The following is a 71,632-nucleotide window of genomic DNA, read 5'->3' on the forward strand; positions in this document are numbered from 1 at the left end:
TTTAGTGCACCGAGGACGGTGCAAACTTTTAAGTGTGGGGAGGTCGTCCGACCACTCGGCATTTTTGGGTAACAAGTTCTAATCCCAACACTTTTGCATTTCATTTTAGGATTCTTAGTTGCATTTTCTTATTTTGCATATGTATATATTAAGTTTAGTCAAAATAATAAAATTTTTCAAGAATTTTATCTATAAGGGCACCCTAATTGATTGAAAAAAAAATTATTTAGAACTTGCTTGAATTATATACTTTGTGGATCATGTCTTGAGCCAAGAACACAAGCATGTGAGATTTGAGCCTAATTGTGTGGTTACATCATACATAACCACTTACTTTCCTTCTTGTGTGCATTATTCTCTTCCTATGATTGTAATCCTTGATTTGTTTAATTTTTTATGTCCATTATTTTGTGTATACATGCATTTATATGATTGAGATCATTGTTTTAAATAGCTCACTTATCCAAATAGCCTACCTTTTATCTTCCATTGTTAGCCAATTTTGAGCCTATGCTTAACCCATTTGTTCTTAAAGTCAGCACATTACAAGCCTAAGTGAAAAATAATAAATGTCCCTTGTTTGGATCTTTGATTAGCTTAGGCTAGTGAGAGTGTTCATTACTTGATTTTGGGAAAGTTGGGTATATTGGGTAGAAATAAAAGTATGTTTTCATATTTGTGTTGAAAATCTTGGGAAATGGGTACATACTCATGTATTAATCATGTGTAAACCATATGCATTGATGTTCTTGTATATATTTTAGTTTGAAAAGAAAAAAATTTAATCAAAAAAATAGAAATAGAAAAAGAAAGAAAAAGAATTGCAATAAAAAGGGGACAAAAATGTCCCAAAGTCAAGGTTCAATAAAAATCAATGCATATGTGTGGTGATCGAAAGAGAATGCATGAGTGTGTGAAAAATTGAAGAATGGGTAGTTAAGTTTGTTTAGAATTCTATAGGTTGTCATAGGTTAGGTGGGAAGTTTAAGTTAATCAAAGATTCAAATTTCAAGCTCACCTGACCATATGCATCCTACCTTGACCCTAACCCCATTACAACCTATGGGAAGTCCTCATGATATTTGTATGTATGCATGAAATAATTATTGATTGTTAGATGAGAAACAAATCTCAGAAAGCATGATTAGGAGAGAATTGAGTGAATCAACCCCATACACTTGAGTGCCTAGAGCGGATACACATCCGGCGAGGGTTCGATCGCTCAATTACATGTTTCCACCCATGATCATCTTTCCTTGCAAGTTTGTAAAATCTTTCAATGATTCAATTCAATTGTGGGTTGATTTGATTGCTATTGCATTAGCCCTTGTGTTTACACATGTATTCTTGGAAATTGACTTGTTTTGACCAAGTGGATGCATTCATATAGATAGATTGCATTTAGTTAGCTTGCATTGAATAAATGTTGATACCCCTTGCTTCTTTCTTGATTTTAGCATAAGGACATGCTTAGTTTAAGTGTGGGGAGATTTGATAAACCCCGATTTTGTGATTTATCTTGTGCTTATTTTAAGGGATTTTATCACCTTTTCCCACATTTATTCAACGAAATAGCATGATTTTGTAATTCTCCCTTGAATTGTGCTTAAGTATAAAAACATGCTTCTTAGACCCTTAAATTGGTGATCTTAATTCACTTTAATTCCATTCGATACCTTGATGTGTTTGTTGAGTGATTTCAGGTTCATGAGGCAAGTATTGGATGGAAGAAATTAGGAGAAAAGCATACAAAGTGGAGAATCCATGAGGAAACAAAGATTGGAAATGCTTCAGGGGGCGCGCAAGCGTACAAGGTGAGCGCGCGCAGAATCGACATTACACATCGATGCGCACGCGTACATGATGCGTACGCGCGGATGAAGAAACAGCCAATCGACGCGCACGCGCACATGGTGCGTACGCGCCGATACTCACACGTGATCCACTTAAAGAAAAAACGCTAGGGGCAATTTCTGAGCTGCCCAGGCCCAAATCCAACTTGTTTCTGAGTATATTTCATACAGAATTGAAGTCCAAGCAAAGGGGGGAGCAATTGTTTGAAGTGTTAGCATCATGTAGAGTAGTTTCTAGAGAGAGAAGCTCCCTCTTCTCTCTAGAATTAGGCTAGGTTAGGTTAATCTCTTCTAGGTCTCGGTTCAATCTCATGTTTTCATCTTATTTCCTTTATGAATTCTTGCTTGTACTCTTTTATTCTCATGGTTTGTAGTGTTAATTTCCCTCTTTACTCTCTTTTGTGATGATGAACTCATGTTGGATTTGGTTTACATTTAATGCAATTTGATGTTGATGTTCCTTTCATTGATGAATTAAGTTATTGATTTACTCTCCTTGCAATTGGTAGTTGGTAGATTTAATATTCTTGCACTTTTACTATGCTTTCCATTTGTACCCACCAAGTGTTTGACAAAATGCTTGGTTGGACTTTAGAGTAGACTTTGAGAATTCTTGGCTTGGAAAGAGTAATTAGGTAATCTTGAGTCATAAAAACCCAATTTAGATTGGTGATCTAGAATTGTTAGTTAATATTAATTCCATTGACTCTAATCTCTTGCTAGTTTAATTAGTGAGTTGACTGGGACATTTAGATTGAGATTAACTAGTCTTGTTTGGCTTTCTCTCATGGAAGATAAATTACACCTTCTTCTAATGTTGGAGATGACGAAATAAGATAAATTCTTGTTAATTATCGTTATTAGTGACTAGGATGGAACGCCTATGATCAAAATCCTTGCCATGAATGTCTCTCTCTTTATTACTTGCTTTCTCTTATTTACTTGTCTTCTTTAATTGCTTGCTTGATTTGCTTTTCTTGCCATTTATTTTCCGCCCCTTATAAATCAAACCCCCATTGTTCCTTCATAGCCAATAATTAACTAATTCATTGCAATTTCTTGTGAGATGACCCGGAGTTCAAATACTTCGGTTAATTTTTATTGGGGTTTGTACATGTGACAACTCAAATTTTTGGTGTGAGAATTGTTTGTTGGTTTGGAGCTATGCTTACAACGAAGTTCTTATTTCTATGAGAGAAATTCTAGACCATCAAGCAAAACTCTTCATCAGCTTACAGGTAAATGCTTCAAGAAGATAGCTTGGTTTAAAAATTGGTTGAACCATGATCCTATGTGAGAAATTTATGGACCATCTATTGTTGGTTGTCTTGGTATTTTCCTTCTTGTCCACCAAAATAAAATGGGTCAAGTACATCTTGAACTCAACAATCTTACCTTTCCATTTCTTGAGCAGAGGTTTAGGAATTGAGGCTTGGATCCTTCCATTCTAAGATCATACAGGCATAATATCAAGAAAGTACAGAAAAAAAGTTCTTGCAACTAATAAAAAAATATAAAAGTTTAACAAACTTGTCTAAAATCTTGAAGAACCATCTCTATGTCATTGATCTCTTTTTCATTGAATCTATTTGGAACTTCTCACAGATGGACAACACAAACCTAGAAATTCCATTCAAGTTTTCTTGCATTCACATTCATTAAACTATCAAACACCTCTGCCATTTTTATACGAAATATTTGTTCAAGCAGATTTTTTGTATATGTTCTATAAAATTTTTTGTTCAAGCAGTTTTTCATGTACTGGCTATGGTACCCTTATATAGGAAACTTTAAAATTTTGAACACCGGAAAAGCATATTTAACTGCGCTTGGCCAGCCCTTCTTTATTCACAAATTCTACTTGGTGTGCGGAATTACACTTCGCACAACTGAACCCGCAAGTGCACTGAGTCGTCCAAGTAATACCTGAGTGAGTCAGGGTCGATCCCACAAGGATTGTGGTTTGAAGCAAGCTATGGTTATCTTGTAGATCTAAGTCAGGCGGATAGAAAAGTTGGTTGTTTGTTTAAAGCGCATAAATGGAAAATAAAGAAAATGTTACTCAAGTATGGTGAAAGCAATGATAAGAAGATGGTTAAGACTTGGGGATGCTTTATTCTTCTGGATCAATTCAGTTTTACTGTCTACTCCAACTATGAATGATTTCTTTTATGGCAGGCTGTATGTGATCAACACCTTTATTAAGAGGTCGCTGATTCTCCTCCAGTGCTGAACCCCAGGGTTAGTGCGGATCCAGTCTGATTGAGAGTGAAGCTCCTGCAGTTCATTCCCCTTGATGATCCTAATCAAAATGCCACAGACAAGGTCGAATCTTCCGGATTAGAGAATGCTGCACCTTGTGGTTCTAGCCTTTACCACAAAGACTCTAATCTCCCTGTGACTCGGCTGAACTGGTGTCTCGAGAAGTCCCCAACGAAGTCGTAGATTAGCCGTCTAAGAGATGTATAATCAAGCTAGTGGTTCATCATTGTCCGATGAAAGACTTACTCTGAACCCAAGTAGAATGAGATAACCTTGTGCCGGTTCAACGCATTCATAAGGATGAAGAATGAAGATACATCTTAGAATAGAATCAAACACGGATTGAGAATAGAACAGTAGTACTTTATTAATTCATAAAACTCAACAGAGCTCCTCCCCTCAACCTAGGAGGTTTAGAAACTCATACTGATAGAAAATACAATGTTGAATTCGAAATATGGCAGGTCCTCTCTTGATAAGAGGTGTAAAAGTCTTTTAATACTAAACTAATGACTAAGGATTATATAAGAAGGGTAAAACAGTCTTTTAGTGTAAAAATCCACTTTTGGGGTCCACTTGGTGAGTGTTTGGGCTGAGCTTGATTGAGATCCACGTTCTAGGAGGTCTCTAGGGTATTGAACGCTAGCTAGGGGGTCCTTTTTGGGCGTTGGACACTGGTCACTCCTCCCTTGGGCGTTGGATGCCAGAATAGGGCAGATGGCTGGCGTTGAATGCCAGTTTTGGTCCTTCAATTCTGAAACAAAGTATAGACTATTATATATTTTTGAAAATCTCTGAATGATAGATTTCCATAGCTGTTTAGAACGCTCCATTTGGACTTCTATATCTCCAGAAAAGCTCTTTTGAGTGCAAGGAGGTCAGATCCTGACAGCATCTGCAGCACTTTCTCTGTTTCTGAATCAGACTTTTGCTCCAGCTCCTCAATTTCAGCCAGAAAATACCTGAAATTACGTAAAAACACACAAACTCAAACTAGAATCCAAAAATGTGAATTTTACACTAAAACCTATGAAAACTTAATAAAACTCAAATAAAATATGCTAAAAACTATATGAAAATGATGTCAAAAAGCGTATAAAATATCCACTCATCACAACACCAAACTTAAACTGTTGCTTGTCCCCAAGAAACTAAAAACAAAGTAGGATAGAAAGAAGAGTAAGATACAATAAATCTCAGAGTTTCCAATGAAGCTTAGTTTCAATTAGATGAGCGGGACTTAGTAGCTTTTTGCTTCTTAATAATTTTGGCATCTCACTATCCATTGAAACTCAATAGTGTTGGCATCTTTAGGAACATAAAATCTAGATGATATTATTGACTCTTCTAGATTAGTTCTTTTTGGTTCTTGAACACAGCTTTTTAGAGTCTTGGTCGTGGCCCTAAGCACTTTGTTTTCCAATATTACCACCGGATACATAAATGCCACAGACACTTAACTGGGTGTACCTTTTCGGATTGTGATTCAACTTTGCTAGAATCCCCAGGTAGAGGTGTCCAGAGTTCTTAAGCACACTCTTTTTGCTTTGGATCATGACTTTAACTGCTCAGTCTCAAGCTTTTTACTTGACACCTTCACACCACAAGCACATGGTTAGGGACAACTTGTTTGAGCCGCTTAAGCCAAGATTTTATTTCTTTTAGACCCCCCAAACCATTGATACTTAAAGCCTTGGATTCTTTTATCCTTGCCTTTTGGTTTAAAGGGTTATTGGCTTTTTCTACTTGCTTTTTTTTTTGCATGCATGTATTTTTTTTCTTTTGTTGCAACATGCTTTTTCTTTTTTTTTTTTGCTGCTTTTTCTTGCTTCAAGAATCATTTTTTTTTTATTTTTTAGATTACCAATAATACTTCTCCTTTTTCATCATTCATTCAAGAGCCAACATCCTTAACTCCAATTTCAAATATGCATTGTTCATTCATACATTTAGAAAACAAAAATAATGCCACCACATCAAAATAATTGACTTTTCTTATTATAAACTCGAAATTCATGCAACTTAATTTTCTTTTTCAAATAAAATTTTCCTTTTAGCAAGGTGAGAGATATATGGAACATTTTATAATTTTAAGACATAGATAGAAATGATCATGCAATAAGAACACGAGAACAGACAATAAAATATAACAGAAACAAAAAAATAACATAAGAAAAGGGAATTAAGAGAACGAATCCACCTTAGTGATGGAGGCTACTACTCCTTCTTGAGGATCCAATATAGTGCTTGATCTCTTCAATGCCACGCCCGTGTGTCTGTTCTTCTTCCCTCATAGCTCTTTGATCTTCTCTTATTTCATTGAGGATAGTAGAATGCTCTTGATGCTCCATCCTCAACTGCTCCATATTAGTGTTCAATTTTCCAAGAGAATTATGTAATTGGTTCGAATAGCCTTGAGGAGGAAATTGCACCCCTTGAGGTATCTCAGGGATTTCTTGATAAGGTGGTTGCATATGCTCACCTGCATGCTCTCTAGTTTTTTCCATCCTCTTCTTAGTGATGGGCTTGTTTTTTTCAATGAATATGTCTCATTCTATGACAATTTCAGCTGAATTACATAGGTGACAAATGAGGTGAGGGAATGCCAACCTTGCTTGGGTGGAGGGCTTGTCCGCCACTTTGTATAATTCTTGAGGGATCACCTCATGTACTTCCACCTCACTTCCAATCATGATGCAATGGATCATGATGGCTCGGTCTATGGTTACTTCTGACCGATTGCTAGTAGGGATGATAGAGCGTTGGATGAATACTAACCATCCTCTAGCTACGGGCTTGAGGTCAAGCCTTCTTAGTTGAATGGGCTTGCCTTGAGAATTCCTTTTCCACTGTGCTCCTTCCACACAGATGTTTGAGAGCACTTGATCTAGTCTTTGATCAAAATTGACTCTCCTAGTGTAAGGATGTGGGTCTCCTTGCATCAAAGGCAAGTTGAACGCCAACCTTACACTTTCCGGACTAAAGTCCAAGATTCTCCCTCGGACCATGGTGCTCCAATTCTTTGGATGTGGGTTCACACTAGTGTCATGATTTTTAGTAACCCATGCATTAGCATAGAGCTCTTGCTCCATTAGGATCCCAACCTCTTGGATAGGATTGGTCAGGACTTCCCAACTTCTTTTTCGGATCTCTCTTCGGATCTCTGGATACTCATTCTTCTTAAGCTTGATAGGGGCCTCAGAGATCACCTTTTTCTTTGTCATATTTCATAAAAGTGGTCTTGGTGGGCTTCGGTGATGTATCTCTCCATCTCACAAGATTTGGAGGTGGCTGCTACGGCCTTTCCTTTCCTCTTTCTAGAGGGTTCTCCAACCTTGGGTGCCATGAATGGGAATGAAAAGCAAAAAGCAAGGCTTTTCCAACGCCAAAGTTAAAACTTTGCTCGTCCTCGAGCAAAAATAAACAAAAGAGAAGAATGGATTAGAAGAAGAAAATAGATGGGGATGGAGGGAGAAAAGTTATTCGGCCAAGGGGGCTTTAGAGTGTATGGATTGTGTGTGTATGAAGGGTTAGAATGAGGGGTATTTATAGGAATGGGCTAGGGTTAGTTTGGGTCATGGGTGGGATAAATGAGAGGGAAATTTGATTTTGAAGTGGGTGGGGGTTGGTGATATGTATGATGGTTTATAGGGAAGTGATATGAATGTGATTGAGCTAGGATTTATAGGGAAAAGTGTATGGGAAAGTGTGAAAAGAAGAGAAAGAAATAGGGTAGGTAAAGATGCTATGGGACCCACTGGTCCTGAGAGGCTAGGAAATTCAGATTTTCTGCCCTCTGCATGGGCGTTTGAACGCCTAGGGTCTGCCTTTGACTGGCGTTCAACGCCAGTAAGGCTGCTATTTGGGTCATTGAACGCCCAGAGTCTACCCCTAGCTGACGTTTAACACCAGTAAGTCTACCAATTTGGGCGTTGAACGCCCAGGCTATGCCCATAACAGGCGTTCAATGCCAGAAAGACACTCTATCCAAAGTGTTCTATTTTTAATTCTGAATATATCTGTCTTTGTTCTGACTAATGCGTGATCATAGACCTACAAAAAATAACTAGGAAAAATAAATTTAAAGAAAAATGTAAATAATAATAATTATATTGGTTGGGCTGCCTCCCAACAAGCGCTCCTTTAACGTCAATAACTTGACGGTTAACTCCTTACGGAGATGGATACGGCTTAGAATTTCGCCCCTTACAGTGAACTTTCTTCCTGTCTTTTCATGGATGAGCTCCACATGCTCTAGAGATAAGACATGACTCACTATATATGGTATGACTAGTTTCTTGGTGAAGACAACTCTCATGCTAGGTGAGAGGCCTTCAGTGGGGACTTTCTTATCCTTCCAGCCTTTAGGTACTTTCTTCTTAGTACCTTTGTTCTCAGTGCTTGTTGATGGCTGCCCAACACCAAACTTAGAATTGGTGTCTGAGGGCTGAATAAAACTCTGCATTGAAAGAGATGTTTGGAACATTAAGTGTTGCACAGTTATCTCTCTTTTAGGTAAGGAGTTGGGTTCAGACATCTTGAATAAGATGTGATCTTTCCCTATTTGGAAGACCATTTCTCCCTTTGCCACATTAATCATGGCATTTGCAGTGGCTAGAAAAGGTCTTTCGAGGATGATAGATTCATCCTCATCCTCTCCAATATCCAAGACTATGAAGTTTGCAGGGATGTAGTGGTCTTTAACCTTCACCAAGACATCCTCTACTAAGCCATATGGCCTCTTCATTGACTTGTCTACCATCTCTAGTGAGATATTTACAGCTTATACCTCAAAGATTCCCAATTTCTCCATTACAGAGAGAGGCATGAGGTTTATACTTGACCCTAGGTCACATAGAGCCTTCTCAAAGGTCATGGTGCCTATGGTCCAAGGAATTAGAAAGCGTCTGGTATTCGGAAGCTTCTGAGGTAGCTTCTACTGTACCAAAGCATTGAGTTCTTTAGTAAGCACTGGAGGTTCTTCCTCCAATGTCTTTGTGCCAAGCAGCTTTGCATTAAGCTTCATGAGAGCACCTAGGTACCGAGCAACTTGCTCTTCCCTAGTGTCCTCATCCTCATCAGAGGATGAGTATTCATCAGAACTCATGCACTGCAAGAGTGTATGCAAAGGGACCTCTATGGTCTTTACATGAGTTTTGGCTTCCTTTAATTCTTGGATAGGAATTTTTTCAGTGGATGCTGAACACTCAGTAGGTGTGCCATTACTGGCATTCAACGCCAGTTCTGGTGGTTCTATGGGCGTTGAGCGCCTATCATGCATCCCTTCACTGGCGTTCAATGCTAGTTCCTTTGCCAGTTTGGGCATTGAATGCCCAGTGAGGGCTTCCTTACTGGCGCTCAATGCCATCTCAATTTCTCCATATTCGGCCTCATCCTCAATGGTGATAGTCTTGCATTCTTCTCTTGGGTTTACTTTAGTGTTACTAGGAAAAGTTTCAGGAGGAGTCTCAGGAATTCTCTTACTCAGTTGACCAAATTGTATCTCCAAATTTTTAATAGAGGACCTTGTTTCAGTAATGAAATTGTAAGTGGTCTTAGAGAGATTGGAGAGTATAGTGACTAAGTCAGAAAGGCTCTGCTTAGGAGTCTCCATATGTTCTTGAGAAGAAGGAAATGGTGGTCTGTTGTTGAACCTGTTCAGGGTTCTTCCACCTTGATTATTATTGAAGCCTTGTTGAGGTTTCTGCTGATCCTTCCATGAAAGGTTAGGATGATTCCTCCATGAGCAGTTGTAGGTGTTTCCATAGGGTTCTCCCATGTAATTCACCTCTTCCATCATGGGTTTTTCAGGATCATAAGCTTCTCCTTCAGAGGAAGCTTCTTGAGTGCTGCTAGTTGCAGCTTGCATTCCAGTCAAATGCTGAGAGATCATATTGACCTGCTGGGTCAAGATCTTGTTCTGAGCCAACATGGCATTCAGAGTGTCTACTTCAAGAACTCATTTCTTCTGAGATACCCCATTGTTCACAGGGTTTCTCTCACATGTATACATAAATTGATTGTTTGCAACCATTTCAATGAGTTCTCTTGCCTCTGCAGGCATTTTCTTCAAGTGGAGTGATCCTCCATCTGAACTATCTAATGAAATATTGGACAATTCAGAGAGATCATCATAGAAGATGCCTATGATAGACCACTCTGAAAGCATGTCAGGACGACATCTCCTGATCAGTTGCTTGTATCTTTCCCAAGCTTCATAGAGGGATTCAACTTCTTGCTGTCTGAAGGTTTGAACTTCCACTCTAATTTTGCCCATCTTCTGAGCCGGAAAGAATTTGGCCAAGAAAGCATTGACCAGCTTCTCCCAAGAGTCTAAGCTTTCTTTAGGTTGAGAATCCAACCATATTTTAGCTCTGTCTCTAACAACAAAGGAAAAGAGTATAAGTCTGTAGACCTCAAGATCCACTCCATTGGTCTTAACAGTGTCACATATTTGCAAGAATTCCGACAAGAATTGATGTGGATCTTCCAGTGAAAGTCCATGAAACTTGCAATTCTGTTGCAGAAGAGAGACTAACTGAGGCTTAAGCTCAAAGTTGTTAGCTCTAATAGAAGGTATGACGATACTTCTTCTATAAAAATAAAAAGTTGGTGTGGTGTAGTCACGAAGAATCTTTCTTGCATCTCCTCCATTATTAGCATTGTTTGCCATGTATTTAGCTTCTTGTTTGAATAACTCAGTGAGGTTTCCTCCGGATTGTTGTGCTTTAGCTTCTTGCAAATGCTTCCTTAGGGTCCTCTTAGGTTCAGGATCAAGATTAAAGATGGGTTCTTTATCCCTATTCCTGCTCATAAACAAAAAAAAAAGAAAACAAGAAGAAAGAAGAATGGGAACTCTATGTTCAAGAATAGAGGACTCCCTGTGAGATCTGAAGAAGAAGGAAGAATGATGATAGAGAAGAGAGAAGAAGAATTCGGCTATGAGGAGAGAAGAATTTGAAAATTAGAAGTAAAAAAGAGAAAATATTTTTGTTTTTATTTTAATTATTAATTAAATTCGAAGAACAAGAAAGAAATTAAAAGATAATTAATTAAAAAGATTTGAAAATTAAATGATGAATTTTCGAAAATAGAAGAGAGAGAAGTAGAAGAGAAGTTTTCGAAAATTAGAAGAGAAGAATTAGTTAGGAGGTTTTGAAAAAGAAGAAAGAAAAAACAACTAATTAATTAAGAAAAATTTGAAATCAAAATAAGATAGAAGATTAGAAAAAGATTTGAATTTAAAATTAGAAAAGATAAAAAAGATTTGATTTTAAAATTAAGATTAGAAAAAATAAGATAAGAATTTGAAAAGATTTGAAAAGGTTTTAAAACTGAAATTTGAAAAAAGATAAGATAGAAAAGGTTTTAAATTGAAAAGGAAGATAAGTTAGGTAAGCAAGATAAGATAAGGAAGTTAAGAAAAGATAAATTTTAAATTAAAAAGATTTGAAATCAAAATCAAAAGGATAAGTTTTTAATTTTAAAAAGATTTGAAATTTAAATTAAAAAAAAAGATAAGATAAGTAAGAATCAAATTTTAAAAGAGAAGATTTGAAATTTGATTTTTGAAAAAGATTTGATTTTGAAATTTAAAATTTTAAAATTTGAATTTGAAATAAGATAAGATAAGATTTTTGAATTTTAAAGAAAGATAAAAAGATAAGATAGTAATTTGAAAAAGATATGATTTTGAAAATATTTGATTTTGAAATTTAAAACTAAGATAAGATAAGATATTGATTTGAAATCTTTGTTAGGATTTTCGAAAATAATTTTAAAATAAAGATAGAAAAGATACTTTTTTATTTTTATTTTTTTTGAATTAATGAAGACAGAGAAAAACAACTAAATGACACAAAACTTAAAATTTTTAGATCTAAGACACCTAGAATTTAAAAATTGTAAAGAAAAACATAAAGAGACACCAAACTTAAAAATTTTAAGATCAAAGCAAAAAGAAAAACAAGAACAACTTGAAGATCAAGAAGAACACCAAGAACAAAACTCAAAGAATTAAAAGAAAACAAGAACATGCAAAGGACACCAAACTTAAAAATTTTGAAAACTAAAGACACAAATTTCAAAAAATTTTTTGAAAGAAAAGATCAAGAAGATACCAAACTCAAAAATTGACACAGGACTCAAATAAAAGACATTGTTTTTGAAAATTTTAAGAAAAAGACTCAAGAAATTCGAAAAGGACTCAAACAAGAACAAGAACAAAGACTCATACAAAAGATAAAGATTGATAAAGAAAAGTAAAGGTTTTTGAAAAGTTTTGATTTTTTTTTTCGAAAAAAGGAAATAAAAGACTCAAAAATTAAAGACAATACCTAATCTAAGCAACAAGACAATCCGTTAGTTGTCCAAACTTGAACAATCCCCGGCAACGGCGCCAAAAATTAGGTGCGTGGAATTACACTTCACACAACTGAACCAGCAAGTGCACTGGGTCGTCCAAGTAATACCTAAGTGAGTCAGTATCGATCCCACGAGGATTGTGGTTTGAAGCAAGCTATGGCTATCTTGTAGATCTTAGTCAGGCGGATAGAAAAGTTGGTTGTTTGTTTAAAGCGCAGAAAAGGAAAATGAAGAAAACATTACTCAAGTATGATTAAAGCAATGATAAGAAGATGGTTAGGGCTTGGAGAAGCTCTGTTCTTCTGGATCAATTCGGTTTCACTGTCTACTCTAACTGTGAATGATTTCTTCTATGGCAGGCTGTATGTGATCAACACCTTTCTTAAGAGGTTGCCGATTCTCCTCCAGTGCTGAACCCCAGGGTTCGTGCAGATCCAGTCAGATTGAAGGTGAAGCTCCTGCATTTCATTCCCCTTGATGATCCTACTCAAAATGGCACAGACAAGGTCGAATCTTCCGGATCAGAGAATGTTGCGCCTTGTAGTTCTAGCCTTTACCACAAAGACTCTAATCTCCCCGTGTCTTGGCTGAATTGGTGTCTCGAGAAGTCCCCAACAAAGTTGTGGATTAGTCGTCTAAGAGATGTATAATCAAGCTAGTGGTTCATCATTGTCCGATGAAAGACTCACTTTGAACCCAAGTAGAATGAGATAACCTTGTACCGGTTCAACGCATTCATAAGGATGAAGAACGAAGATACATCTTAGAATAGAATCAAACACGGATTGAGAATAGACCGGTAGTACTTTATTAATTCATAAAACTCAGCAGAGCTCCTCCCCTCAACTTAGGAGGTTTAGAAACTCATACTTATAGAAGATACAATGTTGAATTCGAAATATGACAGGTCCTCTCTTAATAAGAGGTGTAAAAGTCTTTTAATACTAAACTAATGAATAAGGATTACATAAGAAGGGTAAAATAGTCTTTTTGAATGTTGGTAGCTTTCCCATAGCCGTTGAGAACGCTCCATTTGGACTTCTATAGCTCTAGAAAAGTTCTTTCGAGTGCAAGGAGGTCAGATCCTGATAGCATCTGTAGCACTTTCTCTGTCTCCGAATCAGACTTTTGTTCCAACTCCTCAATTTCAGCCAGAAAATACCTAAAATTGCGTAAAAACACACAAACTTAAAGTAGAATCGAAAAATGTAAATTTTACACTAAAAATTATGAAATCTTAATAAAACTCAAATAAAACATACTAAAAACTATATAAAAATAATATCAAAAAACTATAAAATATCTGCTGATCAGAATTTTTCTTTGACAATCGAATATAACCTAAACATGATCATAACTTTCAAGGTAGAAAACTTGGTATTAGAATCATCGATGTCTAAAGACTATTAGAAAGAAATATATACTTGACATTCTCAATCACTTTATGAATCAATATGAGATTTTTTATCTGAACCAAAAAATTTACATGACGAATATACATAAATATAAAGTGTAGGATGCACATATTTGAATGAGTCACATTTTTATCACCTCTCATATCTATATTTACATAAACTTTGACAAATATTATTCATTATTGATCTTGGTTAAAAAAAATTTTATTTTTGCAAAAAGATTTTTAAAATATTTGAAGAGATTTTTTTAACCAAAAAATGATAAATTATGAATATTTTAGAGAATATTAAGAACACCAGAATTGAATATAAAATCCTAAATTGAAATAAGATATAGATAAATTAACCAATAAATTATTTTTATGTTTAAATACAAATATTTTTAAAGAATGTAAAAATAATGAGCAATGCTATATGGTCAACAAATATTATTATCTTTTGTCAGTATTTAAACAGCATAATTTATATCTATATTTATAAAAGTTTTATACACAAAAAATATATATTATATACTTATATTTATCAGAATTTACATATATGAATCAATATAGTTTGCACCAATATTTTTTAAAATTCACACATATAAATTAGTAAAATTTATTAAAAAAAAAATTAATGTGTATTTTAATTAAATAATAATAAAAAATACTAAAAAATTATTTATCCGAAGAATTTCAAAAAATATATATGTAAAGTAAATTTGCAATCTCGTAAAATATAAGATTGTGTTTTTCTTTTAAATTTTAATATATAAAATATATTTTATTTTATATATATCCCGGTAATGAAAATATTAAAGTTAAAATTGACCCTTAATTTTACAAATTAGAAATTAAACAATAAAGTAACTCATAAATTACAAGAAATAATAAACTCAACCTTGAATAAAATAGAATTCTACTATTTGTACCAAAATGGCGAAATCGGTCAGTCTTGTTTCATGGAAAATAGGCCAGCAGAAACACAAACTCACAGAGCTTTCCATACTTCTCTCTAGCTGCTGTAAAAGAATTATCAATCATCAAAATCATGGGAAGCGATAGAAAATCCAAACGACACAGTTATTCCTCACCCTCGGACTCCGAAGGTTTTAATTTTTCCTTTCTTCTTTTACTTTTCCTTTGTTAGATTTTCTTTCTTTATTTAAAACGTAGAAGGTTAGGGTTAGAGAAATTATGGATTTTAGTACTAAATCTCACTCATGAGGTGAAATCATTAAGGGCTTGATTCAAGGGTTGTGCACTAAGCAACAAAAACATGCATTGTGTGCTTCACTTTGTCTGTGTGTTTATTTATTTCAAGTTCTTGGGGTTAAATTATGGTGTTAAATCAGCAGATGAGAGGAAAAGCAAGAGGCACAGAACAGTAGAAGATGAGGAGAAAAAGAAGAGGAAGTTGGAAAAGAAAGAGAAAAGGAAAGACAAGAAATCTCTCAAGCATTCCAAGGAAAAATCTGATAAGGGTAATTTAGCCACTAAGCCTCCTTTTCTAACCTAGAATGAAAGAAAATTGAGCTGTGCTTGATTCTTAGCTCATAATCGTATAATGATTATTAATTGTGCAATATGTTTATGAACAATTAAAATGTGCTGGCAGGACTTGAAATCATTGGTTGATTCTGTGAACTTTGCATATACTTAGGTTTTGATTGTCTGGTTTGGACTACATAGGTCTACATGTTTAACAATTTCATATTAAATCATGATTTGCCAAAACACGATAAGTTATCATATGGTTTACATTTTGCAATGGGGGAGTTGAGGACTTATAAGAACGTACTTGTTTCTTAGGTAGTTGCAGCCTAGACATTCTGCGGAAGTTCCTTACTTGTAGCTGGCCCCGACTAGTAGGATAAGACTTTGTTATACAGCTTTCTCATATCGACTTTAAGGATCGTTCTTCATTCTTTTTATTCAATATGTAGGGTGCGAATATGTTAATATAAGAAGTCATTTGCAAACATTATACAATCGTTTCCAGTATATACAGTGTAAAAGAAGGGGAATTCATTTAGTTGTACATGATTAGAGACTGAAAGGTGAGAGGATTATGTCTAATCACATTCACACAACAATGTTGTTATAAAATGATTTCCGATACTAGAGTACATTTTTGCACCAAATGTAGTTGCCCTGCACCATCTCACAATTGATTGCATTTGCTACTTATTCATATCTTTCTTTTCGGAAATAATCATGATATCTATTTGATTATGTTCTCATGTCTCATAAACATGATTTTGCAATTTTGGTAAGCAGTAACGATTATTGGGATTATGGAATGTTATATTTTTTTAGTATAAAAAAATTGTTCAACAATTTGGGATTTCTCATTTTAGTTAATCAAGATGTTTAGTAATTAGGGTTGCATAGAAATCAAATTTGATTTTTGGTTATACTTGTTTCACTCTATAATTTACAATTCAAGTTGTTGTTTGCTGATCTCTGTTTTGTCTCTTATCCTCTCCACTTTCTTGTTCTATATTATCACTTTTTTCTAACTTCTCTCCAGTCTTTTTGTCCATATTATGTTCGGTTTGTTTGACATCAATCATGTAAATGTTTGAACTTGAGTTGTCAAATCCAGTTATTGGACAACCATTGAATGTTTGTCTATTGATGGAAACAGTACCATCGAAAGTTATTGACTTATAGTCACCAGAAAATTATTGTCAGTGTCACCGCTGGCGCACTGATGATTCATTTTAGCACTTGTCCATCTTTTCTTGTGGTGAAATGCTTTTCCCTTTGTTGTTTTAAGTAATTAAGTTAATCTATCTGTGCTGAATAGCAAGCAAAGGAGAAATTCTCCTTAGAAAGATTTCCCTTATTGCTTAATTCTCGAATTTGTGCTACAGGTGAATTTAAGCATAGATACTCTTTTTTTAATATGGATAAAATTAAAATATTTTTATGTTATGTTCATGTTCATGTTCATGTTCTCTTTCTGCACTATGGTTAACCACCAAAAGCAACCCCGAAATGTTTTGTCTCTGACAAAAATGACCCCCATTTTTCGTATTGACAAAAATACCCTTTAATAATTTAAAAACGTGCACAAAACACCCATCCATCAAGAGTGACGTTTTCTGTTAACGTGAATGTCTGATGTGGCAAACAGGAAAGCATATGTGGCAAACGGAGTTACCTAGCTGGCAACCTATTCTCAAATTTCCAAAATTTCTTAACCCTAATCCCCCAAAATTTCAAAATCAGAAAGTCATCTCTGGGAAGAATGGTTCCCAACAATGGCAGATAGGGTGATTCCTTTTCCTCCATCTTCTTCCATTGTGGTCTCTCTCTTTCTCTCCCCTCCATCTTCTTTCATCTTCGCGCATTTCTCCTTCCTCTTCTCTCCTTACCAATGACTCTCTCTTCTCTATCATTCTTCTCTCTCTTCCGAGAATCAACGGCGGCTCCTCCCTTTGCTGCCGCAAGTTCCGTCTTCTCCTCCCCTCTCTTCCTTCTTCTTCTTTGGGAGGTTTTCTGGCTTCAGGAGGTAGCTGTACTGAGTCCTCTATATCTACAGCCACAACTTCCTCAGTTCTAAGTCTCTTCCTCCTCCAAACGCAGTGTCTTTGTCTTCTTCTCTTAACACCATTGTCCTCTTCTTCTCCTCACTGCACCGCATCTTCACCATCTTCTCCTCCTAGTGCGGCCAGAATTGAATTAGTATTCTGTGCAAGCACTTGCAACAAAAATGGTGATTTGGGATCTGAGAAATTGACGACTTTTGGTGAAGAAGGTTCTGGAAGTTCAGGATGAGTTGATGTTGGGATCTGAGAAATTTGCGGATCACCATCATGAATCATTCTGAAATTGGGGTTTGATTTAATTAAAATTTGGGAAATTAGTGTTTTAAATTAGGTATGTTAGGGTTTTGTTTGAAGCTATGCATGTTCTATTCTTCGATCTGATCTCTATTTTTGTTCTTTTTTGTGATTTTGAAGAGGAGGATAGTGGCTGGATTGTGTTGATGGTCAGGAGGTGAGAGAGGGAAAGTGAGTGTGAGGAAGTGAGAGAAGAAGAGAGGGAGAGGAGAGGGAGGGGGATGGTGCTGCGGCGGTGGTGGTTCGCTAGTGGCTCTGTCACGGCTGGCAGAGGTGCTACAGATGGTGAGTAAATGAGTTAAAGGGTGGGTGAGTGAGAGAAGAAGGAAGGGGGGGGGGGGGATTGGGAAGAGAAGAGGAGTGTGCAGGCCACATCATCCTCCCATTTTGCTACATATGCTTCTCCATTTGCCACATCAAACATTTACGTTAACGGAGAACGTTTCTCTTGACAGATGGATGTTTCATGCACGTTTTTAAATTATTAAAAGATAGGAGTCATTTTTGTCAACGACAGAATATTTTGGGGCGATTTTGGTGGTTAACCCTAATTACTTTATGTAATTTTTTTATGGAGTAAACTACCAAAATGGTATCTGAAAGTTTACGTCGCTGACAAAAATAACCCTAAAAGATGCTAATGCCAAATAAGCCGCCGAAAGACTTGAAAGCACGGCAAAAAGAACAAGATATTAAATATATATTCTAAACAAACAACTTTAGAAATCAGATTTAGATGCAATTTTTTATAAGAATTATCAGAAAAATAAGATCTCTTTATTCTTATAATTTGATAATTTTATGTCAAGTGAATTTTTTTAATTTTTTATTGTGAATTATCAATTTTTTTTAAAAAAAAGAAAAGTCTAGATATGAAATTTTGCTTTGAATTTTTGTGTACCTTCTAAATATTTATTTAAATGTTGCCACAAAATTTGAATCAAATGAATAAATCATTTGCCAAATACAAATTTTTTGTAATTTATAAAAAATAGAGTTTAATTTTGATGTACTGACAATGTAAAGTGTTCTACATAGTCGTACAATCATATCCGTTCTTTTGGATGATCATTCGCGCAGTCAATGTGAAAGGAAGTTATTTTTACTGATGTGATGTTACGTAATTGAATATACGTGTAAAACTACTTTACACTAACAGTACCTCAAAATTAAATTCTAAAAAATATAATGTTTATTGTTTTTTGTTTCATTTTGAAATCAATCAGGGATTGTTTTATTGATAACAGCTTTTAGGATTTTTTTTGTGAGCACCTGAATCTTTCAGGTTAGTTGGTAGTTAACTCTATTTTTATGGGCATAAACTTTTTAAGTGTATTTTCTATAGACAAAGGTCATGGTTATTTTATTCTTCTTGGGGAAAAACATAACTGCATGCCATTGTTATTTCAGACAAGAAGTCGAAAGAGACATACAAAAGCAAACGTAGTAAAGGAGATGTCCCGAAGGTGAGTTATATTCCTAATAATGCCGCGTTCAATTTGAGAACCTTGTATGTAATGAGAAATTCCTAATTGGGCTATTGGGCCTATTTTTACTCATTACATTGTATCAAGTCGTCTCTTCTCGTCATGCTGACTGCTGAGTATCTCTGTCAATTTGCTTTTCCATTTCATTTTACATGTTTTTTCAAGCGTGTTCTCATGCTTTTCTTCTACATTTGAATATATTAATTTTTACTTAGTTCAATTCCTCAAATCCTGGTTCGCCCAATCTGTCTTTCTGAATTCTGATCAAATTATTTAGTATTTTAATATACTAAATGTTGAAGAAAATAGCACAAATGATTGCTCATGCTGCAATTTTGAACATGCGAGAGTATTATATTCTGTAATTTTGAAAAGTCCACGGATAGCTTCTATCATGATTTCATGGTCCATCTCTCCCAAAGACACATGAATCGTTGTATATCCGATAGACACCCTCATGCAAGAGTCTATTTTTGGGCTTGAAGCATGGAAGATACACTGGCTTATTCTACCTTATGCTTAAACTCTAACGGTTTTTTTTATTATTTACAAAAAATTGAAAAATAAGAACAAGTATCAAGTTCTAAAAGTTTTGGTCATAGAGATTTTTATACTATGTCATGAATCATCTCTCCCAAAAGCTTACATTGTTCCGTTAGAGACACATAAAAGGTTTTATATTTAACAATTTCCCAACTAATTTAGAACTTTTAAGATGGATCATTCATCTGTCTACTCATATCTGTGAAAGCTGGAAAAGTTTCTTGCTGATTGTCATATTTCTCAATCTAGTGACTACATTTGTTAGTTAGAAGCTGCAGTTGAAATTACTTACCAATTAGAGTATCGGTATTTGTAGTTCATCTTTGTCATTTCAATGCAGGGAATCCAAGAGTTGTCCAGTGATGATTATTTTGCCAAGAACAATGAGTTTGCTACCTGGCTAAAAGAAGAAAAGAATGTCTTCTTCTCTGACCTTTCGTCCGAGTCAGCACGCGAGATGTTCTCGGATTTTGTTAAGGCTTGGAACAAAGGGAAGCTTGAGACGAATTACTATGAAGGCATTGCGAGCGGCCCTCGCACGGCACATAACTGGAAAATCAAGAAGTAGATTTGACGAAACCTGTTTAACCACTCCCTTGAAACTCAGTAAATATAGATGGATCTCTTCCTGAATCTGCTGTTCATGACATTCCAAAGGAAAGAGGACAAGAGCAGAAAATTAGTTGAAACAAGAAAATTTGGTGGATTTTGGCTTCGATTAGTTTAATAGCGGGTAGGTTGTTATTTTCTCGTGTTTCGATGAATTAATGTCTTACCAAGGAATAGTAGATCAATATATGACTCTCTCTTTATGTAGGGAGCTATCTATGCATATGTAGCATTTACCTCAGTATAGAAAAATATTTTATTTTGTTTTATATGAGGATGTCTCATCTATGGCATAACCCGGAGTATTTTCCCCCTCATAATGTGTAGCACATTATCAGTATTTGTGGAGAATCCCAACGTTATTTACAGGGCAAATCACCTAAATCACTTAAATAAAACAAATAGATCAAATATTTATCCAAATATAATAATTGAAAATTTGTTACTTATTTGTCCTATTTGTACTTTATGTAAACCGTAGAACCTCTTCTACTTTTTTAAGAAAACACTTCTACTTTTTTAAGAAAACACAAACTGTGGTATTCTTTTCACGGTTTATAAACAACGTCGAAAACACAAATCTTCTGTTCCCTTCCACGGTTTATGTGTAGTAAAAATTTTATATATTTATGTGGTAAAATCAATTGTGTAGAAGAGTATCATTTTTACAATGGCAAGTGAGGAAGAGAGTTTTCTTGTGTCAGTGCATTATTCTATGAAAATTCATAAAAGCAAGAAATACGGTATGAAGTCAGTTCATCGAATACCTTATCAGATCTAAAGAACAACATATTGTAGAAAGCTTGGGTATTTGGGAGCAAGTGGGTGAAGAAGTTATTTTATAAAATTCCTATTGTAGTTGTGTCCTCTGGTATGAAGTATGATATGTTTGTGATAGCGTTTGATAAAGATTTTGGGTTTTGTTTCATTGTCGTAGGAGTTTTCCAGAGGTCAGAATACACAAGCTGTATGCGAAGTTGGAGGTCGGTGTCGACAGTTCTGGGGCATCAGCTCCGAATCTTCACTCGACTGCCATGCAAAGTGGTTCTAGCTCGATGGCTGCAGTTGCACTAGCTCGTCCGTCCGTTGCATCTCCTTCTTTTGCGACTGACTTAGACCGTATGGAGGCAGTTGGTTCTGTACCATTCGAGAACCATTTTGTCCGACAACAGACAGTTGAGTGGCTAGTGGTCCTGCCATTATTCCTAATGTTGTAGGGTTGGGGGAACCTGATCAAGTTGAGAATGCAATGCGGGACGATGATTTAGATCAGGAGCCTGTTGATATAATTGGGGACAGTGATGATGATACAAGTGGCAATCTACGTACACAGCATGACCCTTCAAGTTTTGACACAGTAGTACCCTTCGCAAACTTGGAGGCTATGTGGCAACAGCCGGACGAAAATGCTGTCTTTGGGGATTCTTCTACAAAATTTTAGATTGGGCAATTATTCCAGAATAAAGAGGAAGCTATTCATAAACTGTAAAAAGGGTACTATGATTTGTGCCCACATATTTTTTTTCGTAAACCGTAGAAGAGGTTTTATGGTTTATGCCCACATGTTTTCCTTTATAAACTGTGGAAAGCGTACCACGGTTTATGTGTTTTCCTAAAGAAGTGGAAGGGTTCCACAATTTACATATAATAAAAATAGGATAAGTAAGTAACTAGTTTTCAATTGTTGTATTCAGATAAATAATTGGTCCATTTATTTTATTTAGATAAATTATCCTTATTTTACATGCTAAAACTAAGAAAAGTTTGTTCTTCCAAGTAAAAGAAAATTTGCTGGTACTTTTACCAATAGCATTATGATGGAAAATTTTGAACTTGAGTCAGTAAATTAGCTAATCAGCTAGAAATATTTTCATGTTTTTGTAATATGTTCTATCTGTGTTCTAGGTTCCTAACCATCATGTTACATGATCAAGTTAAATTAATAATAAAGTTTAATCAAATTTGCACTAATAATTTAGTGATTCACAATACTAACAAAAAATACACCCACTCTCAATATGTGTGTTTTCGCTCTATTCCACTTTCACTTGTACTCTTCCTCTTTTCTACCAAAATGGCTACACTCACTCTTACTTTTGATTTTTCGATTCAAACCACAAATTCTGACTAAGAATCTCTGATAAACTCAGAATCTCACTCTCTATTTCCATCACTCTTTGCATTCATTTTTTCGCTCTCACTCAATCTTGTGATTTCTTCATTTTTTTTTCTAACTCTTGGTTTCTACCTTGTAAAACACAAAAACCTTAGCAAAAAACTTAGAAGTTAGAACCCACTATTTTTCTATTTCTCTCGAACTATACACAGAAACCTTAATCTTACAAAACCAAAGAAAGTAAAATTAATATTACTATTTTAAAATAGTTATCCAAACTTCAATAAAAAATTAATGTTTCAAAATAATTATATATTTATAATACTATCAATTATCTTCTGTTAACACCCTTAATTTAATTCTAATAAAAATATATTACATGTGTTTATTTATTTAAAAACAATTGTTTATTCATACAATTTTAAGTATTATTAATCCAAAGTTTATTTATTACCTTTTCTAAAGGAGTTTTTAATTTTATACACTGATGTTAAATATTTTACACATTCATTTGATTAAATGATCAATTTTAAATGATCATTCATGCAATAAGTATAAAATGCAATAAAATGGTTTAACGTAGGAGACTTTTTATACACTGATTGTGTTAAATATTTTACACATTTATTAATTATGTAAGTATTTTTAAATAAGTATTTTATGAGCCAATTTGATGCACAAGCATCTAGCATTACAAAATTTGAGAAACGTACCCAAAGAATATAAACAGCCTTATCATTAATGTATCAAGGACTGATGTCACATTTTTACATTATCATTACTGCATTTTGGGTCCAAATTTATGGATTGGTTTTGGGTATAGTGGAACCCAAACCATAGTCCATAGGTTGTTCTGAAAGAACCATGTCATCGAATGCGAGATTCAAAATCGATAAAAAAGAAGCATATAAATTTAATAGTCATTGTCCATTGGCTCATTGCCATATGGTACAGTTAGACAAGCAGGATTGTCTGGCACTTTTAATAACTTTAAAAGTCTATCGTTCTCCACAACAAAGAGTAGCTCATAAATTTCACCAGTGCCAATTGCAAATAGCAAGTCTTGGTTTCACAGCTCTATCCACCTTGACATTCAACTAAGCACAACTTTCAAAGAAACACCGTCTTACATCAAGGTTTGCTTCATCAAGATTATTCTACTTCACCCAAGTAATCGTCGATTTCGGCAGGGGTCAATACTCTGCAACAAAATTAACCACCTATTAAGTCACCCATTTAAATTAGCCAAATATGTAAGGATGATTTGCAGTAACTTGTGCATAATTGTCACGTCTAAGTTCTACAGGAACAATTTTTTTTTTTGCCTTTTCTTTTCCCCCCTAAAAACTCCTAAAGTTCAGATAGTCCAATCCAACAAAATCAGATCAGTTTTCTCAGTAACGAAAATCACAAGCAAGGCTCATGTAATATAGTGCTTGAGGAAAGCAAACCAGAAAGTCAATCAAAAATTCAAGCTACATAAGCAGCTAGGCACACATTATTATATTTTGCAGAAAGAGATTTCCACCTGAACTTTTTGTCGGACCCAATTATGCCAATTTCAATGTTCTTTCCCGAGATCTGTCCCTCAAATCTGTAAAATACCCATGAAAATTAACAGTTTTAGACTATACAAAGGTCTTTAAAACAATAGGTTCCAGGATACAATACAAGAAACATGAAAAGCAAATAAGATGACTATCAATTCTTAAATTTTTAATATTACTATTTAAGTGAAATGCCTATTAGGATTAGCCTTAATATTGTAGCATCTAAATCAAATCATGGATATTACTTTATTTACCTTCTCCAAAACCATAACTCTGAAACAAAAGTGAACAATCAAACAGTACAAAATTTATTTCGGCCTCCTAGTAGACAGATAGTTAATGATTTTATCTAGTGCATAAACTTGAAAGGACATGACCCTACCCTTCCTTCAGCGTCAATATTGCCGTATGGACTGCATCATCAAGTTCCATGTCATCTGTATACCTGCAAGTGGACAATGAAATTAACCACTGAAATGATATGGGAAAAAAGAATAACTCAGATATGAACATCAAACAAAGAAACATAACCAAAAGCATATCTTTCAGGGGAGAGAAAAATGCTACCGCAAACACATAGATTAATCATCCAATAGAATAGACAGACATAGCATATTCTTCTAAAGTAAAATTTCAAAGTATGTATTATGAAAGCATCAATTTATCTCTTCTGAGTCCTCAAGTTTGACAAGTCAACTTTTGATTAGCAACTAATTGATGTCTGCATATTTAAAGCAACTGCACGCTCCACTTAGGTGATAGTAGAGAATCTTAACGGCTATAAGTTATTATGTCATTTTGAATTTTAATACATAAAGATCCTTGCCAGTGTCAGCTTTCACAAATTCAACGCCTGCACATCCCATTATACTTTCTGATGCTATGGATACGTGTAGGAGCTATTCCTCTTAATGAGGAAATAACAAGAAATAAACTTGGATCAACTAAATCTTGAAACTTGGTATAAGATAATAGGTTTAATGAACATATTAACTGCAAAAGAAAAATGCATTTCATCCTGTCGAGCACTCAAGGTTTTAGAGATATTCAAGCCCAAATTACAGATATTAATGCAGACATCATGACTTTTATGCTTAAAATAATTAAAGATATTTCCTACATTCATTAAAGTATAACATAAACCAGGTGCTTTCATCAAGGTATAGTATATGGAATGTTGTAAATCAAAATGAGAAGTTTCAAAGATATAAGATAATCCTTTGCACATCAAGCATGACAGAAATTCTGAGATAATACACTCATTCTCAATATTTACAGGAAGGAGAGTGGCCACACATAATGGGCACAGGAGATATATATACAAAAATAACACATTGGACACCACATATTTTGCACTTAGAACTGTCGTTACTGTCAAACCATACCTCTTCTCAAGAAAAGTCTTCGCATTAGAAACATTTTTGCCCATAGCAGAAGCTTTCCAAGAAAAGTAAGAACCAGATGGATCCACCTACAGTACAAAAGCAAATTGCACCAAAGCCCAAACTTCAGCTCTCCTAAATCCAAACTAGTGAATTTTCAAAATTCCAAGTACAAGAACAAAGATCCCAACACAAACCTATTGAGCACACAAATATGCAAAAAGCATAGACAGACAATTGATTGTTTAAGATAACCCACTAAAATTCAAACTGCATAAATATCAATAACTGCTTCCTATAAATCAAAAACAAAATCAGTTCATGCAAAGCAAGATAATGTTACACTGTATCAAATTATATGCTCTTTTCGTTTCTATTTTTAATAGATAACTAAAGTAAAGGACCACATGGATTACATTATTATCTTCAGAAACTAAATATGTCATTGTTGTTTCATATCCAACTGTGAGACAACACGATGTGATCAAGATAGTAGGTGATACTCATCTACCAGGGTTTACAAAGCAACAATAAAAAAGTGAAACTCAAAAGGCAGATAAGCATACCTGATACAATTGTGGTCCGTTATCATCAAATCCAGCAACTAGTAGGGACACTCCAAATGGCCTAACACCACTATTAGAAAGGGGGGGGGGGGGGGAGGGGAATTAAAAAACAGAAACATCAGAATTGAATATCGCGATGAGATAAAATAATGGAGAGAAAACACATCAATTGCAAGGCTACTGATCACTGAAAGCCAGGCATACTATGGTAGTGTTTGGAAAATAAAGGATGAAAGCAATAAAACAGCAGTGATGCATCTCTTATGTCCCTTCTTTTGGAAATCTCATCCCTCTATTTTGGAAGTATAGAACTTATGTAAGAAGTTGTTCAAATGAATAAAGAAATTTAAGATTTTGCCTTTGCCCCTCTCAAGTTGATAAATTACATGCTTACAGTAGTTAGAAATGTCTAGTAAGGGCATCGTAAAGTAGATAAATTAAAGGGGAGAAAAACAGTTAGAAGCAGCTTTGAGATTTGAGAACTAATTAACATTAGAGGGATCAACCTCCTAACACATCAAAGTTAAAGAGGGTGTTAGAAACTTATCACGAAACATCATATCTCTCTTGAGTAGGGTGGGCAGGGACAACTATATGCAGAAAATAAACTTCCAATCATATGAGTAGAATGGTAGCAGCTCAAACATATCTGAGAGCTTACAGAGAAATTTATTACCCTGACTGAGTGAATTCCTGCATAACAGCAGCAACTTCCCTTACAAGCTGTGTGACAGGGATTGGTTCCTGCAATTTCCATTATATTTACCATACAGAAGATCCATAATAGAATACAAAAAACATACAAGACAGACAAAAACTAAGGTAAAAATTAAGTGCATAATTCTAATTTTAATATACTTAATAACATATAATGAAGTAATCGAAACTTTCCCAGAAAGGGGGACAAACAGTGAGGAAAATCTAATTCTAATCTATGTGTAACAACCAACATTCACAGAAAAAACAGTTACAGATCATATCATAATCATAATTATATATAAATTGTAACTCTTGATGATTCATGTTATAATAAATGAAAAGTATTACAATCATATATAGACTTTATCGTTTATTTTTCAATTCAGCACAGCTTTTCATCATAATACACTTTATATTGCCTTTCAGTACAATATGCTGAAAGATACTGAGCAGACAGAGGTATGTAACTTAAATTAATCCATTGGCATATTTTACTGACAGAAAATAATCAATCTAAAATGAATTACAGTACAATATAATAAACATGCTTTACACGAGGAAGTAGGAGATATTCAAAAGGTAGAATTCTTTTAAAACCCATAACTCCAAAATGAAACTGGCAATAGTATATCTGAATCTGATTTACCAAGCATATAGAACTCAGAAGCAAGATTCAAGAAACAAAATGATATTAGAAGGGGAAAGGTAGATATACTATACTTTATATAATCGGTGATATTGCTCTGCCTGTTTCCTGCTTTTCCTAACCAAGACTCGAAAATCAGGACCCATGCCACTGAACAACAAGAATAAAACTTAGATCAGAAGAGATACTAACAGACTAGTTAAGGATAAATCAATACAAAAAAAAAAAAAAAAAAAAAAAAAAAAAAAACTCAAATGCAATAAAAAAGAAAAGAAGAAGAAAAAGTCAATCTAAGAGCCAGTAAATCTCTTTATCATAATTCACTTAATTCCTATAGCAAAAATCCATAATCAATTTACCACATGCTTGATTACTGCATGCTTTTTATTACACATGAATAATATAGGCAGCAGTTTGCCAATGAACAAGACAGAATAATTGATTCAGATATATGGAGTAGTTTATCGAGTTTGCAATAAGTTTTAACCATTAAGCATGCTATGTCTTGTTTCTATTCTATGCATACTATGTGCTCTAAGTTTGCCAATGATTATTCTAATCTATGGAAGAGATTTTCCCCTACAATAATTGCATCTGTTCCCTAAAGCATAACCTTGCCCTCAATCTTGATCATTGTCATTTTAGACTTAAGTGGCCTCTAATGGTTGACAAGACATCAGATAATCATAATTAATGATATCATAAAATTGATTTAATGTAGAAATATTTGACTACATAGAAAGAACAAACCTATATACAACCCCTATATTTGGTGTTAATAACTGAATCTTCTGAACCTGCAATGAAATAAAACAAAGAACTAAGATCAAGTTTCAAATTAAGGATGCAACATAAACAAATTATCTTCACACTAATTAGTAAATTGACTAAACAGAAATGCAAGAAAGATAAACTTCATCCTTGGCAATTAATTGACTAAACTAGACAACTGCTTTAGCAACAGTCACACTCTTGCATGTTTCCTTGAAATTCAAAATATACTTAAATTATTCACTTAGCAAATAATATTTGAAGTTAGAGAATAGTAAAACTAAAAAAAGTATGTTAACGTCATACTTACAAGCACTGGCTACCAAGTGGGAATTCTAACAAATAACAAGCTTACCGATGCTTCATCAACCAATATAGATGGCAGTTTCTTCTCTGTTGCGATGACTACGCCATTTGCAGCTGCAAGAGTGAAACATAAAGTTACAAATTACAAAAACCACATCACAGAGCAGTTATATTATATGATCGGAATCACCTTCAAGACAAAAGGGCCCAATGAATTAGAGATAAATGCTGATTGAAATAATGGATTGCAATATGACACATACAAGAAATTCAAAAATAAAATAGACAAGATTAAAATGTTAGTTCTAGCCTACTCATTCCACAAATTTCTACATTTCAAAAAGAACACTTTTGCCAAAACCACTTACATGATCTCATAAAGAACAGGAAACCTTTTTACAACAGATGATCATCATATAATAAACACACTATATAAACATCTGCCTTCTGCTCATCTAATACATCACCATCATATAACTAGAGAGCATACTCTTAAGAGTACTCTTCTTTTTAAGCGTGGCTCTTATAATAACCCTAACACCAAAAATGAGTAAGAACTCCATACAATTGAGTCACTGATTTCTTTCCTAAGCCACTATATACCGTCTTTCAAGTTGTATTGTTTTAATATTGTTGCATCAAATTTCGGTAATTTGAAACTGCAGATTTTTTAGCATCCTACCTTACACCTAACAGGACAAGTCAAATATACTCAGCTCCCACTATCCCAGTAGTCATCCACCAAATTATTACTATTTTATTTGCAGCAATTTATGTTCCAATGACACATGAGCAATGTTTTCCGTCTTCAACCAAATTATTACTATTTTATTTGCAATAATTCAAATTATAAACAGAACCAGCATTGAGCATCTAAAAGAGCTTGAAACAGATCCAATGCCATATATAGTGAAATTACCTTTAATTCCCAAAGATGTCTGTCCAGAACCAACCGCCGTGAGAGCATGTTCAATCTGAACCAGCTTCCCAGAAGGGCTGTTTTTATTTAACACGAAATCCCAAGCACAATAAGCTCAAATGTTGAGACATAAAATCACTCCCACTGTAACTACAGGCCCAATAAATAAATAAATAAATAAAGGAAGGAAGAAAAAGTCAGCAATGAACATACCTAAATGTGGTGAGAGAGAATGAGTACTGGCTATCCCCCATAGGTAAAACCTACAAGAACCTGCGTATATACAAACGCACAATTTTCCTTACAAGAGTTACAAAATCCTAAGCCTTAGATCAACGAATAGTTGGGTGTGGGAAAAAAAAGTGTACAGAAGTTAATGGAAAAATGAGAGTGTATAAACAAAGAACAGAATAAAAAAAATGAGAAATAGAGAATTAGAAGTAGTATTGCCTCTTGGAAGCGATGATTCTGAGAGAGAAACGTATGAGAATATGAATGAGATCGCGAAAGAGGGATGAGAAATTGAATTGTGAGTTCCTTTGTGAGGTTTTCGTTGTAAAAGAGAAACCCTTCCCAGTGAGACTGAAGTGTCCCCCAAGCCACCCTCTGCTTCTGGGGACTGTGGCCCAAGAGCTAAGCCCATGTAACACGGTTTTTTTTTCTCAACAAATACGAGAAGCAAACAGGTTGTTAATATTTTCAAAACAAAACGCTAACCCATGTTATAACCCAAAACAAAAAACAAAAAACAAAAGAACACTAACCCGTGCTACCCACATCAGTGGTCACTCTCACTCCTCATAATACCAGCACCAGCCCCAGCCGGCTAGCCCTCCACTAGTCCACTCCCTCATTGCAGACTGCCTAGACAACTTGTTCGCCGCCCTGTCGGTGGTCCGCTGTCTTCGCTGGTGGTCCGCCCTTGTTCCCGTGTGCTCGCAGCTGATCTCCTCTGCTCGCCGCTCCTGTTTCCGCTCGTGTTAACTTCCTAGTCCACCTCTGTGCCTCTGCTCGTGCTTCTCTGTGGCCGCTGGTGAGTTCTTTTTCTTTTTTATGTAATCAGTTTGGTTAATTAGTTGATGTAGGCATTTAGTTGAACAGACTATAAAATTAGAATTCCGAAAATGCCCTTAACCTAGTGTTAAACCTCAACACCACCACGTCACGCTCTCCCTGCTCCGTTCTGCTTCCTCCTCTGTCCTCCGCGTCGTCAGTAGCCTCTCCGGGTCTCCGCCATGCCCATCGTTGTTTTCGTGCATCACAATGCTCTGCTACTGATATTGGTTCGGCTGATGTTTCGCTTTGTGATACTATAAACTTGGAGTTATTTTATTAGTTCGAGTTTAGTTGGATTTCTTATCCTCTGTTAAAACTTAGTTATACTTGTTAGTGTATGTAAACTTTTATCAAACACTGTTTTCCCGGTAGTAACGTGAGTAATGCTACCTTGTCTCGACGCTATCCTTCTCTGGCGGTGCTTTGCTCCTTCTCTCAACTTTGTTCTTCTCTGTCTCTTCTCTCGTCTTCTCTCTTGGTTTGCTTGTCAATAATCTTCGTTTGTCAATCATAAAATTGCAGGAATGATGACATAGGAAGGATCAATGGCAGCGTGAAATTTCATTCACAAATATATAGCGATATAGCACTATGTATCTGTTTGTTAATTTGCTTCTTAGAAATTGGGACCTTTTAATCACTTACAGTTTAATATTTCAATAACTCTTTTGCTTTCTTATTGCATTGAAGAATTACTACTCAATTGCTGTCGTGGAATGTTATACATATATTGGTTCAATTGTAGTCTAGTGTTTCTTGATTGACACTAGATTTGTTAATTTTTACTTCCCCCTCCCCCCCCCCCCTCTTCTCTTCCCACCACCACGACCTCCTACCCCTTATTTTTTAAAGAACAGTAGCTTAGTGTTTCATGTAACAAATAAACGATGACTTCTAGGCTTGTTATGATCTTTGTTTTGTCATTTTAGTTTGATAATATTCTGAATTGAACCCTTGTATCAGTATGGGTCTGCTATTAGTTCATTTTTATTCTTCTGGTGTGAATGTTAAAGTACATAATTTGTGAATGGTATACTGTATAATTTGTCGGTCTCTAAATCTTGATGAGTTAGCAAGATTCTAGTACAAAGGCCTAATTTTAATGCAGAGTTTTATGCAAGGAAGTTGGTACTCAATTGGTCAATTTGATGAGTTAGAATGATGTTAACAAGAGCTGTTTTATGCTACGGGAAAAAAGAAAAAAAAACTATTATTTGGTGGAATTGAATGTCATGGATGAGGTTAATTTGGGAGTTTGGATTTTATTTCATGAATTAGGTTAGGACCAATTTAAGTCAAACAAAACTCATCTGACATCATCCTCCATGTCAACTAGCCGTTGGAGTGCCACGTGAGCTCTTAACCACCCATGATGGCACACTGTTAATGGCAGTGAGACGGAAGAGCTATCAGGATTAATGTGATCCACGGTGAAAATTTTGGGTTCCAATTTGGTGCAAGTTTGTTTAGGGACCAACTTGATTCAAACAAAAAAATTTTGGGAATAAATTGAGCATTTACTCAAATTGAAATACAAGGGAGTAAAACTGATAGATAGTTCTATAAATATTGAGAGTAGATTATGGTTCTCGATTTCTCATCATTTGTAGCTTTTCATTGTGTAACAGCTAACTCTATTATTCATTCCTTCTTGTTTTGTCAATGACCTTTGATCGTGTGTTATCCAGATTCAAGTTGTAATAAGACGTTTTCCACTCTCAATCTGGTTTCATGAGTGCTCCTAACCATCAAATTCCATTGCAAAACAATGGCATGGGGATGCAGAACCAGCCTCAAATGGGTGCAGCCAACCAACTAAACCAAAACTTGATGCCACCCTATGTGTCAAACATGCAACCATCGATGAACACACACCAATTCATGAATGCTGCTAATCATCTCCTTCCATTGCAAAATAACCAGTTGCATATGTCTAATATGGGTATGAGTGTTCCTCCGCAGGGTCCATCCCATGCAGGATTTGGTCCCCAAAATGGTGTGAGCAATGCTGGTTACAATCCAATGTTTCAGGCTCAAGGACAAGTCATGCACAATGCTGCTCAAATCAATTTGTCTCAATTCCAGGGGCATATTCTAGCACAAAGTATTCTGAGCATGCTTCAGCAGCCTAATATGAATATGAATATACCTAATGGTCAATTTTCTTCTCAGTTTCCTGTGCAAAATATGAATCAGCAGTTACCTATGCAAGTGCCGAATCCTTCTCAAGTTGGTCTGCATGGTGTGCATCCTGGTTCTGGCCCCATGTTTGGCTTTCCAGGTCAAGTGCCTCAGGCCATGGTTTCTCAAAATCCAATGTTTTCTTCAATGCTGCATACGGGTCTAGTGCAAGGAAATCAGGTCAGGCCACAGTTTGACCAGAATGAGAAAAGCCTGGTTCTACCAAATGGGAACACAAATGCCTTTGTCTCATCATCTTTTTCATCTATGCAGTTGCAGGGGAATAGTTCTGCATCACATGCACAAGTACTATTAAATCTATTATGCTTCTGCCTTCTCTTTGCTAAGCTGAGTTTGTTATTGTACTACTTTACTATTGTTGAGGTAGTTGGCTATTGTAATTTAAATTTGAATCCCGTAATTGGTGCAGACAAATGCGAATAGCAATACCAAAAGTAACGATCGAAATTCTAGCTGGAAAGGATCACAAAGCAAAAACTTCAAAAATAAACAAACTCGAGGGGGGTTTCAAGGAAGGTATGCTATTATCTTCTCTCTTGTAATCCCTTGGTACACTGGGTTTACAAATGATGGTTTAGATGGTTTTCCTGTGGTTCACTATTGTTTTCCAATTTGTGTAGATTCCAGAAGTGTAAGTTTCCTAAAGAACATAGGGACAAAGGTTTGAACATTTCTACCTTATCAAGAGGTAAACTTTTTCCCTCCCTGAAGTTAGAGACTAATGCTTGTAGCAAAAGCAGGGCCAAACAATGGAAGAATTGAACATCAGCAGAAACCAAAATTCAGTTTGAATCCTAAGGAACAACAGCAGGAACCAAAAAGGTAGTTCTACTTGGCTTTCCAGCCCTTTCTTATTTGGTTTTAAGTGTATCTCTTGTTTGCAACTGCCTTACATTCAACTACTTTAAAATTGTGATTTATTCATAAGAATCTGCATCAAGACCGTTCAATGGCCTTCAAGTAGATATGTTCTTTGAAAGGTTTTAGACAATTTCAGTAGCAATGATGTAAGTGGGAAAGGTAGAACCATGATTTTACATCATTTTTACAAATTGGTTAGAATTTTGGGAATATAGTACCTAAACAAAAAATTTGTAACCAGCCTCAAACATTTGATGAGCACCTCAATAGTTTCTATGGTATAAAAGAGACTGTTATGAATTGACTTGGTAATTGATGATGTACGATGGTTTAATTTGAGAAAAGAGGACGACATGCAAAACCAGACATATTCTTAAGGATATTTTACAACAGGGAAAAGTTGGTCCAACAGGAAAAAGTTTTGGAACCAACCAACTAACATCTAGCCAACTTCGTGCTTCTCTTTCCCCCTCTCATTCTCTTAGTGGCTAAAAAAAATTGTGTTTGAATCTTTTGTTGACTGATTGTTGGCCTAAAATTGTTTGATTCCTTAGTTGGACCCTAAAATTAGTGTCATTAATTAGAACGGTGTCTATTAGCCCCATCTCCTTGTATTAGTTTTTCTCTCCAACTAAATTATATTCTTTGTTTATCCAAAATAATAATAATAAAATATAAGTTTGTGCTTATATCCTCTAAATCTAAAACAAAATCTAAATTAGCAAGATATATAGACCAACATCTAAATCTTGTATATCTACTCATTGAGTCCATCTGAACAATGAGATCAAATGGAAATATGGAATTGCCAAATAATATCTGTATATAACTAAAAGGTGCCATCCTTTCGCAAGGCTGGCACAGAATTTTTAAGATATTTGTTTTGTTCAAGTAAATGGCTTCTAACTATCCAAATGAAGCATATCTCACTTTTGCATTGTTTCAGAAATTAAGCTTGTTTTCTCCATAAGATTTCAGCTGTTTTTTTTTTTTTTTTTGGTAATTATTGGTAAACTCTAATTTCATAACAATATCTTATGTACTGGGACAATTTTATAACCCTTAATTTTGTATGTGGTAACTGTTAATTACTTTATCTCCTTAATGGTTAGACCATTCTTCGTAACTTACACTGACCAAGAAATCCGACAATGGCGGGAAGCTCGGAGGAAGAATCATCCTTTCAACAACATCCAGAAGGTTTGAAACAAACGGTTCTATTTACTGCTCTGGATTCATCAAATTATCTGTCACAAGTAAAATAACTGAATTATTACATGCAGAAACAGAGCGAGCATACGAGAAGCCCCAAGGTGGATAGGGTTGTCTTACAAAGAGAGGTATACCTGTCTTGACATTTATTTAGCATACAATACCATCCAATATAATAATTTATATTGCTAAAATTAACATTATTCTTCAATTGAGATCCAAACTTTTTTTTTTCCATCATAAATACAAGTGTAAACCAGTTGATAGGTTTGGAATCATATCTTTCAACTGATTCTGAGTATTGTGCATATTTGGTCTTTGCAGCTCAAGCAGGTTTTAGCTAAGCAAGCTGAGTTGGGAGTTGAAGTTGCTGAAATACCATCCTACTATCTGAAGGATCGTGAAAATCAAGGTCCTCAGAGTGAAGGAAAAGACACACTTAACAACAAAAAGAGGAAATTCCAGAACAAGTTCAACAGGAAACCTGACAGAAAAGATCGGTTCTCCAAGAAACAGAAGTTTACAGACAAAGATTCTTTAGAACAACGACCTTCTATAACCAAGAAGAAGCCAACTTTATTGCAGAAACTCCTGAGTGCTGATATAAAGAAGGATAAGAGTCACCTGATTCAGGCTTTCAGGTTCATGGTAACAAATTCCTTCTTTAAATACTATCCAGATAAGCCACTGATATATCCATCAGTGGTGGTTAAAGAAACCGGGTCTGAAGGCAATGCGGGAGAAAAACATTTGCACGCTGGAAAAGATGTTCTTGACCATGATAACAAGAAAACGGTTAAAAAAATTGTAAATGACGACATTAATGATGTCCATTTCATTGAAGAGGAAGAGAGTGATGATGATGATTATGAAAATCTGCAAAAAGAACCATCTTCCTTGGTTCAAAGACAACGTGATAATGGAATAGGCATTGAGAAATGTGACGAAGAAGAGGGAGAAATCATTGATTGAAATCCCAATAGTTACCCCCTCGTTTTCTTGCAGAGCGCTTTATATATATGTGGATGTGGATAAGTTATTTTGATTTTTTTTTTTCTTATTTTGGCTCTTATTTTTACCTTCATATTATAATATACATCTATTATTATAGAATTTTGTAGCAGAGCGGGGCATGAATCGGTCTACTTACCTACTGGATTCATTCGGGATTTCTGATTTGGAGATCTGATTTATAGAAGTCAAGTAACTAATATTTATATTCAAAATATTAACGAATTATTTAATGTCCATTTATTTATTTTTTATTATTAAAGAACTTAAGTCAAACATTTAATATTTTTTGTAAAATAAATGTCTTGTATTAAAAATTATTATGAACTTTTCATAGCAACTTTATAATTCAATAAATAATTACATTATTGAACTAGAGCAATTATGTATAGAATAAAAAAAAAGATTTTGATGTAAGATATTTTAGATTTTCTAATTGGCAAAAACAAAAATGATAAATTTCTTTTAGATTTTTAAAATTGACTAAATTTTTATAAACAGTTAACTGTTTAAGTTAGAAATTCTTATATATATTTGATATATTAATTGTATGAAAGTTAAAACTGTAACTAATAAATATGTTAATAACTATCATAAAAAAGAAAATGAAATTAGTCTGATGTTTTTCGAAACGAAAATACCATTTGATCAAGATGGATACTGTCTTTCTTCCTCTTTGGTGCTCAAGAGAAAAGTGATTTTTTTTTTTTTTTTGTGCCTTACTTGAAACAACATAACACCACCAACAAGAAGATGTTCTTCCTTTCAAAAATGACAATGGGTTGGACTGAAAGTTTAGTCCAAATAGCTATGGCTCAGATACTTGGTTTCATTGTTTAGGCTGCACAATGACATTTGGGCCTTTTTCATTTCAACTTGAACTAATTATGAACTTGTTTATTTTGCTTATGAAGTTCCTAAGTCTTGATTAGTATTCAGCAACATTGAGCATAGTATAGCTTTAAATTCTTTTGCCCAAGAACCAACAGCAATGGGCCTTTTTTGAATGTTTTTGTTAGGCCAAGAGGAGCAACAACTTATTGTTTGATTAATGTCCAAAGTTCAGCTCAATATGCTTAACATTGACCACTCCTCTTCTCTATTATGGGCCTACAAAATAAAACACATTTCAAACAACTTTGGGCTTTCAACTCAACTAATTATCAATATTTGTCACCATCAAAAGTTAATATATAATTTCTCAAAATCAACAATTTTCTTATTGATGACAAACATAATATATGAGGTATTAATTAAAGGAATTGAAATAGAACAAGTTTAGAGACTTCTCTTTGATGATATCAGATTAGCTTGATGTGCTCCCCCTCTCTTTCATAAGGGTTGCTCTCCCTTTCTTCAAGGGTTGCTCCCCTTAATGTATGCTTATCGCTTAACTTGAAGACACAATCAATAATGACAACAAAACATTTTAATGTATATACATGCTTATCTAAAATTTCATGGTTGCACAAAAGCATAATAATCCATAGAAGCAAATATTATAAACTATTTTAAAATAGTCTTGTATGACAGTATGGTAAACAACAATTTAGCAGCATAAGTATAAGCTCAACATAATCAAAAGCACATAAGTATCTATGAAGTTCAAAATACTTAAAGTCAAACGAGTTCAGTTCACAACCACAAGACTAATCAAAACTAATAACCAATAATCTCAGTAAACCTTATGAAGCCTTATATATACATTTTTCTCCCCCTATTGTGATCAAGGTGGGTAAAAATAAAACAAAGAATAGAACCTGCAAAACAAGGATGTATCCTTGAAATATTGTGAAAATGAAGGTAATGTTTAAAAAAAATAACATCATAGTTGTAGCAAAGTAGTACTATGATGAGTCTACATTTTATGATAATTTTTACCAATAATAAGGCACACATATGCAACTCTCCGGCAACGGCACCAAAACTTGATAACGGATAAATGTCGGTCAAGAATTACCAAAAGTATTTCTCAAATCAACGTCGTAAAGTATAGTCTCAATCAACGAGATTTCTGTTAATCAGAGTTAAAATGTGTCACAAATAAAATAAATAACTGAGAGTAGAATTTCGGGTCGTTTTTCCTAGGAGTTGACATAAGATTCAAATTATTGGTTAGGATTTCCTAGAGATTTTTAGAGTTGAGAGCAAGAAAAATAAATAACTAAAAATTAGAGCAATAGATAACTAGTAAGAGTTAATAATTAATTAATTTAAAAGACCTTGGTTAGGGGTGAGAATCAGAATTTCTATCCTCATTGTCTTTCCCAAGTGTGATGGTAAAGGCTCATTGCTCTCACTTAGTTATCCTTTAACAATTGAAGAAAAGTCAAGTGAACACAACTAACTTTAGCTCACAAGTTCTAGTCCTTTCATAAAGAAGAACTAGAGTTGGTGAGGTTCAAGTTAGTTAGCAAGCTCCAATTACCATCAACACTTGAGTATAACAATTCAAGTGGCTCCAATTACTCAACCCCAAACCAAGCAAGAAAATCTACTCCATGATCATGGGTGACATTTCCTCAAACACTTGGTGACCGAAAATAAAAGACATGATAAGAACTAGGAAAAAAATCCAATTTAAGTTACCACTAACAATAATTAACAATAGCAAAATAAGCAATAACAATGAATATGAAAATAACTCAATGCATTAACAAAGTCAGAAGTAACAAGATCCAAATATGAATTCAAAATAACCAAATTGAAAAGAGTACTAAGGGAATTAAAGAAGAAAACTAGAAGGAAAATGACTAGAATTGAAGGTAACAGCAGTTTCTCTCAAGTTCCAAATGAAAGTAAAATTAAGAATACGAAAAACCCTAGAGAGAAGTCAGAGTTTCTCTCACTAGAATTTCAAACTCAAACACTAAGCTAAAGTGTAAGTATCTCATCCCTTTCTATTCCCAGAGTATTTTCTTCATTTTCGGGCTGAAAATTGGGCCAAAATCAACCCAGAAATCCCCCCAGCATATTCCCTTAATTGCAGCACGTGACGCTCATCATGCGTACACGTCGGTGGACAACGCTCCTGGTCACGTGCACGCATCAGTCACGCGTGAGCGTCACTTGGAAAATGGCTTGATCACGCGTATGCTTCAGCCACGCGTGCGCGTCGATTCCGGCTTCTCAAATCTTCAATTTCTTGTGTTTCTTCCACTTTAACATGCTTCCTCTTCATCCTTCATGCCATTCCTGCTCTATAAATCCTGTAATCACTCAACAAACGTATCATGGCATCGAGTGGTAATAAAAGAGAATTAAAAATTAGTAATTTTAAGGCCTAGGAAGCATGATTTCAATCATAGCACTAAATTAGGAAGGAATCTTAAAAACATGCAAATTATATGAATAAGTGTAAGTAAAGTTGATAAAATCTACTCTATTTGATCCATAATAAGTCATAAAATAGTAGTTCATCAGACACCGGTAAAAAGAAGTTGGGTAAAAGCAACAAAACATAAAGCACAATTTCGAAAGATCTTTTCAAAATAGAAAGCATAGAAATGGCATCCATCCTACACTATCAGTAGCGACACTATTAAAGGGCAACACGATTATGTTCTACAGCAATAAAATGGCAACAAGTTTCCCCAAATTCTAGAAACACAGCTAAACATTCGTAACAGAAGTATTAGATGACAAAAAACCGTTTCAAAAAAGGGTTTTTAGTAGAAAATGCAACAACAACTAAACAAGCTATCAAAGAAAATCTCAAAGGAACAAGCATCAACAACGTAAAAGCAAAAATTCAGCCACCAACACTACTACTCAGGGAACCATTTAGAATAGTTTCATGAATATAGAACAATCAATGCTAAAAGAAAAAGCGAATAAAAAAGCCAATCTTGATGAAATTCGAAGAAAGGGGCACGTCAAGCAGCAAAACCACGGATGATCCTCTTCACCAAGAACTCTTCAAAACGAATCAAGATAAAGACAGTCTTGAAACTGAAAAGTGGTTGCGATACAAGAAACAAAGAGAGAAAATGAGAGAATTCTTGCAATGAAGAAAGCAAAGGGAGCATTTTCAGAAATGGAAAAGAGAGAAGAAGCAGAGCGTGAAGCATTTTATAAGAGAAAAGGGGCAAAATAGTCACTTCGTATCCCTTCTTAAAAGCCATGCACAGATTCCAAGGGAACTACCACGTAATGTTTGCTTCTCATTTAAAGAGGCAACGTTCAAAATTTCAAAACACGTCGAGTACCCGACCTCTTGACAGCGGTATACCTGACGTCGAAGCTGAAGCCACGAAATGCTTGAATCCGACCTCATAGCAAGCCCAGACTCAAGCAGGGGCATTGTTCATACCCTGTCCAAAAACATAAAAGTCAAGCCCAATAAAGATAAAAGGCCCTATCCAAAGCGGGTGGCCTCCACCATATACTCGACCTCTTTGGAGGAGGTTGGACACAACAAAGGGAGCCCAGCTCTACTTGTCCAAGTAAGTAACTGTCTTTTCGAATCTCTCAAACTATCTCTATCTTTCCCGAAAGATAGGTCCTAAACAACTCCCAATATAAAAGGAACGGTTATCCATCAATATGGTAGTGTTTGGTGGAGAGACAGAGACAGAAAGACTGAGACTGAAAGACAGAGACTAAGAGACAGAGATTGAAATAAATCTCAGTATTCTATTTGGTGCAAAGTGGGAGACAAAATTGAAACAACAATAAAACTCTAATTTAATTTGTACAAAGGGTAAAATTGGAATTAATTAATTGAAATGAGGATATTTTAGGTATAAAATGTTATTAAAGTTTCAGTCTCTATCTCTAAAAATTTTAGTCCCCTGTGTCCTTACTTTTTAGAGGTACTGAAATATTGAAATTTTAGGGACAGAGACAGAAATTTTAGTACCAGAATCTAAAAAACATGATATTGAGTCTCAGTCTTCCAGTTTCTGTCTCAGTACCTCAAAACAAACGCTACCTAAAGGTAGAACTACTTCAACAAAAGTCGTTATCAGCAAGAACAAATCTACATAGGAAAGTGTGGGGGCAAATGCCCCATTAAAATTTTATAAAGGTACATGTATTGTATAGAATAAAAATTTATTTGCCCCATGTCTCACTCAATAAGTAAATTTGACCACACTTCAATTTTTTTTAATTCTCTTTTATTATTATTCATTTGTAATTCTCTGTCTCCTAAGTAAGGATACTTAACTTCATTTTTTGTTTCTTTTTTATTTAGTCAAATATTTATTTTTATGTTTTTATATTTTTAATTCATATAATTATTCTACATTTTATTTTGTAGTTATGTTATTATATATATTTGTTATTATATAGTTATAATTATTGAATGATAAGATTCATCAGTAATTTAAATTTTGAAATATAGTAATATTAACTAGCAACAAATAATAGTTCAAATGAAAAATAAGATCTAAATACACAGATATTTATTGGTGTTTTTGAAGTTAGTTCTATTTTTGCTGGTAATAATGACATCAACTGAAATTTTAAATTTAGTTATAAATATTATAAAGAGTCAGTTTCATAATTCAATAAGAGATGAATTTTTAAATGATTATTTATTAACATATAATACAAAATTGACATTTAATTGTATTGACAATGAAAGAATTATTCAATCTTTTAAAAAAAATTATATGTTATTACTTAAATTACTATACAAATATTTTAATCTATTAGTTAAATAATTAGAAGACTAATTATATTTTATAATAATAATAAAATATAATTATAAAATTATTATTATATTATATATATTCTGGCCACTGATAAAATTTTTGGACGGCTCTACTATAAATACACTTATATAAATGTTCTAATTTACTAAATTCTGCCTAAAGTCTTTTGCTAACTTAAGCATCAAAATCTCTTACAGATATTACTTCCACCTCGTCACAAGGAATTCGGACGACAACACCGCGATACCAAACAAGTCGGATGCTGCCTCAGAAGAATTCTAGATCCCACGTCGACGCCAAAATCAACATTTAAGATAATTCTCGAAATAAAATGTATATTCTAATATTATTATCTTAATTTAAAAATAATTAATTTTTTATTTTATCAACTTTCTTACGTTAATAGATCCTCGTCCATTATTACACATTACACCTAACCAACCAAAAGAGTATGGTTCCCGCGAAAATCCACAAGAAAAACATAAATAATAAAAAAAAAAAAAAGAAAATTTAGCCTCTCCAATTCCACAAGAACGTGACGTGCTGCGGTGCTGTTCAGGTAGTGTCCTATCATCTCTGTGTTCATTTTATAGTTATCATTATTATTATTTTATCTTTCTGGCAAATTTCTTTAGGTTTTCTTGAGCTACATTTTGGAAGAATTACTGATAGAATCAGACATTTTCTGTTTTATCGAGGTATTAAGTATTTAATATCCATTTCAATTGATTCTCAAATCAGAAGATGACACAGGATCTTCGAATTAGCGACTTAAAAGTTAGAAGTATACACTCTTCGCAAGAAAAGTTTCCATTTATCATTTGCGACTTCAGAATGGGATGAAATGTATGCAAGGAGCTTGATCTAGGTTTTTTATTAGAAAGTGATTCTAAAATGGCAAGTCTCTGCGAGAAATGTTGCCTCGCTTGCTAAGATTTGATCACTGATTTCGTTTCTGATAGACATAGCACTGTGCAACATTTTTCTTTTCTTTTAGGGTTTGTTTGTGAGTTGGGATCTTTGGAGGTGACGGCAGGGAAGGGAATGAAGTGTTTGTTATTAGTTTAGAATTACAAGAGCCACTTGTTTGCTTAATGGTTCATGACTCGTGTATTTATAAATTTAGCTGTAATGTGATTATGAATGTGATTTACTAATTACTAGGTTCAAGGTTAATTTATTTGAGTCTAGTTTAGAAATATCAAAAGAAGCATGTAATATGTGTATTTTGGAATTTGTTCTCTGTTAGTATGGAATGCTAGGTAGTACGCTTGTGGATTTTTGTTGTAGTTTGAATCACCTTTAATGGTTTTCTATGTATGCGCAGACATGAGGTCGAGGAAATTGCACCAAAGAAACGAGGTGCTTGGAGGTTTTCCTGAGTTTGGTGCAATATTCATGTCTAATAGAAGTACTTTGCAAGAATGTTTTGAGAAGAGATTGTTTGGGCTACCTGTTGGTTACTCTGATTTTGTTCGAAACGTAAAGGAAGGAATGACTCTGTTCCTCTTTGAATTTGAAGAGCGAAAACTTTATGGGATTTTTGAAGCAACATCAGATGGTGGCATGAATATTGTTCCACAGGCGTATGTTTCAACAGGAAGGTCATTCCCTGCGCAGGTGCCAATTTATATGTTCTATTTCATTTGTTTTTTTCCAGTTCAGATATTCTTTTGTTGTTTCTGTTGATTTAAAGATCAGTGATCACTATAAGAAAATTCTTATGCTGATCTGTTTTATTGTTGATTCTGTTCTTTATATTGACCAGGTTAAATTCAAAATAAAATGGCACTGTGATCCTTTATCTGAAGATGAGTTTTATGGTGCCATTAAAGATAATTACTTTGGTTCCTACAAATTCAACTTTGGTCTCACTAAGGAGCAGGTGTGCTTTGTTTACAAGTTTTGGTTGACATTTATGCTTCATGTTCCTTGATATACTAGTGTGAGAAGTTAGTGTTTATCCATCTGTGTAGGATAGCCTGCTACAAAGCATTGTCCCATGAATTTAGTGGTGTGTCCATGTGTTTGACACACATGGGGCATGCATATGTATATGTTCAACTATTTATTTATTATGCTTGGACACACTTTGGACATGGCTCACACAAGGGCACGTGGGATACTCAACTTGGACAAACTTTTTATTTTTCACATCTATTCTGATGGGCAAACTCATCGGAAAATCCTCTCCAATAGCTTACTTGATATATTTCTAGTCTGCTCTTTGATTATGAATGCGATAACAACAATGGTGGAGAAGGGAATGAAGTTAATATTCAAATGCTCCCTCTAACTAAACATCGAAAATCAAAGGATGTCAATTAAACATCTTTCATTAAGTTCACTAATTATGTTATGTATTGGTAGGTGGCCTGCAATTTTTTCAGGATGGGATTTAGTAAGCATTGACATATAAAGAATGTCCAAAGTAGTGAAAATTGATGATTTAACATTTATGAATCTAAAGATATTGTAAATCTTGAAACTTACACTCATGTGCCATATTTGTTTCTTACAATGTTTAAGGATTTGGTGCCTTTGTATCCATTTCTTGTTGATTATTTGTGTCCAGATGATGTATAGTTTTATGATTCTTATTATTTTGATGTTAGATTGAGAGCCTTCTGCAGTTGTTCAGTTCAAGAAAGATTGAAGTCCCAAGAACTCCATGTCACAAAAAAAGGAAGAATAAAAAACAGGGTTACAAGTCTATAAAAGATGTGGGGAAGAAAGGGAGGTTTGCGGAGGTTGAAATCTTCAGAAGGAAGCCTGACAAAATTCATGGCAGTTCAGATATTTCAGAGCTAGACGTGGAAACATTTTTGGCATCTATTGCTTGTGGAAAATCTGAAGTCACCCATTCTGATGATGCTTATGATCCTGAAAATCCTGGTTTCCATCATTCAGTTGTCCCTAAGGATCTCAATGCTGCTTTTGGAGAATCACATGAGCTGGTTGCCTTGCAATCAAAGAAAGAAAACTTCAATTTTTCTGCAGAAGACACCTTGGAATATATACCCTTGTGTTTACCAGATTCTGCTGATGAAGAGGGTTTTGATGTTGGTGAATGTACAGGAGAAGAGCTAGGTAAATTTGTTGACAACAAATTGTCTATTATCCCTGTCCCTCAGTTACCACTTGTGTCTAATCTGAGTGATGAAGGATGTAACCAAAAGAAAATGGAGGATTCAGTCACTTCTTCAAATGGAAGTCCATGCTCTGGATTAGATAACTCGTCCTTGGCTGCTATTTCCTTCTCAGATGCAGTTGGCTTTCAGTCCAAACCTGGAAGTAATCGTTGTGAACTACAGCCAGCCAAGTGTTTGTATTCTGACAACCTGAAAAAGAGAGCCAGTGTGTTTTCCCGGTTAACTTTTCCTTCAAAGAATCAAAATGATCTTAGAATGAAGTTAGTGGATCATAAGTTGAGAGTCAAGCAGCATAGTTGAGGACAAATTTCCCAGAATACAAACATTATGATAAAGTTGACATACCAGGAATGTTGGGTTCCTATTATAACAGGACGTTTCAAGAAATCACTGCCAAATGATGGGATTGGATAGTACATAGTAGTATATTTAGATTGCTGTTTGGATTTGGAAACTGCATGGTTTTGCCAAAAAAAAGCTAAAAATAGAACCATTGTTAATATACCATGATAGAACAGTGATTCTTGGTCTAATTTTAATAGAAGTGATTTTAGCTTGAAGTGAGGGAAGCCTAGCCCAACCATTAATCTATGAGAAATCAATCTCATTAGTTTCGTTAATCGTGAGTCACATGATCTTAATGAAGTAACGTCAAGCTTTCTGATGGATCTATGCTTAACGAGTTCAGTCCAGTCTTTTCTTTTCTTTTTTAGTTTTTGTTTTATTTTTTTATAGGGAAATATTTGGTGTTAATGATTTGGATGAACCGAAGCAATATGAAGAGCAACATCTCATTCGGCATATGACTGTATTGAGAGGTAATGTCATGTATATATGATTTGGGATTCAACTAGTCAAAAGTAACATGGCACTCGATCAGTTTATGCACACTCAATATATCATGAATTGTTCAGCCATCAATAAGTTAAAAAGCCAAGTATTATAATCTGTACATTTTTTTAGGAAAAAATAACTCGTGACAATAGTTATTTCTACTTGATAAAGCATGCATTGTTCAGGTGAATGCTGCTATACACCATCTGAAGTTGGGTGTAATTCAATGATAAAAAGTTGAAACGATGTTCCAGCTTTGCAGTTCGTCTTTCCCCTTGTTTCTAACTTCCAAAGATTTGTGAACGGAAAATAAAAATAATCATCATGTGATCTAATATGATGTATGCTCATTTAGTTTTAATGTTGGTTTCACAATTGGTGGTGTGTTACAACCAAAGAAAATTGGTAAGTAGAAAGGAGTCATTTTCAAATAGGCAATGACTAATAGAAGAAACCCTACTCTTGTTGACCTTGATTCGTTGAACTTTTCTCTTATTCTGCGTAGAAGAGGAAAAAGGATAAACATTTTGCTAGTACAGAAAAAAATACGGTGATAGAAAATTCCTTTTAAAGCTCTGCATAGCTAAATAACTAAAAGGTTGAACATTCAACGCAATGAAGTAGGAGACTTAGTTACGCACATTAAGTTAGCTTGCTTCTGTGCTTGATCAACATCGTTTCTTTGCGAATTCGGCTTGAATATTGAAGGTTTAGCTGGATTGTTTTTGTAGCTTCTACATCGATACATAATTACATAGTTCTCAAACAAGCTAACTCTTATTACCTACTATACAGTTAAACAATGTGAGCATAAATTTAATTAAACTTAAAAGAAAATGGTGGTCTTAATTACTTCCATATTTCTATCCAATGTTTTGTCAAGAATCTTACCTCATCTTTTTATATATCTACTATATATAACTTAATAGAGCAAGTTTTGTAGCATGTCTTCATACACGTGTAATCTCAATCTCTCTCATTCTCCCTACATTTTTTCATCCCTCTTTATACCATGCTACCTCTTTGATGTGTCATGTGGCTCGCTCTCTTTAATAACTATAATTTATATTTTGGTTTAAAGTGTTGTCATGCATTATTTTTTATTACGGTTTACTTAACTTGTGTTCTAAAAATATACGTTAAATTATAAATTAAAAGATCTTTTTATTGAAAATATAATTTTTAAATTTTTAAAGCATTTGTTTTGTATTTATTCAAAAAATCATTTAAATTTTTTTATTAAAAATAGTTTATTATATGTTCTTAAGACACATATTAACTAAGTTTTTTATTATTATTATTTTCTAAATTTTTTGAGTTATATAATTTTTTAGATAAATCATTTTCTTCGTAAATATGATTTTAACTAAGTTATGAATCTAATTTTTCATGATGCAACTAATATTTATATTTTTTACAAACATTATATGTGTTTACGGTTTTGTAACTTAAGATATAAGTATATATTGCTAAATTTTAATTAAATATACTAAGAAGCAAGTCTCAAGAATACATAGATTAGCATTTATTAATAAACGATTTAATTTAAAATATTTTTATTATTAGGGTTAGGTACTTTTTTCGTCTTAAGGTTTTGGGTCGAAATCAAATCGTCTCCGACCTTTTTTTCTTATTAAAATCATCCTCAACGTTACAAAATGTTATAAAATCATCATTTTGTCCAGAAACAACATTTTTTGGATGATTTTACCCTTAAACAAAAATTTTAAAAAAAATCTTCAAAAAATGGATTCCACCAGATCCGTCCTCTCCACACCACACTCCCTCACTTCCTTCAGAAGCCGCAAGCTCTTCCCTTAGTTGCGGCACCTCATGCTACGGTTACCACCAGCGCCACGACGACGACGACGTAGGTTCCAGCTCCGCCGCAACATTGACAGGGAGAATCGGCCAGAGCAGAAAACAGAAAAGCTCGTGGATCTGCTGAATGAGGCGGAGGCGAAGAAGAAGGAAGAGGCGTTGGTGGAGCTGAAGCGAGTGGTGAAGGACCTGCAGCAAGGAGAGGATTTGGCGATTTATAATTTTCTGGGTGTTTTATATTTTTTTCCAAAACTTCAAATCGTACTCTCAACACACCAAACCTTGAAATCGTACTTTCATAATGGCGAAAAACGGCATCACCAACTCTCTACTCCCTCTATCCTCCTCCTCTAACCACATAATCCTCAACCTCTCCGAATCTCAATTTCCCCAACCCATTTCAGCTCATTGGATGCTCCAAACCCCCAATCATTCCTCCTACTTCAACCATAGACCCCTTTTGAAACGGCACACAGAATGTGAAAGGAGTGTACGAGTGGATGAAAATCCTTACTTTTGGTGCTGATTCAAATGGTGGTGTTTGGAGCGTGCTTGATGGCAGGGTAGTTGGCAACGAAGTTGTTTAGCTATTTTAGGGGGTTTTGGGTTCATTTTCGTTCCTCCTCTTTTCGTTCTTATTTATTTTTTATTTTTTTGAAAAACATAAATATCATTTCTTTCTTTTTAATTTTTTTTAAATTTCTGTTGTTGCTGATTTTAAATCTGAAGTTGCGGTTGATGATTGTTGAATTGTGGTTAAATTCAAAATTTCTGTTGATTTATTTTGTGGATATTGCTATTGACTTATTTTGTGGTTATTGTTGTTGTTGAATTTGCTATTGCTGAAATTGCTGAATTTGTTGTTGTTGAATTTGGTTGTTGCTGTTGCTGAATTTAATTTGTGGGTGGGTAATAGTGATTTAGAATGATGAACAGGTAATAGAGAGAAAGAAGATGTGATGGTTATAGTGGTAGTGGTGATGGTTATGGTGGCTGTGGTAATAGCTCTGAGGAAAGGGAGAAAGATGTGTAACAATGATGATGATGACGCAGAAGTTAGTGGTGAGAGTAAGGAAATTTTTTTGTTAAAGGAGAAAAGAAGAATTGAAAATTTTTTGGGGGGGGGGGGAGGGAGTTCGAAGAGAGTAGGAAGAAAGAGACGGGAAGAAAAGAGATAACGGGGTGGGGTGGGATATTTTTGTTTTTGTTTTTTAATATTATTTTTATTAGTTTAATTAACTGTTAAAGATAATTTGGTCAAAAATTAAAATTGAGGTAGAAAATAACGATTTTATAATGTTTTGTAACGTTGAAAATGATTTTCATAAGAAAAAAAGGTCGAAAACGATTTTAATTTTGACTTTAGACCTTAAAGACAAAAAAAGTACTTTAACCTTTGATTTCATAATTTGTACAATTATACCGCTTTTAAAAATATTAAATTAGTTTTTAATTTAAAAAATTTAATTATTTTTATGACACAGATGTATCATCATATGTTTCAATCCATCAAAAGTATGATTTTAGTTAAGTTGTTGAATCCAATTTTCATTGTATAACTAATATTTGTATATTTTTTTTGGTTACAAACATTAGTCAGATTAACTTTTACGGTATATTAACATATAAGTAAAAGAATGTTAATTTCTTATAACTATTAAGGTATATAACTTAATATAAGAAGCAAGTCTATTTTTTTTTATTATTACACAATTGTATAGTTTCAGCTTTAGTTAAAAAATTATAGATAATATTTATTAATTTAAAATATTGATTATTCTTATTATTATTTTGTTTGTTTGTACAATTTTTTAGTTTTTAATTATTCAAGGGTTACTTGAAAAAGGGTATTTTGGGAGAATCAAGACCGACAACTCTAGCGACAAGAATTGGATAGAAGATAGCAGCGCTGATATTTGTAATGACACTTTAACGTCTAAGTTAAAGAGTGTACAAAGAGGTGGAGAGATTAAAGTTAGTGTGTGTATACTTTTGGGGGGCTTTAAGACCCTCTATTTATATAGTTACGAAGTGACGTCATGAAATCTTTGATTTAGTGAGATTTCTGGTAATTTTTTGCCATCTTTCATTCCAGATATGGAAGGTCATTGACATCGGAGATCACCGCAATCACAAGTTCCATCCTAAGCACAAGAGTGCTGGTTACCTTGTGTTTGGACCCAGACGCGAGTTTGTGCCCCCTTGGTTTGACCGGGTCGATGAGTCTAGCACATTAATAAACATCCAATGATTTTCAATTATAAAATAGTTAAATTATTTTTATGATACTAATTAGGTATACATTAAAAGCAAAATTTTAATTAAGTTATCAAATCCAATTTTTATGGTTGTAACTAATATTTTTGTACAAACATTATTTAGATAAGAATTTGCAATATAATAACTTAAGATATAGGTAAAAGGATTAACTTTTTACAACTATTAGGATATATAATATAATATACTAAGAAATAAGTCTAAAAAATTTATTATTACAAAGTTTAATTTCAAGTGTAACTCTTTAGTTAAGAAATTAGGTAATTGTTTTGAGTGTTACCTGAAACGTGAATTTTGGACTTGAATATGAGATCTAAACTCCTTTTGAGGCAACGTCCGACTTGTTCTTACGCCGAAGTGCTGCCGTCTGAGTTTCTCGTGAGGAGGTGGGGGCTGGTACCTGCAAGAGACTCCAATGTTTAAGTCAGCAAGGGCTTTAGGCGGCTTTTAGTAGATTAGAATGTAAAATATACCTGAGGGTATCAGTATATTTATATTAGGGATCATAACCACCTTTGTTGGAGTATCTCCACCTATGTTGGTGGATAACCGTTCCCTTTATCAGGGGAGTTTGTTAGGATCTGTTTTTTAGAAAAGATAGAGATAGTTAGAGAGATTTGTGGAGACAGTTACTTGCTTGGACAAGTAGAGTGTAACGACCCAATTTCTGGTACGTCATGATCATACTAGAAACTGAGCGCTACCAACTTGTCTTCCTAATTATTATTTATTATTTATTATATGAGCCTGATTCGTTGTTAAAAGCGTAGTTATTTTGCGAGGTACTTTTTTTTTAAAACGTTTGGATTAAAAACAGAATGATTCATAATCAATTCACAAATAATAACAGATAAAACAGTTATAAACAACCACACTTATATACATCTCAACAGTTAATAACATTTGGTTATCCAGCCTTTATTAGAGTAAAGATCTTTAGTTAGAACACCCCTAGATATAGCTAGATAATAACTATATACATATGTATATATACAACATCTCAGGTCTTGACCTGTTCAAGAAGTCCCTAAGCTGGCACCCAGGCTAGCCTAGACTATATACTCACCTAGTCCCTCTAAACTACTAAAGCGAGGAAAAGTAGATTCTAAGTCTCCAAAACTCGAGTCAGGTCGAATGTCATCAAAAGGTGGAAGGTCGTCTACTCCTCTGCACGATCATACGTTATCAAAGAGCATCTCTCTAGTACTTCATCGAGTGGCCAAATAACAGCAACATCGTATGGAGGACTTAGGCTAAAGTTTGTAGATAAGTGGGGTGCAGATGTTGGCTGGTCTCACCGTATATACATATAAATAGAGGACGAATTCACCCTAGACTCAGAAGACTACCTAGAGCAGAATCCTCTTTGCAAACGGTCATCAGCAAACTACGGAAGGGTACCCATGATTCCATCTAGAAGGGGAAGGGAGAGAGAACGGGTAAGAACTGGAGAGTTCTTAGTAGGGCCGGGGTTATTAGTTAAGTTCATTAATTCTGTGTTGTTTGGTAGACGAATAATAGAATATAGAGAAGCAGTAAACAGAAGACAAATAAATAGAGAAAATAGAAAAAACAGAAAATAGAACACAAATAGAAGAATACAAGAAAGTAAAACACAGACACAGTGAATAGAATACAAACAAAGAAAGCATACATTCAAACAACAATCATAACAGAGGAAATGCGCAACCAAATATGATGCATGTCTAGCCCTAATGCAGGTAATGAGCTCATTTGTCGGTTACATACCCGCTCCCGACGTTACCCAGCAACCTCTGTCTGGATAAGGCTTTCCTGTTGGCAATACCCACTGCAAGTAACCTTTGCCTTGCAGGGCGGCACTTATTAGCCGATATACGCCCAACACACTCACTGTAAGCAACCTTTGTCTTACAAGAGCAACAACACACTCACTGTAAGCAACCTCTGTCTTACAGCAAAGCATTATAGCAAGGTATCCCAGGAAAGCACTCTCAGTGGTTGTACCACCATCTATCTGACTGCCTCAGTGCAGTAGATGATCATACAAATAACTCTGGAGTTGCCTTAATGCAACAAATGACCTTTCAACAGGCCCTCTGCTTGTTCTCTACTCTATTTATCATAATACTCTTTTCTCCTTATATCTCTTTACTCTATTCTAGTTTCTCTTTTCTCTGTATCTCTTTACTTTGCTCTGGTTACTCTGCTCTGATTTCTCTGCTTAACATATGTATTTAAAGCTTATGTAAATTTCGGTATTTATAGTTAGTCTGTCCCAAGTATAGGTTCATTAAGTCTATATTGAAATAGTTTAACTTTTCATATTATACCTAACCCTAGTCGCAACTCAAGAATTAACTATGTTGCCCTAGTTCGTTCACTAGTCTCTGTCTGTTTATCTGTCATTAAAACTTTACAGACTTTTCTTTGGTTTTTATTTTTTCTTTAACTTTTTATCTTTCCTTTATCTTTGCCTCACTAACATGTTATTACCACTCCCTAAGTGTTTTATGAAGGTAATTATGAGATTCTGCGCTTAAAGTTGTCTTTCTAAAGCTTTTACAGAAAACTGCCTTTTTCGCATTATTTTAATATTTTTATTAAAATATTATTTTTAATTAAATATTATTATTTAATATTTTATTATTATTTATTATTTTATCATTAAAATTTCGAAAATTACCCCACTTTAACTTTTAACCTTTAAAATTCACTTTTTACCACCCGTAACTTTTAATATTTCTACCTTAACCACCCTAACTTTCAGAAATTACCAAATAACCCTCAAATACCAAATATTTTACTTCCTTGCCCTTTTCAAGATCTAAGGCCTGTTATTCCATGTTCTTCATCACACTCATAGTGTTCTTCGTAAATTCTTCAGATTCTTTCTCTGTTTTTACCCGTTTTTCAGTCTCTTCAGCAACCGATTTTTACCAAAATTCAAAATAAATTCTCAGCCACTAAAATCCCATCTTCTCTACATGATTTTAACACAAATGGAACCCCAATTTAGGGCCTAGGGTTTCATTTTTTCAGCAGCTCCAAGAACATGAACTCAAAGCTTGAATTTCATCAAATTTTATCAAAATTTCACCAAATTTTCACCAAGAATCAATCATATATGCAACCAATTTTTAGCACAACCAAATCATACAACATTTACACAACTAAAACACAAATAATCAAGTTTAATTTCTTCACACCCTACCTGATTTTACTGCTCCTAATTCGGTTATACTTTCAGGTGGTCCTTAAGCACTTTTTCCTCCTAAATCACATCAAGAACAACTTTAAATCCACAAACCCTCAACTGACCAAATCTCTCTCAGCATGTTTGGAAGGGATATATCACCTTAAACACTCTATAAATTAATGTTTCTTGGCCCTCAAGTCAAGTTAAGCATGATTCCTAAGGAAGAACATCAAGAAAACACATGTTTAAGCATGTTTCCTTGAAAACCGAATTGAAGAGGGAGGGAGACAGCCATCTCACCTTATTTTCAGCCTTGATAACTTACATGGTTATGTAGAGAAAGAATAGAGGATCATTTTGGTCGGATTGGAATTTTGATTTGAGTTTTAGTTCAGCAGAAATCAAGCTTTGAAGATTTGGAACTAAGAGCTTTTCTCTCCTTTTTCTCTTGATGATTTTCGGCCACAATGAGCAAATGAGGCAGCCTTGGGAGTTTTGGGGTTGTAGGGTGAGTTGTGATTGGATGGCTTGGAGGTGGGTTAAAATAATATTAAAATATCTCAGGTGTATAACTACTAAAACTAGATGTATCGGAACACTTGTGAAAACATCTCTAAAAATTATTTTCTGAGCTACTAGCATAAATGAAACTAGTAACATATTTATTGTGAGAATAAAACATGTATAATGAGACCTTACCATTGCTAAGCTGCACTAGTAAACTGTGAACCCGGTTAAACCGATTTTCTGTTTTTAACTAAAACAGACCAGGTAACCTTATAATATCATTCAAGCTCCTTCTAATACTAATATAATGATAATATTATCCTATTATCTTTCTTCTCTCATGAATCGAGTCCGGTTCATCAAACTGAGACTATTTACGAAAAACAGAATCAAAACTCCTAACCGATACGGTTCAAAAACTAGGTTCTTCGTGAATGCGTTATCGAGCTTGCCTCAAAAGAGGTCCTAGCTTAAACATGGCATAATGACAATGAGGATTAAAATTCTTGATGATATAGAAGAGGTTCTCCCCTTACTGATCTTCCGGAGAAATTCGTATTTTCAGAAAAGATCTCACGTACTTGAAAATCGGAGTTGCTACATTCTACCCTCCTAAAAAAAAATTTTGTCCTCAAAATTTAACATGCACATAAGAAGTTATAGTATTATCTAGCAGAAAACAAAATCATAGTGTGGTACTCACCTCGAGTGGAAGAACTAGATGCATTAGTGTTGCCAGCAGTTACGGTAAAAACCCTTCCATGTCGTTGTGGCCTAGATGGATCTCGAACAAACCTTTTTGGGCAATTCCTCGATATATGTCCATACTCTCCGTAAGTAAAACAAGTGTGTGTCCCATATCTACAAGCTCTATTACCATGATCCTTCCCACACCTTGAGCATACTGAAATATCTTGAGTTTGCTGAGGTTGACCTCCTTCTTCCTCTCCCAAATTATAGTTGTTGTGGTTGCCATTGTTACGAGCGAGAAGGTTACCATTTTGTTGATTTCCATTTTGGCACTGGAACTGACCATTGGCCTTAAAGTTACGACCTTCAGGGGCTAGACATGAATAAAATCTCTTCTTGAGGCCTCCCTACGATTCGCTCGAGCTATTGCCACCTTCTTCGAACATTCTTCCCCTAGTTTACTTTTATTCACCAGTTCAGCAAAATTTCTTATCTCTAGCGGAACAACAGAATTCATCAGTTCTTATCGGAGTCCTCCTTCAAACTTCAAACACTTCCATTCCTCAAAGTCTGCTGGGTTTCCTTGACAAATCTTGGAAAAACGGCACAAGTCATCAAACTTTTGAGCATACTCAGCAATAGTCATATCCCCTTGCTTCAGCTGCATAAGCTCCATCTCCTTGGTATCACGTGCTGCTCTCGGAAAATACTTCTTATAAAATTCGTCTCTAAAGGAATCCCAAGGAATGTCACCTTCATTTTGTTGCAACAGTTGCTGTATCCCTTGCCACCAGTACTCAGCCTCTCCTTCGAGCATATAAGTAGCAAACTCCACATGTTGGCCTTCTGGAACATGTTGTGCTCGTAGTGATCGCTCGATACCTCGGAACCAGTTGTCAGCATCAGTCGCAACAAGTGTACCTTTGAACTTAGGCAGCTTCACTTTCAGAAATGTAGCAAGGGTCATGGGTTTATCAAGATGCGCTGGATCAGCCTTGTTGTTTCCATTATCCTCTCCGTTTTCGTTTTCATTTTCATTTCTCACTCCGAGATGCTCAATAGCCCTAGCAGCAGCCATCGCAGCCTCACGCACTGCCTCAGCTACAATGTTCATCGTAGCCATAAAGGTTTTCTGTTCTCTCTCTCGGTTATCACTTGGGGTTCCTTCCCGCGCACTCCATCTCCGTGGTCCCATTGTAGTCCTATTCACACCAAACAATCGTTATTAAGGTGATCAGTCTCAATACCTCAAGTTAAGTGTGAACATTCCCAAAATGAAAACACAGAAACAATCATGCAACACATATCATTGAGATATCCTATAAGCATGAGACACACAACAGAGTATGCAATGAAGCATAGTCAGTCCACTCCCCAGGCTCTACTGGGAATGAACTGCTCTGATACCAAATTGTAACGACCCAATTTCTGGTACGTCATGATCATACTAGAAACTGAGCGCTACCAACTTGTCTTCTTAATTATTATCTATTATTTATTATATGAGCCTGATTCGTCGTTAAAAGCGTAGTTATTTTGCAAGGTACTTTTTTTTAAAAAACATTTGGATTAAAAACAGAATGATTCATAATCAATTCACAAATAATAACAGATAAAACAGTTATAAACAACCACACTTATATACATCTCAACAGTTAATAACATTCGGTTATCCAGCCTTTATTAGAGTAAAGATCTTTAGTTAGAACACCCTTAGATATAGCTAGACAATAATTATATACATATATATACATACAACATCCCAGGTCCTGACCTATTCAAGAAGTCCCTAAGCTGGCACCCAGGCTAGCCTAGACTCTATACTCACCTAGTCCCTCTAAACTACTAAGGCGAGGGAAAGTACGTTCTAAGTCTCCAAAACTCGAGTCAGGTCGAATGTCATCAAAAGGTGTAAGGTCGTCTACTCCTCTGCATGATCATACGTCATCAAAGAGCATCTCTCTAGTACTTCATCGAATGGCCACATAACAGCAACATCGTACGTAGGACTTAGGCTAAAGTTTGTAGATAAGTGGGGTGCAGACATTGGTTGGCCTCACCGTATATACATATAAACAGAGGATGAATTCACCCTAGACTCAGAAGACTACCTAGAGCAGAATCCTCTTTGTGAACGGTCATCAGCGAACTACGGAAGGGTACCCATGATTCTATTTAGAAGGGGAAGGGAGAGAGAACGGGTAAGAACTGGGGAGTTCTTAGTAGGGCCGGGGTTATTAGTTAAGTTCATTAATTCTGTGTTGTTTGGCAGACGAATAATAGAATATAGAGAAGCAGTAAACAGAAGACAGATAAATAGAGAAAATAGAGAAAACAGAAAATAGAACACAAATAGAAGAATACAAGAAAGTAAAACACAGGCACAGTGAATAGAATACAAACAAAGAAAGCATACATTCAAACAACAATCATAACAGAGGAAATGCGGAACCAAATATGATGCATGTCTAGCCCTAATGAAGGTAATGAGCTCATTTGTCAGTTACATACCCGCTCCCGATGTTACCCAGCAACCTCTGTCTGGATAAGGCTTTCCTGTTGGCAATACCCACTGCAAGCAACCTTTGTCTTGCGGGGTATCCACTGCAAGCAACCTGTGTCTTGCAGGGCGGCACTTATTAGCCGATATACGCCCAACACACTTACTGTAGCAACCTCTATTTTACAGGAGCAACAACACACTCACTGTAAGCAACTTCTGTCATACAGGAGCAACAACACACTCACTGTAAGCAACCTCTATCTTACAGGAGCACCCTAATCTTGATACTTCTGTAAGAAACTTCTGTCTTACAGCAAAGCATTATAGCAAGGTATCCCAGGAAAGCACTCTCAGTGGTTGTACCACCATCTATCTGACTGCCTCAGTGCAGTAGATGATCATACAAATAACTCTGGAGTTGCCTTAATGCAACAAATGACCTTTCAACAGGCCCTCTGCTTGTTCTCTACTCTATTTATCATAATACTCTTTTCTCCTTATATCTCTTTACTCTATTCTGGTTTCTCTTTTCTCTGTATCTCTTTACTTTGCTCTGGTTACTCTGCTCTGATTTCTCTGCTTAACATATGTATTTAAAGCTTATGTAAATTTCGGTATTTATAGTTAGTCTGTCCCAAGTATAGGTTCATTAAGTCTATATTGAAATAGTTTAACTTTTCATATTATACCTAACCCTAGTCGCAACTCAAGAATTAACTATGTTGCCCTAGTTCGTTCACTAGTCTCTGTCTGTTTATCTGTCATTAAAACTTTACAGACTTTTCTTTGGTTTTTATCTTTTCTTTAACTTTTTATCTTTCCTTTATCTTTGCCTCACTAACATGTTATTACCACTCCCTAAGTGTTTTATGAAGGTAATTATGAGATTCTGCGCTTAAAGTTGTCTTTTTAAAGCTTTTATAGAAAACTGCCTTTTTCGCATTATTTTATTATTTTATCATTAAAATTTCGAAAATTACCCCACTTTAACTTTTAACCTTTAAAATTCACTTTTTACCACTCGTAACTTTTAATATTTCTACCTTAACCACCCTAACTTTCAGAAATTACCAAATAACCCCCCAAACACCAATATTTTACTTCTTTGCCCTTTTCAAGAACTAAGGCCTGTTCTTCCATGTTCTTCATCACACTCAAAGTGTTCTTCGTGTTCTTCGTAAATTCTTCAGATTCTTTCTCTGTTTTTACCCATTTTTGAGTCTTTTCAGCAACCGATTTTTACCAAAATTTAAAATAAATTCCCAGCCACTAAAACCCCATATTCTCTACATGATTTTAACACAAATTGAATCCGAATTTAGGGCCTAGGTTTTCGTTTTTTCAGCAGCTCCAAGAACATGAACTCAAAGCTTGAATTTCATCAACTTTCATCAAAATATCACCAAATTTTTACCAAGAATCAGTCATATATGCAACCAATTTTTAGCACAGCCAAATCATACAACATTCACACAACTCAAACACAAATAATCAAGATTAATTTTGTCACACCCTACCTGGTTTTGCTACTCCTAATTTGGTTATACTTTCAGGTGGTCCTTAAGCACTTTTTCCTCCTAAATCACATCAAGAACAACTTTAAATCAACAAACTCTCAACTGACCAAATCTCTCTCAGCATGTTAGAAAGGGATATCTCACCTTAAACTTGCTGGAAATTAATGTTTCTTGGCCCTCAAGTCAAGTTAAGCATGATTCCTAAGGAAGAACATCAAGAAAACACATGTTTAAGCATGTTTCCTTGAAAACCGAATTGAAGAGGGAGGGAGACAGCCATCTCACCTTATTTCCATCCTTGATAACTTACATGGTTATGTAGAGAAAGAAGAGAGGATCATTTTGGTCGGATTGGAATTTTGATTTGAGTTATAGTTCAGCAGAAATCAAGCTTTGAAGATTTGGAACTAAGAGCTTTTCTCTCCTTTTTCTCTTGATGATTTTTGGCCACAATGAGCAAATGAGACAGCCTTGGGGGTTTTGGGGGTGTAGGGTGAGTTGTGATTGGTTGGCTTGGAGGTGGTTTAAAATAATATTAAAATATCTCAGGTGTATAACTACTAAAACTAGATGTATCGGAACACTTGTGAAAACATCTCTAAAAATTATTTTCTGAGCTACTAGCATAAATGAAACTAATAACATATTTATTATGAGAATAAAACATGTATAATGAAGCCTTACCATTGCTAAAGTCATCAGAGAGTGCTGGTACTAAGCTGCACCAGTAAACTGTGAACCCGGTTAAACCGATTTTCTGTTTTTAACTAAAACAGACCAGGTAACCTTATAATATCATTCAAGAAACTTCTAATACTAATATAATGATAATATTATCCTATTATCTCTCTTCTCTCATGAATCGAGTCCGGTTCATCAAACTGAGACTATTTACGAAAAACAGAATCAAAACTCCTAACCGATAAGGTTCAAAAACTAGGTTCTTCGTGACTCCGTTATCGAGCTTGCCTCAAAAGAGGTCCTAGCTTAAACATGGCATAATGACAATGAGGATTAAAATTCTTGATGATATAGCAGAGGTTCTCCCCTTACTGATCTTCTGGAGAAATTCGTATTTTCAGAAAAGATCTCACGTACTCGAAAATTGGGGTTGTTACATAGAGCTGAGCTCCCTTTGTTGCGTCCGACCTCTTTGAAGAGGTCGGGTATGCGGCTTAGGCCTCCTCTTTGGATTGCGCCTTCTACTTTTATTGGGTCTAACTTTCATGAATTTGAGCCACAGTATGAACAGTGTCCCTGCTTGAGTCTGAGCTTTACATGAGGTTGGGCTAAAATATTTTGTGGCTCCAATCTTGATGTCGGGTATGCCTCTTTCAAGAGGTTGGGTACTCATGTATTTTTGAAAATTTGAAATTTTTAACGTTGCCTCTTTAAATGAGGGGCGAACGTTTCACGGCAGTTCCCTTGAGATTCGCACACGTCTTTAATCGGGGGACGAACAGACTCTTTACAAATTTGGTGTCTTTTGTCTGATTTCTTTTGCTGGTATCCGAACTCTTTAGTGACTATTTGTTTATTTTGTATTTATAGGTGTAGCTTTTATGTCTCAATTTTTTGTTCCCAGTATGTCGACAAAAGTTCTCCCTAATCTTTTGGCTTGGGTAGATACTCATGTCCTTTCCTCTGTTTCTGTAGTCGATAAAGAGTATATTGATGTATTTCATAGGCATCACAGGATATGTGAAAATCAAGAAGATGAGTGGAATTACGAGTTAGTGGAACCCGACCCTGAGGAGAGAGTATGTTTCCCTCTTTTGAACAATTCGGATGACCCCTTTTTCTATGCATATGATTACTTCTTTACGAAGTTAGGTATTATGGTTCCCTTTTTTGATTTTGAAACAAACATCCTTCCCAGCTTCACCTAAATTTTTGGAATTTTCTGAAAATTTATTAGCTTTTGTGTCAAGAGCTTGAGGTTCGACCTTCCCTCAAGGTTTTCTTTCACCTTTTTGTCTTAACAAAACCCGGATCTTTGAAAGGGGAGTCTTCTTGGTTTTCCTTTCACGATTTTAAAAAATATTTCTTTAAAGTCCGAGCTGTAGAGGGTGCCCGGCCTTTCTATCTAGATGAAAATGATGATCATTCTTTTCCATTATATTGGGAGAAAAAACCAGTAAGTACAACATAGATGCCTTAGATGATATTGAAAAGTGCATGGTGGATGTGTTTGAAAAGTGCTGGGGCCGAGCTCTTCACTTGGATACTAAAAGATTCTTAGGAAACTTCAGTCAGCTTTGGTTTGAGCTAGGTAGATTTTCGACCTTTAGCTTTTATAACCTTTCAGTTGTAACTTGTTTAGCTAAGTGGCCTTTTATTTCTACTTTGCAGAGACCATGGCTCCAAAGTCTGTGGCAATAAAACAGCTAGTTGTGGCCCGAGGTATTAAGGAAAAAGAAGCTGGGGGTGCTTCTGTCTGACCTTCCCCGAAGAAGTCAGATTCGGGTCCTTTAGCCTAGAGGAAGATCAACCCCACCCCCTCCATTCGATTCATTCCCCCTGATTCTCCATCAAAGGGTGTGGCAGTTTCTACTTCTCCTTTGTCTTCAGAGCCTCCTCTAAAAAGGCAAAAAACTGTTGAAGAGGGGAGTATTTATGATAAAGGGTTCGACGGGATTGCCTGGAGTGAGAAAAACATCCTTCCCCATAGCCGCATTAGCATGGACGATAGGGCTACTCAGAATCATCTCCAACTTATGGCCCGAAATGGAATTCAGATAGTTGGGGTATGTACATCTTTGGCCATGGAGCTGCAAAAGACTCCCCTTAGTGCCACCCACAGCTCTTTGGTGGCTGCCCAAGCTGAGGTGGAAATGCTTAAAGAGATAGAGAAGGAGATGGAGGAGGAGAAAGATGGACTGTTGTCCGACTTAGAGAAAGCTCGGTCTCGGGTAAAGAAGGCAGAAGCGACTGCGAACATGGCGGAGGGGATAAAAAAAGCGGATGAAATCTATACTCGGGTTATGGGGAGAAAATTGACTTTTAGAAGGAGTTAAAAAATTCCAGAGACGGATATGCTGCTCTTCAAGAGTTAGTGGTCGAAGGGATGGATGAAATGCTTAACAATCTGAAGGCTCAAGTCCAGGTCCTTGCCTCCGGGGTCGATTGATAAACCCATATTTTATGATATATTTTGTGCTTAATCTGAGTGATTTATTCAATCCTTCACCCACTTATTCATATTAATTGCATGGTTTTACTTTCCTTTTCCTTATTATGTGATGTATGTGAAAAACATGTTTCCTATGCTTAAAAATAATTATTTTGATTACCCTTTATTTCCATTCGATGTCGTGATTCGTGTGTTGAGTAATTTCAGATCTTCTAAGGCAGGAATGACTTAAAGGATGGAAAGAAAACATACAAAAATGGACGGAAAGCACAAAACAGAGTTTTTGAAGAAACTGGCAACCACGCGATCGCATGGGCGACGCGGCCGCATGCCAGCGCGAAAAGGCATTGACGCGGCCGCATGACTGACGCGACCGCGCGCCTTGAGCGAAACACATATGACGCGGTCGCATGACTGACACGACCGCGTGACAAGGAAAACTCTGAATGACGCGACCGCGTGACCCACCCGGACGCGTGACAAAGGCCATGCACCAGAAATTGCAGAAAACGCTCATAGCGAATTCTGAAGCCCTTTTTGGCCCAAATCCAAGTCCAGAAAGCATAGACCAGAGGTTATGAAGTGGGGGAATACATCCATTCAAGGAAAGTCTCCACTTTAGTTAGTTTTCCATGATTTAAATTTAGTTTAGAGAGAGGTTCTCTCCTCTTTCTCCTCTCTTTAGGATTAGGATTTAGAATTAGGATTTTATTCGCTTTTGGGATTATCTCTTTTTATCAGGTTCAATATTCCTTTTTCATTATTTTCCCAATTTTATTTATGAATTCTTCTATGTTACAGATTACTCTTTGAATTAATATTATTTGAGGTATTTCAGTTTATTATTGCTTTCTTTTATTTACATTATTGTTATTCCCATCTGAAGACATTTTTATTCCAGTAGATTTACTTTTCTCGTTTTGGTTTTTGTTAAGAAATCAGTAACTCAGGAGTTATCAAACTCAAACATGATTGATAATTGTTATCTTTGTTAATTAAATTGAACTTCAATAATCCCAATCTTTTTTTAGGAAATAAATAGGATTCGAAGATCAAACCAATTAATCCCTTGACCTTCCTTTGTCTTAGTAAAGGTTAACAAAGTGGAATTAAGATTCAATTTTCATCATCATTGATAAGGATAGCTAGGATAGGACTTCTAATTTCTCATACCTTTCCAAAAGTTTATTTACAGTTATCTATTTATTTTACTTGCTATTTAAATTACTTGTTCTTCATTTACTTTAATTGCTAATTAAACCATTCGCTCCTCATTCTCAAAACCACAATTTACAACCTCCATAACCAATAATAAGAACATACTTCCCTGCAGTTCCTTGAGAAGACGACCCGAGGTTTAAATACTTCGGTTATCAATTTATTTAGGGGTTTGTTACTTGTGACAACCAAAACGTTTGTAAGAAAGGTTGATTGCTTGGTTTAGTAACTATACTTACAACGAGTATTTATTATAACTTCTAAACCATCAATCTCCAGTTCTTCAAAATGGCGCCGTTGCCGGGGAATTACAATCGTGTGCCTTATTATTGGTTATTGTAATTATTTTTCTTTTACGTGTTTATTTGTTTTTATTTTCTTCTTTTATCTTCATTAGCTACTATGAATTCTCAACCCTCTCGCTTTGAGTTTGGTTCTAATGTTATTGAAAGGAATGGAAGTTATAACAGGAACATGCATCAAGGTCAGAAGAATCAAAGATGGATGGAGGCAAGAGGATCTGATCAACCCTTTAGGCAACAACACCCTGCAAGATATCATGGACAAAGACCATTCTACAATGCATACCAAGCCAATAGACATGGTGGACAACCTTGTAATTACCCACAAGCTCCACCATGTGCTTATAGACCATCCTCTCAACATAACTTCGAACCACCACACTCACAAGCTCCTTTTCACCATTCACCACCGTATGATCCTCATCTACCTCGATTTCAGTCTAATTACTCCCAAACACCACCACTTCCCCATGTACCATATCCAAATCTATCACCCTGAGAATCAGAGGTTCGCCTCAAGGAAACAGTAGATCAACTTCAAACAACCCTTCATCAACTGGAGCATGCAGTAATTCTGTTATCTTCTAGACATTCGAACATTCGAGGACCTCCCACAGCCCCATGTGGACAATCTAATGAAGAGCATAGGATGAAGGAGATACTAGAAACTCCAGTGGACAAGACAGAGCATGGCTTCGTCCTGGAACAAGTAGAGGAAGCTGTCATTATTAAAGAAGAAGAGTTGGTTGAAGATTTAGGAGACGCTAAACCTCCATGGGAATCCAAAGTTGTGGAGCATTCTGTCAAGGATGTCACAATTGATGCTAAGGAGGATTGTGCGCAATCCCAGAGCAAGTCTTTCATGAAGAACTAGACAGAATAGCCCAAGAAGTAAGTCTCCTTGACAATGATAATCTCAAGTCAAGTTCTTCTAGTAATGAGCTTGCATCCGCAAGTAAATTCTCTGAGATCGAAGAATCTTCCCCGAGTGAATACGAAGATGATACGGAGGTAGATTTCTCTCAACCTCCAGTCTATGACTTACGTGATGAGGAAGACATATATGGCTTTGATAAGGACATGGATACATTTGAAGAATCTTGCAAAGAAGTGAAGAATTTCCCAGAAGAGCACAAGGGAGTAGAACTCACAGAACCACTGGAACCACCTATCCCAAGGCCATTACCACCCAATACAAGTTTCAAGTGGGTATAATCCTTAACCTTTAACTGTATTTTTCCACTTGAATATGGTTTGCTTGAAACAGATGGCCAGCTTAGAGCTCTCTGCGGCTTTAAGAGTAAGTGGGAAATGGCTCGTACTTAGAGCTGGTGCACAAGGTTCAATAAGGTTCCACGCTTCGACTCGAAGTGTGCGGATTGGCATCATGATCTATCAAATGGATCTCGGAAAATGTTTGGTTATTCTGGTGAGAATCTAATTTCTAAACCGCCCGGATGGAAAAGTATAGATCAAGACGAAGGCGGATTTAAAAGCCAAGTTTGGGATCCTGGAATCTATGCTGACATTCGTCACCCCGAGAGCCTGAGAATTTGTTTGAAGCTGCTCAGAAGCTTCACATGCCTAGTTTGAGACCCCGGAGGCTATTGGCATTCCAAGCGTTGGTGGAGATTTCGGGATGAATTTAAGCACAAGCTACCATAACAGGAAGCTCATCCAATGTCCAACTTAAGGACTTTAACTAAAAGTGCTAGGGGGAGACAACCCACCATGGTATGATCGTTCCTTTTTTCAATCTTAATTCTATTCCGTTTTGTTTATTTTTGAGTTTTATTTTATTTTACTTCATTGAACCTGAAATCATGCATAACATTCATATTAGCACTGCATTCTGCACTTTGCACAAAAAAAAGGGTGTGCGACGCGACCGCATCATTCATGCGATCGCGTCAAGTTGCGAAAAACACTTCCCACGCGACCGCGTCATTCACGCAGCCGCGTGATCTGGAGATCAGCGTAAACATCCAACGACCAGAAAGTTAGGCTGGAATCGTGCGGCCATTATGCGTTTTGCACAAAATGCCCACGCGATCGCGTCCCTGACGCGATCACGTCACTTGCACAACATCAATCCCACGCGACAGCGTGAGCGACGTGATCGCGTCGCATGGATTGCACAACACCCCAAAAGGAGACAGAGAGTTGCGCTGAAACGACGCTGGATTCGTGTGTTTAGCACAATTTCCAGCGACGCGATCGCATGCCCCAGGCGATCGCGTCATTCACTCTTTTAGCTATCCCATGCGATCGCGCCACTCACGCAATCGCGTCGACCCCCATTTCACTCCAGCCACGCGACCGCGTGCCCCACGCGATCGTGTGGATTCAAATTTATAACCCCTCCAGTGACGCGAACCCTACCATTCGCGCCCCCCAAACCCCTCTCCTCCCTCTCTTTTTCTCCGATCACACCACCACCACCCAGCCACCCTCACCAAACGACCGCCACCCCGCCGACCACCCAGACCCCGCCGCCACCCACCCCCTTCCTCCTTCCCCTTCTTTCTTCTTCTTCCTTCTCCTTCCTCCCTCCACCGCCACTGCCCCCTCCGTGATCACCACTCCTCCGCCGCGCCAGACACCACCGCCACCATCCCTAGCCACCTCTCTGCCACACTCTCTTTAATTCGCCTACCAGGTTCCGAAGAACGCCACCCTTTTATCCATTCGTAGTTAATTCATATTTTTCTGTTTATGTTCATATTTAGGCTAGTTAGATATGCATGTTGTAGTGGATTTTAGGTTGTTAGGTAGCCTAGGATGTGGTTAGTAGATTTAGGCATGTTTAATTGCACTGTTCGTGTTTCTTGTTTTATCAATTTGCAATTCTGCTGTTGCTGTGAAGTTAGTAATGTACATATGCTGCTCTTCAAGTTCATGCTGCTATGCTCTTTTTTATTCATACTATTTAATTGCAGCTTTACTTTTTGATTCATATGAACTATTCTGTTGCTGTTTATTTTCCGGGACAATCCCATTTTAGCTGGAATGCTGCCCAAATTTCTGTAAAATGTTTCCATTCATGTCTTGGTTTTGGCATTTTCAACTGTGCTTCCCTTAGATTTAACCAAACCAATTCATGAATGCCAGGGCAAGCTTTCTCATTCTCTTTGATTTTCTGGTTCATAATCTGCATTTTTGATGATTAGATTCCAATTTTTTTGCTATTTCTATATCTATCTGAATCATCATCAACCTAATTTCCTTGTTTAGTTATGAGTTACCTGTAGCCTTTAATCGTGAATGCTTGTTACTTAGACACTTATCATTATGCCACTTACATTAACCCACTTTTTACTAACCCACTAATTTTAACTTCTTCAACTCTTTTTCAATTCTAACTAACCTAACCTTTCATACTCTCTCTTCTTGGTTTTTCACTTTCTCTTTAACCTTCTAACCGTGGCATACTGATAATTTTTTCCTAATTAACATGCCCTCTATTACATTTTGGATTGTGAATTCTTCTTTTCAGACTTTTAACTCCTATACAATCCTTAATGCACATTTACTTAACTCATTTTCCTTATCCTATTGCTCCTTTTCCACTTTGTGTTTCTTTTGACTATTTGCCTATTTGTTTTCCTGTTTTCATTATATCCTGGTTTTCTATTTTTCAGGATGTCTGCCACCCAGAGAAAGGGAAAAGCAAAGGCAACTACTGGCAAACGTAAAAGAGGAGAATCCGCCATGTCCATCCTGGATATCATGCACGATGACTCCTGGCAAGAGAAAAACTTTACCCCGCAGGAAAAGGCCGACCAACTGCTCCCTGCTTATGATCCAGTAAAGTTTGCAAACCGATACTGTGAGCTGAAGTATCCGGTGTTTGCAACCTCCAGGAACCTATACCTGGAGAGGACTTTGAAGATCCCAGAAGAACTCCAGCAATACACCTCTAATCAGATCATACAAAGAGGCTGGTTCTTCCTGGAGAGAAACCTGACTGAGGTCAATGCATCTTGGGTAAGGAAATTCTACTGCAATTACTTCAAGACTTCCCTAGATACAGTGAACCTAAGAGGGAAGCAAATTCTGGTCACTTAAGAGGCCATAGAGGATGTTCTGAAACTTCTGCCTAAATTTGATCAGCTGGATGGTTATCAAAGAGCTGAGGAGGATATGCGCTTCATGAAGTTTGATTGGGATGCAGTCAAGGCCAGGATAGCCCTTGACCCGACCGTTCCTTGGATCATGGGTCAGAACACCACCATGCCAAAGGGAATCAAGCGGATTTACTTGAATGATGAGGCTCAGCTATGGCATCAGATACTTAGCAACTTCATTATGTCGAGTACTCACGAGACTGAGATACCAGCCGCTATGATCACCCTCCTATGGTGTGTGATGGAGGGTAAGGACCTGTACCTGCCACGCTTTATCCGGTACTATATGGCCAGGGTCCACGTCCGAGGCACTCTTCCCTTTCCTTATCTGATTACAGAGCTAGGCCGTCGAGCTGACGTACCTTGGGAGGATGCTGATGAAAAGCCACCTGCTGCAGAATGCAAGAAGATTATTGATGGGATATTTTTGTGGAAAAACGAATTTCTCCAAAACACCCAAAACTAACCGGCAAGTGCACCGGGTCGCATCAAGTAATAATAACTCACGGGAGTGAGGTCGATCCCACAGGGATTGAAGGATTGAGCAATTTTAGTTTAGTGGTTGATTTAGTCAAGCAAATCAAGATTTGGTTGAGAGATTTGTGATTTGCAGAATTTAAATTGCATAGAAAGTAAAGGGAATGGGTAATTGGCATGAAATTAAAGAGAACTGAAATTTAAAGTGCTGAATCTTAAAGAACAAGAAATTAAATGGCAGAAACTTAGAACGCAAGAAATGTAAATTGCAGAATCTTAAAGTGCAAGAAATGTAAATGGCTTGAATTGTAAAGGGAATTGGAAATTGGATTTGCAGAAATTAAACAAGGAAAATTAAAATTGCAACAAGCAGAGAAGTAAAGGATGACTGGAATTGAACCGGATCTTAAAACAAAAATGTAAATGAGCTTGAAAGCAGTAAACAGAGGATGTAAAATTGGAATTCAGATCTCAGGACCCAAGAGACTAGATAACCAAGTCTAGATCTCAATGCCTTCCTAGATCCAACAAGAACAATTGCAAAGAAATTGTAAATTGCAAAGAAAGTAGATGAAGAAGCAATTAACCGAAACTGAAATTCAATTAAGCAGAGAATTAAACAAGATCCCAAGGTGAGATTGAAACAGAAGTTCTTCAATTCTCCACCCAAGATCCGAAGCAAGAAAATTAAAGAGTGCTAGGCAAGAACAAGGAAGAAGAGAGATCAATTCTCCTCCCCAATTCTCTTGAATTAGAACAACAATGCTAGAATGTAAAAGTGAGCTCCCAATCAAAACCGAAAAGAAAGCTCTATGAAAACTAAAAAGGGAAGCTCCTCTAAAAACTTAAATCCTATGCTATTTATACACTTTCTTCAAATGGTCTTCAAGCCTTCAATTGGGCCTTTGCTCTTGATGGAATTGGGTTGATAGAGGCCTTGGTTGATTGCTCTTGGAGTTTGGAGAAGAACCAAATTGAACCGGGTTGGAATCATGAAAGCTTGAGTAAAAGTTGGAGTAAAAGTTTGAGGCTAACTTTTACTCCAACTTTTCACATCAGCCACCCTTCTTTGCTGATACCAACGTTGGGGCAAAAGTTTGGGGTCTAACTTTTGCTCCAACGTTGGCCTCCCTTTGCACACTCATGGTGCTAACGTTAGCCAAAAAGTTAGGGGCTAACGTTGGCGCAAACTTTTGCTCTCCAGGGTGTTGATTTGTGATGCCAAAAGTTTGCCAAAAAAATTGAGGCTAACTTTTTCTCCAGCTTTTTGCCCAAAAGTTTGCACAAAAGTTTGAGGCAAACTTTTGGTCCAGCTTTTTGCTCCCTGGTTCATTTTCACTTATTCCAAAAGTTTGAGCTAAAGTTTGAGGCAAACTTTTGCTCAAACTTTTTGTCCTCTCTTCCTCCTAACCATTCCTTCTTGCTTCAACCTTTCTCCAAGCTTTCTTCACCTATCATTAATCAACCAAACACATCAAAGCTATGCTCAAAATCATGAGATATTCATTCTTTCATAATATGTGACAATTATAGCATAAAACCTCATGAAATTGCATTAATTCATACATGGTTGATTAAATCAAAGGAAACATGAAAATCTACCCAATTGGCTTGCTTATGGTTCAAGAAAGTGCATAATTCAATTGAAAACAAAAGAAAAAGGCTAGTGAAACTAGGCTAAGATGACTTGTCATCACAACACCAAACTTAAAGCTTGCTTGTCCCCAAGCAAGGAATGAATTTTGCTCAAAGGTTCTTTCAATTAAGACGGATTGAAGAATAAATTGTAAGGTCCTGTGAGTGAAGTGATTAAGTGTCAGTGGGGTTAACTCTAAATCATATGCTCATGCAAGGGCTTCAGTGCTCACTAGTCCTCACATATTGGGAGTCTTAGGTCTTAGGATTTTCATCCAAATGGTATCATGGAGATCTCTTTATATGTAGTCACCTTGAAGCAGCTTATAGTTTCTTTGCTTTGGCCTCGACTCTAAGTGTCATGTCTCAAAGCGGCTCTTTAGATAAGCTTTCAATCAATACTCCTAAACCAGTTGGTTTTAAGGTATTAGGTGTTAAAGCACCCCTAAGGATTTACTTGCTCAAGCCTCTTTCTTTGACACAACTCAACCACAAGCATTTACTAGGCTAACAACTCTTTGAGTCATTGTTTCTTCTTTCTTTTCTGCCTAGTAATTGATGCTCAGAGCCTTGGGCCATGTTCTTTTTTCTTTGCTTTTGTATTTTCTTTATTTTCTTTTATTTTGTTTGCTGCTTCTTGGATCAATAGATTTTTGAGAATCTCCACAATACTTCTTTGAACTTCATGTCCTGCCTATGAGCTCCCATGCAAGTTTTCACAAGCATGCAACCTCAATACATAATCATACAACTAGAACCGCCACTTCTCCTAATCTTTTGCTTGCCTCAAAATTGTTTAATTCCTCAATCCTTCTTTTCAAAGAACTTTCATGTGATGCATTTTTGAAGTATTGAGTGCAAACAAGTTTTGAAGAGAAAAATGTTGTGAATGATCAAGCATCTTGCTTATTGAATTATAGAGAACTATACTATGCAGACAGGCAGGGGTATTATATCACTTTCAATCATAGCAGTGTTTGATGTAAAACAATCACTTAAGAATACAACCTTTTGGAGTTCACTTGCTTTCCTTCTTCTCATCATCATCATTGCTGGCCTTCACATTCATCTTTCATCTCTTTGGTTGATGATGCTTAATCTCTCCAAAAGTTAGTATGATACTCTGCAGTGATATTGAAAGTTGCTTGTTCCCCAAGCACTTAGAAACAATGATTAGCATGCATGATTTATTTGTGGGCCTTTGAACTTACTTTGGTGTGGGAACACCAAACTTAGTACCTTGCCAATGGTTCTCATGCATCAGGTTAACCATGTGTGATAATTTTTTTCTTTTTCAAAAGTGACAAAACTAAAAACTAAAGAATAGCAAAATAGTTAACTAGTTTATCTAGCTGCTTGAAGCTAGCATTATGCAGAAGGTGAGAATATGTTTTATGATGAAATTTTGGTGGAACACCAAACTTAGAATCCTTCATTCTCCCTTAGATTGTTATTTTTCTCTTTATTTTTATTTTTATTCTCTCAGTACTTATACATTGCTATTTTCATGTATTTATACTCTATTTTCTGCATTTTTCACTTTAGTTCATATTTTAGCCATTTAGTTTAGTTGCAATTCTAACTTATTAGTATAGAAATTGTGGATTAATTTGTATAGTTTACCCTTTTTAGTATAAGATAGCTTAGTTTATATTGAAAATATAAAAAGGAAGTAAACTAGGAACTTGAACATAATAGAAACAATCCACACACCTTGTGTATATAGCATTACATGTTAGTTAGTTAACAACATTTCATCAAGGAGGAACACTAGAACTTTAAAGCCACCTTAAGTTTTACATTGAGAATAATGGGAACTTTTAATTTTACTTGCATGACATACATAACTGATATATGATTTTTGAGTTAGAGAACACACAGCCTGCGAGTTTTGAGCTTAATTGTATGGTTACATTCAAACCATAAAATTTTATTCCTGTGTGTTTCACCCTTCTTATTTATTCTGGTGTTCTTTATTTTGTTTTAATCTATATGTCCGATTATAGAATAGAAATACATACCAAGAGAGTGATTGAGGCCATTGTTTAATTTTAGCTCACTTATCCCAAATTAGCCTACCTTTTACATCACCCTTGTTAACCCCCTTGAGCCTTTAAATCCCCTCTTATTCTATAAGGCACAATACTAGCCTTAAGCAGAAAAACAAAATAAAAATCTCCAGTTGAATCCTTGGTTAGCTTAAGATAGAAAGTGTGTAATTGTTTAAGTATGGGAAACCTATTGGGAACATGGATGATAAAAACAAAAGGTAGAAAAGTTGAAAAGAATAAAATTATTCAAATAAAAATTTTGGGAAGCATGCTCATGTAAAATCAAATAATTGAATTACCATGTGCAATAAAAAAAAATGTTATTTTTCAGTATTGGAATAAAGGGGACACAAAAGGATTCCCCAAATGCAAAATAAATGCACATGGGACAAAAGTTAAAATATAAGCATGTAACATCAAAAGTGGGAAAAAGTGGGAACATAGGTAAAGAAGTTTTGCTTTACAAAGTATGTATGTTAGGTGAGATCTTAGACTAATCAAGGATTCGCTTAATTAGCTCACTTAGCCTTACACATATACCTTTACCTTTACCTTGGCCCCATTACAACCTTAATTAAAGACCTCATGACTTTTGTATGCCTATATTCTATAATTGTTGATTGGTTAGATGAAGAACAAAGTTATAGAAAGGAAGGATAAAAAGAAGGATAGAGTGATTAACCCAATAAACACTGAGTGACTAGAGAGTAAACACAAAATCCAGTGAGGGTTCAATAGCTCATTAACATATATCTCTGCTTAAATTATTAATTGTCTTACAAGTTTATAAAATGTTTTTCTCTCCCATTTCAATTGTAAAGGCACTTTATCAACTATCTAAGGTTTGGCTATATATATATATGACTCCTTGAGAATGTGAATTAATTCAAC

The 71,632-nt window shown here is 35.5% G+C and overlaps 4 protein-coding genes across 8 annotated transcripts; 3 read left to right on the forward strand and 1 right to left on the reverse strand.

The window, feature by feature from the left end:
• Positions 1 to 14,776: 14,776 nt before the first annotated feature.
• Positions 14,777 to 20,675, forward strand: LOC112771734 (style cell-cycle inhibitor 1). Of its 2 annotated transcripts, none has more exons than XM_025816544.3 (4): positions 14,777 to 14,981; positions 15,228 to 15,356; positions 19,134 to 19,189; positions 20,094 to 20,675. In XM_025816544.3, the coding sequence occupies exons 1-4, from the start codon at positions 14,924 to 14,926 to the stop codon at positions 20,319 to 20,321; spliced, it is 471 nt and encodes a 156-aa protein (XP_025672329.1). In that variant the 5' UTR covers positions 14,777 to 14,923; the 3' UTR covers positions 20,322 to 20,675. The 2 variants fall into 2 exon arrangements, with proteins under 2 accessions (XP_025672329.1, XP_025672330.1); XM_025816545.3 differs by having other exon boundaries at positions 15,231 to 15,356.
• A 2,521-nt stretch (positions 20,676 to 23,196) lies between these two features.
• On the reverse strand, positions 23,197 to 30,046 carry LOC112772502 (proteasome subunit alpha type-2-A). Its single transcript, XM_025817467.3, has 12 exons — positions 29,768 to 30,046; positions 29,531 to 29,590; positions 29,318 to 29,394; positions 28,448 to 28,512; positions 28,072 to 28,118; positions 27,396 to 27,471; positions 26,653 to 26,720; positions 25,977 to 26,046; positions 25,414 to 25,499; positions 24,411 to 24,473; positions 24,007 to 24,072; positions 23,197 to 23,679 (listed from the first exon to the last, which is right to left on the reverse strand). Exons 2-12 carry the CDS (start codon positions 29,569 to 29,571, stop codon positions 23,631 to 23,633), a joined length of 708 nt encoding a protein of 235 aa, XP_025673252.1. The 5' UTR covers positions 29,572 to 29,590; positions 29,768 to 30,046; the 3' UTR covers positions 23,197 to 23,630.
• Positions 30,047 to 30,203: 157 nt separating this feature from the next.
• LOC112772500 (uncharacterized) lies at positions 30,204 to 35,874 on the forward strand. Of its 2 annotated transcripts, XM_025817466.3 has the most exons (9): positions 30,204 to 30,350; positions 32,062 to 32,734; positions 32,828 to 32,860; positions 32,985 to 33,091; positions 33,196 to 33,236; positions 33,316 to 33,397; positions 34,549 to 34,636; positions 34,720 to 34,776; positions 34,973 to 35,874. In XM_025817466.3, exons 2-9 carry the CDS (start codon positions 32,105 to 32,107, stop codon positions 35,618 to 35,620), a joined length of 1,686 nt encoding a protein of 561 aa, XP_025673251.1. In that variant the 5' UTR covers positions 30,204 to 30,350; positions 32,062 to 32,104; the 3' UTR covers positions 35,621 to 35,874. The 2 variants fall into 2 exon arrangements, with proteins under 2 accessions (XP_025673251.1, XP_025673249.1); XM_025817464.3 differs by having other exon boundaries at positions 32,062 to 32,860.
• A 5,857-nt stretch (positions 35,875 to 41,731) lies between these two features.
• On the forward strand, positions 41,732 to 45,031 carry LOC112772281 (uncharacterized). 3 transcript variants are annotated; one of them, XM_072225764.1, is made up of 5 exons: positions 41,778 to 41,878; positions 41,955 to 42,017; positions 42,647 to 42,939; positions 43,088 to 43,204; positions 43,935 to 45,031. In XM_072225764.1, the coding sequence occupies exons 3-5, from the start codon at positions 42,649 to 42,651 to the stop codon at positions 44,769 to 44,771; spliced, it is 1,245 nt and encodes a 414-aa protein (XP_072081865.1). In that variant the 5' UTR covers positions 41,778 to 41,878; positions 41,955 to 42,017; positions 42,647 to 42,648; the 3' UTR covers positions 44,772 to 45,031. The 3 variants fall into 3 exon arrangements, with proteins under 3 accessions (XP_025672972.1, XP_072081865.1, XP_072081864.1); XM_025817187.2 differs by lacking the exon at positions 41,955 to 42,017 and having other exon boundaries at positions 41,732 to 41,878; XM_072225763.1 differs by lacking the exons at positions 41,778 to 41,878; positions 41,955 to 42,017 and having other exon boundaries at positions 42,497 to 42,939.
• The last annotated feature ends 26,601 nt before the right edge of the window (positions 45,032 to 71,632 follow it).

The sequence above is a fragment of the Arachis hypogaea genome, chromosome 18 (assembly GCF_003086295.3).
Source record: "Arachis hypogaea cultivar Tifrunner chromosome 18, arahy.Tifrunner.gnm2.J5K5, whole genome shotgun sequence".
NCBI classification, from domain to species: domain Eukaryota; kingdom Viridiplantae; phylum Streptophyta; class Magnoliopsida; order Fabales; family Fabaceae; genus Arachis; species Arachis hypogaea.

Coding starts and splice junctions, on each gene's coding strand:
- LOC112771734 (XM_025816544.3), top strand. CDS start 14,924: ATGGGAAGCGATAGAAAATCCAAACGACACAGTTATTCCTCACCCTCG. Junction 15,357..19,133: donor CAAGGAAAAATCTGATAAGG/GTAATTTAGCCA, acceptor TTGTTATTTCAG/ACAAGAAGTCGAAAGAGACA. Junction 19,190..20,093: donor GTAAAGGAGATGTCCCGAAG/GTGAGTTATATT, acceptor ATTTCAATGCAG/GGAATCCAAGAGTTGTCCAG.
- LOC112772502 (XM_025817467.3), bottom strand. CDS start 29,571: ATGGGGGATAGCCAGTACTCATTCTCTCTCACCACATTTAG. Junction 28,513..29,317: donor GACATCTTTGGGAATTAAAG/GTAATTTCACTA, acceptor TCACTCTTGCAG/CTGCAAATGGCGTAGTCATC. Junction 23,680..24,006: donor GGGTCCGACAAAAAGTTCAG/GTGGAAATCTCT, acceptor ATTTTGTTGCAG/AGTATTGACCCCTGCCGAAA.
- LOC112772500 (XM_025817464.3), top strand. CDS start 32,105: ATGAGTGCTCCTAACCATCAAATTCCATTGCAAAACAATGGCATGGGG. Junction 32,861..32,984: donor GTTCTGCATCACATGCACAA/GTACTATTAAAT, acceptor TAATTGGTGCAG/ACAAATGCGAATAGCAATAC. Junction 33,398..34,548: donor CAACAGCAGGAACCAAAAAG/GTAGTTCTACTT, acceptor CTTAATGGTTAG/ACCATTCTTCGTAACTTACA.
- LOC112772281 (XM_072225763.1), top strand. CDS start 42,625: ATGGTTTTCTATGTATGCGCAGACATGAGGTCGAGGAAATTGCACCAA. Junction 42,940..43,087: donor GAAGGTCATTCCCTGCGCAG/GTGCCAATTTAT, acceptor TATATTGACCAG/GTTAAATTCAAAATAAAATG. Junction 43,205..43,934: donor TTGGTCTCACTAAGGAGCAG/GTGTGCTTTGTT, acceptor TTTTGATGTTAG/ATTGAGAGCCTTCTGCAGTT.